The sequence below is a fragment of the Desmodus rotundus genome, chromosome Y (assembly GCF_022682495.2).
Source record: "Desmodus rotundus isolate HL8 chromosome Y, HLdesRot8A.1, whole genome shotgun sequence".
NCBI classification, from domain to species: Eukaryota; Metazoa; Chordata; class Mammalia; order Chiroptera; family Phyllostomidae; genus Desmodus; species Desmodus rotundus.
In genome coordinates, this window is record NC_092332.1 from 2286762 (window position 1) to 2357769 (window position 71008).

General features: G+C 51.6%; 1 protein-coding gene across 1 annotated transcript; it reads right to left on the reverse strand.

Moving 5' to 3' along the window:
• Positions 1-22778: 22778 nt before the first annotated feature.
• On the reverse strand, positions 22779-48706 carry LOC139440585 (matrix-remodeling-associated protein 5-like). The gene is made up of 7 exons (XM_071220385.1): positions 48600-48706; positions 46194-46409; positions 41595-41724; positions 40440-40830; positions 33001-38022; positions 29328-30228; positions 22779-25720 (listed from the first exon to the last, which is right to left on the reverse strand). The coding sequence occupies exons 2-7, from the start codon at positions 46379-46381 to the stop codon at positions 23812-23814; spliced, it is 8541 nt and encodes a 2846-aa protein (XP_071076486.1). The 5' UTR covers positions 46382-46409; positions 48600-48706; the 3' UTR covers positions 22779-23811.
• Positions 48707-71008: the final 22302 nt, after the last annotated feature.

The window sequence follows — 71008 nt, forward strand, 5'->3', positions numbered from 1 at the left end:
ACCCCCAGCCCCATCGTGAGCTGCTGCAAAGTACAAGGTCATAGGCTCAGAGAGGCAGAACTTTGTGCAGCCTGGGCCTGGCCAGAGGAGACAGCCGGGCCGTGCAACACAGCATGGTCTTTTGTCCCCCAGCACCTTAGGTGCTGTCTCACACATCCTGCCCCATGGCCACCGAAAAGCCAACTAATGTACACCCCTCCTTCCCGGGAGGGGAGCCCATTGCAAAGTCCACATGGGTGTCAGAGAGGAACAAAGGCTTCTGCCCACTGCTTCTCCAGCTGGATAATCCAAGCACTTCCCCCCTTGTCCCCCAAATGTCCTCCTTGTACTGGGTATAGATCAGATCAAGGCCACCTTCCTCGAACAGCTGACTCTGCCTCTTCCTCCTGGAGGTCAGAGGGCGGGGGGTAAAGAGAGAGAGAGAGAGATTGTAAGGGAGACAAAGGGGAGAGAGAAAAGAAGAAGGAGGAGGAGGAGTGGAAGGAGGGGAAGGAGGAGGAGAAAAAGAGGAAGAAGAAGGAAGACAAGGAGGAAAAGGGAGAGGAAGAAAAGCAAGGAGGAGGAAGAAAGACAAAAGAAAGTAAGAGAGAGTCAGGGACACATGGAAAGAATCAGGGAGGGAGGGACACAAGAGAAGAGGAGGGAGGAGTAAAGAGAGGGGGGCAAGGATAGAGGAGGAGACAAAGAAAGAGAAGGAGGGGAGGGAATGAGAAAGGAAAAGGAAGAGAGAGAGGAAGGCAGGGGCATAAGGAGAGGAAGAGAGCGAAAGCAAGAGGAAGAGGAGAGAGAGAGAGAGGGAAGTCAGGAGTGTGGCAGTGATCTCCAGAGGGTTGCAGAGAGCCCCTCACTTGCCCCACCTCTGCAGAATGCATTGCAAAGAGATGGTAGGAGACAAAATAAAATCGCTTTGTGATTCCACCCAGTGAGTCACGCTTGTCCAACGCAGCAGATACACCTGCGTCCCCCGTAGGAGCCCTCGAGAAGTAGCAGGCCCGTCATGGCCTGCGCTGCACCTCAAACAGAGCAGAGCGGCGTGGGGTAAGAGCTTGGGCGTTGGGATCTCTGTGGGAACTCTCTGGGGTCCCCTCTGTCCGCACAACGTCAGGAGAGGCTGGCGGCTGAGCCTCCTCTGGGAAACAGGAAGCCCTCAGAGCTGGTGGTCACGGGAGCCTCTTCCACATGTAATGTCTCCTCCCCTGGGAGATGACCACACTCCGGCTGCTCCTGCTTCACGAGCGGAGGCGCTCGTGGCGAGCCGGTGCCTGTGGATTCAAGAAACATAGACGGTGACACATGTCAAATGTGCAGGAAGGAAGGACAGGGACACATGTGGTTTTGGCCCTAAGTGACTAGCGTGGTTCACATCCCTGGAAATGTGTGACTTCTTATGTACGCCCAGAGCAGTGGGGTCAGAGCTGGCAGGACCCAAGCTCACTTGGGGCAGAGAAGCTAATGGCTCCGACTTGTCCAGCCAGGGAGTGAGGAGCAAAGCTGGCCAAGCCTTGATGGTGTCCACTAACACACCCGTCACCCTGACACACGCTGTCCACCTCCTGGGCCAGTGTCCCGTCCCTAACACTGCCCCTGAGGCTGTGGGTTTGCGGGCGGTCCCTGGGTGCAATGGTTTTGGTGGGAACCTTGTTTTTCTGGTCATACTGTGTGCTGTACCCCCCAGTTTGCACGAGGATGCTGCCACATTCAACAGCATTGGGATTTGAACCTGTGGTTGAGCTGACGTGGTGATAGTGACCGTCGTTTGCCTTCGTGACCCCTGCAGCAACTCGCTCCTCGCTCACGTCACCGCATCTGTCCCACACTCCTTGGGTCGTCACAGCACGTCCCCACCTCCTGGCCCGGTCCAGCCTCCGCAGAGAAGCGACAACACGGCTACACCCAGCAGACTTGCCTTAACAGCTGAAATAACCTTGCAGGAAATGTCTCTGACGCTTGGGTAAATAAACCCTGTTGACGGGGAGCCAATGAAAATACCCCCGATATTAAATTCTGCTGGGCCGTGGTGAGATAGTCAGAGAAATCCAGGTGCATTCCTGGAAACTTGACCGAAAAGGGAGTCTTTCAAGGACGAAACGGAGCCCATTTAGCTTACGTGTGAGCAAGAGAGAGGTTGAGCTTGTTGGCCTGGTTTCAAGGTCTGGAGGCAGCCGGTCATTGGGAGGCCAGGTGTCCTGCCTGAGGCCGCCTTTGTTGAAGAAGAAACTGAGGATCACTCGAAGAATATAACTTCCGTCACACGATTGTGGGGTTTGAATGACGGCCTGTGTAGCTGTGTCTTCATGTCGGCGGTGGGGGGTAATTAAGGGAACGGGATTGGTGTTTTGATGAGATTATTCCGGCGACAGCCGGGCAGGTTGGTTGCCCGCCTCTCCCCGATGCCGGGTGGGTATTAGCCACCTGAGGAACCTATTAAGGCAGAAAAGAAAGAGGCAGAATGATATTTTAATCATACGTCATAGGGTTAGTATAGCCCAGAGGAAGCTAACATTGCAACGTGTCAAGAACTTAAACCGTCTGCACACATGACAACTTTTCTGTTACCCCTTAGGCCCCGAGAGCTATTCCATTGAGTTTGACTGAATTAGCTACACTGGGGGCACATCATACCACAAGTAATTCACGCTCAAAGGAAGCATTCAGTGTGCCCGAGCCTCTGGCACAGATATGGCCACGTGAGTGTAACGGTGGGATTCAGGCCGACTCAGCGGGCTTTCTTCTTCCCGGCAGAAATTAGTTCGATTCCGGCGTGGAGGGTCACATCTGGACCCGGGCTGAGCAGCAGCTCTCCTGGAAGCCTGCTCTTTGGCGTGCAGAGAGGGGATATGTGTAATTAGTCTGAAAAATCTCGAGGAACTTTGATCACGCTGCCCAGCTGTGTGATGTTTGTGGGCTTTGTGAAAGGTGGTGGGTGACCAGCTTTCCATCCCCTCCTCGGCACACATGTAGAGGCTAGCCGAGTTCAGAACACTCGGAGTCCCGCTCGGGGACGTGGAGGACGCGGAGGAAAGGTGGGAGGCCACCCAGTGTCCTCCTCAAGGTCATTTGAAATCCTTGAGAATGTCTCCAACCCCAACTCGAGCAGGAGCCTTGAAATGATTCCGGTTGCACATTTGAGGAGCCGAGTAGAAATGGCCAAGCTGATACTGACTATGGGTAGAGCGTTCTGGGAGGGTCATCAGAGCAAGTCCCGACCAGCAGTGGTCCTGGCCCCCCAAGGACCCTTAGAAATGTCCGGGGACATTTGGGTTGTGACACTGGGAAGTGGGGGTGCTGGGGGAATCTGGTTGGAGGGGGAGACCAGAGGGACTACTGAACATCCCACAGTGTCCAGGACGCCCCGCATCAGAGAGTCCTCCAGGGCGAACAGGGAAGAGTGCTGAGGTTGAGAGAGTCTGCTTTAGCATGAGATCAAGCACCTATTATCAATCTATCAATCTATTATCTATCTGTCTATCTATCACGCACCTATATATTTATCTACCTGTTATCTATCTATCAGGTATCTATCATCTCTTTATTGTTTATCATCTACCCACTATCTATTACCTGTCTGTCTATTAACCTATCATCTACCTACATATCTATCCACCAATCATCTAGCTATCTACCTATTCTCTGTCTATTGATCTGTGTATCCATATCTGTCTGCTCATCGATGCTCTGTCTATGTATGGACAGCAATGGCTTGCCATTGAGGAAAATCCTGCCCCTGCCCCAGGGGACACTTGGTAATATCTGGAGACATCTTTGGTTGTCCTTACTGGCTGAGGGGGGACCAGGGAGGCTGCTCTGGCCCCTCCCGGGCCCAGGGTGTTCCCCATCAGAGAGTCCCCCAGCCCCGATGTTGCGGTGTGAGGCTGAAAGACCTTGACATAGCACGAGACACTCTTGTTAATTTGCTATCTATCTAGCTTCCGTATTTCTTTAGCTCATTACTCTTCTGCTGAATTTAGTGGGGTGACATTGGTTGCTAAAATTAAATTTCGTCTATCTTTCTGTGTGTCTGTCCGTGGCAGTGTTTTATACCCAAGGGCATGCTGGCCTCCTGGGAGACATGTGGCCAAGTCTGGGGACAGGTGTGGGTTAGGACAAGGGGCACAAAACCTGCAAACTGGCCCTACAAGGATGGAGCCAGGGGAGCTGCTCCACGTCGTCCGAAGCACAGGACGGGCCCCCTGCCACAGAGAGAGAAAACATGTAAACATGTGGGTGGGCAGCACAGGAAAGGGGACTTGGGGGACGGGGAGGAAAAGGGAAGTCACTGAGAATTACAAATGGCCGGTTGTAAAACCAGTCACGGGGTCCTGGCCGGGAGGCTCCGTGGGGTGGAGCAACGTCCCATGTGCCAAAAGCTTATGGGTTTGATTCCTGGTGAGGGCACATAGCCCGGATGTAGGTTGGATGCCCAGCCAGGCTGCGTACAGGAAGCAACCGACCGATGTTTCTCTCTTACGTCGATGTTTTTCTTTCCCTTCCTCTCTCGCTAAAGTCCGGGTGAGGGTTAGAAGAAAAAAAAAGTCACAGGATGTAAAACAGCATAGAAAATATAGTCAAGAACATTGTTAACTATGTATGGGGTGCAGGTAATACCTTGACTTTTTGGTGCACAGGACAAGGCCCAAGCCACTGAGCGTCTCGGCCAGGGCTCGCGTGACTTAGGTCACTTGTCCATCCGTTTCCTGGGTCGTCTGTTAGTTTCTGGAGGCAATCGAAGGGTCATGCTTCCCCAGCTGAGTCGGCCAGAGACCACGGAGTGATGGCGTGTGGATGGGGCGTGTACAATTCACGGAGTAAGTGGTTGTGTTTGGGCGGCGGCCCCCCGCCGCTTCCACTGACCAACACCCCAAGACCCGCATCTGCTTTCCGTCCTTCCCGGAACGGGGCGTGCAGGCACGGTTATCTGCAAGTTGGAGACACATGTAACCACAAATAGGACATTCATTAGGGTGCCTCTTGTGCAATTATGATGTCATGACAATGGACTTGGCGGGCAGGTGGGTAACATTGTCACCCACGTGCCCGGGACATGGGCCTCCTTCCCAGCTGGAGAGAAACCGCAGCTTCGTGCGGTGGAGCTGCCTCGGGTATCAGCTCCTCGTGACTGGTTCTGGGCTTGCCTTGCAAGGGAAGGAACCTCCCAGGATCTTGTTTTGACATTTCGATAAATAAATCTCTTGACGAAGAGCCAAGGGAAATACCCCTTGTATGAAGTCCTGCTGTACCACGGTAAGATAATCACAGAAGGTCACCTCCAGACACCGGAACATTCCGGGAAATACAAAAAGCCCTGAGCTGACATCATGAAGCTCATTTGGCTTGTTTGGCGGTAGAAAGAGACTGAAATCGTGCAGGTTGGCTCTCGTCCAGAGCCCGGGCTCGTGTCCAAATGCAAGCCACATTTTCTCCACCGCCACTCCCAGCCGCCAGGAAGAGCATGTGGCCAGGTGTGCAGGAGCGATTTCAGAGACAAATCTGGAAATCGGATTCCGGCAGAGAAAACCAAGCCACCATAAGGGGTTAAGATTCGGTTACAAATGACAAGGTTGTGTCCATTTTTCCTTCTTCGGGGCAGCGTGTGTGAAAAGCTTATTCCATCTCTTTGAACGCGGCGGACAGCCCGAAGGTATCTCACAGAGCTGTCCCCCTGCTGTGGCCGCGTTCTGATTATTTACAGCTGCTCGTCTTTCCTGAGGAGAGTATCTCAGAGTTTTCTCCAGAAAGACAAATTGCTATATGAACTGGAACTGACGGGAACTGTAACGTGTTTAGAGGTACACAGAAATACGTGCGTTTTACACATGTGGAAATATACATAAAATATGTGACTACATTACATGTGGATACATATTACACATACAGGTATAGCTGTAGATATCAATGTAAGTGTATAAGATAATAAACGTATTTAGTGTGTCAATATAATAATGCAGGGCATACCTACAACGTAGCAAAGCTGAGCGGCAGGGCGACACATTGGAGCTACTGTGTCTTTGCTTCCTGAGGGTAAAGTACAGATTCTTCAGCTACACGGTTACACTCTGGGCTGAGGTGTCCTTCCCTGACGGCCTCGGATTGCCTCATCCCTGACAGATGGTAAAGTATGCGTAAAGTGAAATAATCGTTGTCACCCAGAGAGTGGCATTGTGTTTAGCTGGCCACAAACGCACAGATGCTCGCGGCCGAGGGTTGTACCCAAGGCTGAGACTTGGACCCGCTCACCGCTGCGGAAGCTGCCTACACAGTGCGTGTGTCGCAGCCTCCGCTAAGACGAGGGGCGAGAAGGGAAGTCTGGCTGTGAGGACGGGCTGGCTCACAGCGCTGGGGAGCGATGGGGACAGAATGGCCACACTCTGACGGTGAGTGGGGGTGAGTGTCTCACGCAATGAGCATTGCAGGATTTTTTTTCTCTGGGTATTATCTTCAGTATGTCATATTGAAGTGCTGGAAAAAAGTGCTTTTACATATATGACTGTGTTTATATATTGCAACATTTTTAATTGTGTTTTTTTTTTTTTTCTGCAGGCAAACTTTGGCTGGTGGCCGCCGTTGGAAGCTTGCTCCCCATTTTCCCATGGTTTTGCTTTGATTTCTGTGCTCCTCCTCTTTTGTCTTTTATAAGGTCATCTGTCACTGGATTCAAAGCCAGCCTAATCCAGCACGGGCTCATGTGCAGATCTGTAAACCCTAGGCACCTGCACAGACTTTGTTTCTCAATTAATTCTCCTTCACGAGTACCAGGGGTAAAGATGTGGGTGTACCTGTCTGAGTCCACCATTGAAATGGCCAGTGAGGATGCGGGCCGGCATGGAGTTCCCACGGGAACCACACTGTCCTCAGCTCGAATGGGTTGGGGGAGAAAAGGGTGTCTTTCTGTTCAGAGATCTGTCCACGCCACAGAATTTAGCGCCTTCTGGGCTCTGTCCTTTTATGTTATTCCAAGACATGTTTGAAAGCCTTGGAATCATTCTATTTATATTTCCTTTCCTCTTTCTCAGGCTGGGAGGCCTCGAACACTGCTCATGGCCCCAGAAGAATTTCCAACGTTGTCATACTCAATTATGTCACCACCGAATGCCCCTTATATTCGAAACATACAACAGGAACGACAGCAGAAGTCACGGGGAAACACCAGCTGGACTTCGACCCCCTGTATCCAGAACGGATTCCTCACTTTCCGTACTCATTCTCCTACGGCCGCTAGGAGGTAACCAACGGGTCGATAAAACACTTCATTCAAGTTCCACACATTGGTGACACTGCACAGTGTCCCAGAATATCACAGTTCAACCGAATGACCGTGCATCTAAATGACATAATGGACATGGATCCAAATTTGAGAGCTTTGAAATTGTTCCCACCCCATCAGGAGTCCCAAGGGGGCGGGGGGAAGGGAGGGAGGAACTTTGGCAAATCCTGACACTTTTCCGTGGAGGATTATCACCCAGAAAATGCCGATGTGGGACTGGGCCCCCTGGCCTGAGCAGATGTGTTTTTGGGCGCATTGTCTCGGGGGATTTTGCATGGTCTGTTGTCAGTAACGACTGTACCCTCAGCGATTTTCTGGAAGACAGAACGTAAGGGGACCCACACAGCCTTGGTGGGGCACAGCATCAAGACTTGGGGGAGCCAAGCACGGAGTTGGTTCACCTTATTTATTCTGTGGCTGTGAGCATCGCCCGGCGTGACCCTGGCATGTCCCTGATGTGCACGGAGGTCCATTCAACGACTCAACCGCTGCCAGAGAGATCGCGTCTGGCGCCCCATCCACCGAATAGTTCTGGGCATCACGCTTCCTACGGCGCTCCAAAGCCGGTGTTCGCTGTCATTTCATGTCAGCCAGACATGTAAACGTGTTCTTTGCCAGAAAGAAACCGCGGGCACCTGCTAAGCACACAACCTTTCCACACGTACTTCCTCCTTTCTGCAGGGGAGGACCAGGCCAAATGTTCCTGTGTTTCTCCTTCTCGGGCCTCCTGCCTTGTCTTCAGTGGGTGTTAGCTGCGCTTCTGCGTGGATGGGCTTCGACAAAAATGATGTGTTCTCTATTTCCTGCCTGTCAGCCACAGTTGCGAAGCAGAGAGGGTAAGAGGAATCCCCACATCTGGTTTTCATAAAGTTTCGGCTGAATGCGAATCTTTATATTCCCCTCCCCTCTGCCTTTTCTCTGAAACAAAATGGCATTGAGTGAGCTTTCTGCCATTAGTGTCATTTCAGCTAAATGCGGGGAACTGGAATTTGGTACCTGACTGTATTCTACTTCTCCCCAGGTGCCTGCTGGACTAATTTGGGTTTGGTTCGTTTTGCTTCTCTGGACATTTCCGTGGCTCTCCTTCGTACTCTCGTGCAGAATCAGAAATGCCGTTGCATGGATGAACATGAACCCCTTATGCCGTACACCTGAAATTAATACAATGTTACGTGCCCATTATGTCTCCATAGAAAAAGACAGGTCGTGTGTTAATTTCCTGTCCACCTGTGGTTCTCTGTATGGGGCTCTAGTGGGTTGAATCATGGCCCTGGAGAGGTATGTTCAGATTGTAAATGTGGGAAGCTGTGAATGAGCCTGTCTATGACAGAGAAGTCTACATTACGGTATCATTAGCTTGAGAAGCTTGCGTTGAAGGCATCTCCACAGAGTGTGCTGGTGCCTTTGAGTCCAGGGCCAGGGGTTCTGGTCCAAAAGCACACACGGGACAAGAGAGACAGAAGGAAAGGATGCTCCCTGCCGTGAAAATAGATACTGCAGCGAGGCAGCCCCAACCCCAGGAGTGCCAGCAGGCATCAGACATGGCGACAGGCAGACGGTGGGGTCTCCCTTCTAGTCTCCAGGAGATGTGTGTTCCTGCCGCTAACCTTGATTTGGGACTTGTGGTTTCAAGAACTGTGGGAGCATAAATTCCTGCCGTCTTAACCCATCCGTGCTGTGATCATGGGTTATAACAGCCCCGGGAAACTAATCCAGGAGGTGTTTGCACACCTTTGCTTGTGCCAAATGCCACGGATTCTACGGAAGTTCATTCAGGAGCACTGTGTCAACCATTGTTCTGTCCGAAGCAGACAAGGGGGCAAAGTCAGCATTAATAACAGTAGATTATGAATTGGGCGTATTGATCCGATGTTCCTCAGACAGTTATTATGAAGCCAGTGTTGGGCTGGGCACCGACAGCCTAGACAGGAGCAAAGCCAGTGGGTTCTGGGTGGATGGAGGTCATTGCCCAGGAGAAATAAAAAGTAGGATTGCTGTCAATCTTGTCTTTGACTTTCTCCGTGTCTGAACATCATGCATAACCTCGTGTTCTGGGGCTCCGGGTAAAGACACCTTACTGAACAGGTGAGTTACTCGTGCTGAACTCACAGACCAGTTGACTGTAACTTGGGCCGGAACAGCCCTCGCGCAACATGCTTTTCTCTGTGAGGAAACGCTTAGGAACACCAGACACCTCTAGTCTTCTTCTCTTACATGGCGTTGGGGACCGTTTAAAACAGCCAAGAACAGAGAGTATTGACTTGGGCATGACGAGTCCACTTTAGCACATGCGTGTTTGGGGAACACGGAACCTGTGAATGATGAGGGTTAACTGGGCTTTCAGTGCAGCCACAGATGGCCCACAAAGCACAGGTTCATAAGCTTTTTTAACTACTTATCACGAACGCGCTGCTGTTAGTCAATGATATACCTACGGAGTTTTGTTATTTCGTGTTCCACGACAGCCAATGTGGGGAGCCAATTTCACCCGCTTTTAAAAAAATCTTAGTCCACACAAACCTCTCTGAAACGGTCCGTATGGAGGTTTGCAATTTTTTATAGATGGGACTTGAAGGAATTGAGAAATGTGCCCACGCTCAGACGCGACACTCACTCCCAGGGCAGACAAACACCGAAGCTGTTATTAGGTGTAGAAAGGTCGGTGTTCTCTGTCCGTGTGTCCGGGTTGCTGCTCCTTCCGTGTCACTCCTGCAATTTGTTTTGGTCCATTTCATCTGTCCCACTTCTCCGCTCTCCCTGAGCAACACTAACCCTCTCTTCTGCCCGTCCCTCCCACGCTCTCTCTGCCAGACACGTACAGTGGGAGTCTTAGCTCAACCTCTGCCGAGTTCCTACCCCTGAAATGAAACTCCTCTTCCCTTTCCCCTCCGGATGCTTCACTCCCATGCAATACTGCACTCGCTAAACTGCCGTGTGCGGGTTACCTGTCCACCGGTGTCTATGTCGTTACCTGTCCACAGGTGTCTCATCTTCCCCAACCGAGTGCCATCGGCACTGGGGCGACCGTGTCACCCACCCTTGTACCAATTTCGACATCATCACAATGCATCGTGAGTCCATATTTCCGGGTTGCCTCCACATGTGTGGGGTCGATTGACGCTTAGGCCCTCTGGACACAAGGTACATGGGTTTGAATTCCGACGACACATGTCCCGTGTACGTGACTGGGAGCTAGTGAGTCCAGCACCCTGAACTGGAAGTCAGATGGAGCCCCATTATAGCTTTTCACATTGAGAAGGCTGCGTTCCCATTGGCCAGTGCCGCCAGATTAAAAACATTTGTTTGCCTGGGGGGCAGGTATTAGGTATTTTAAAGCCTTGTTATGGGAAAGGACATAACAAGGCGGGGCTGAAGGAAACGAATACGGTTTCTGCAAATGGACTTTCCCCTGGAGTCTCTGGTGACCGCATCTCGGTGGGCAGGTAAATGAGACCCAGGTGCCCTTTTCCGCGTGGTCTGAACCAGGATGGGAATTTGCCGTTATCAGCTCCTCTTCAGCTCAGGGAGGTGCACGGGTTTCTTCTCTCTGCTTCTCGCTGAATCTTCTTTGAATCTTTCTTCTCATTGAAGAAAAGGACTTAAAGCATTTGGTGAGCTACCTGGCAAGTGACTTTTAGAACAAAATGCTGCTAACAACATGTGTGTGTCTGCTATTATCCTGAGAGGCATGTGTAAGTATAATCACCTATTATTAGAGAGAGAGAGGGCTTTTGCTTGTTTTGAAATGTGCCCTGACTCTTAGCAGTATATATTTTAAAAATTGTGGTAAAACACACACAGAAATACACATACCGTCTCAACCACTTTTCAATGCCCAGTATCTTCCTGCTAAGTGTGGTCGCACCCTTGAGTAACCCGCAGTTCTCATTTCATCCTGCAAAACGCGAGCCACTTATCTGTACCCGAAACTATAAATTCATATAGAAATATACACAAGGGAAGAGATATGAAATAGATGAGAAAAAATATGTGAAAAGCATCGAAGAAAAAATTTTATGAAAATACACGTGACTATATGTGTAAGAAACGTATATAAAGTATATAAGAAAATATATGACAACATGTACGTAAGAACTATATATCAATATGTGAGCATATATATGAGAAAATATACATGGGCATGTATATGGGAAAATACATACATAAATGTATATGAAAATACACATGGGAATACACATGAGAAAATACAAGAATTATATATGACATCACATATAAGAATATAAGAGAAAAATATATAAGAACATTTGTGAGAAAATGCGTAAGAATATACATGAGAATATGTGAGAATTATATTTGGGACAAATATATTAAATATATAGAAATACCTATGAGAACAGATATAGAATATATACAAGTATATATGAGAGTGTACATGAGAAAATATGTAGGAAATATACAATAAAATATAGATGAGGATGGGAATGTGAATGTGTATTAGCCACATGCTTTCTCGTTATTCGCAGTAGTTATGTGCTATGGAGTTTCCACAAACTCTGAATTCCTAAACACCAGACCATCACCACCCAGGGAAATACAGGCTTAGGTTCTTGTGAGACTCCGGTCACACACATTTCCATCAACATAACCTTGTTTTAAGGTGTTTCTGGTTAAAGACACGTTATTAGGTCTACACTGCAGCTCATTCCCACAGCTCTTGGGGCTCACAGCATTGCCATTTTCTCTCAAACGAAGATCACGTAACACGCGTGTGTTCCCCTGAAGGCCGCTTCCTTGTGCTTAGGGACCCTGGAGGGCACCGGAGTGCTCCCCATCGGGTCTTTGTCCTCAGCGACATCAGCAACACACAGCACAGACATGTGGAAGGCAAGGGACTCGGTAGAACCCAGTCCTGTTGTGGCCTTCCGTACTTGCCGTGATGCTTCAGTACTGAGCTGAGTCTCGTGCCCAAAACCAAATGCGCAGATTGAATAACTCACCAGGGTACCTCATCTGCGGCCGGCAAACTCGCAGACCAGGCAGAAGGCTTGAGATTGTGCAGTGACAAGTGATACCACCATGCCGTCGTGTTAGTGAAGAGAGCTCACAGGAGCTGTGTCCTTCCAAAGCCTTCCTCACTCTCCGCAACGCCAGCACCCAGCACCGTACAGTGGGAACTGCACTTTAGCGGGGTCTTTGGGTCGTGCCTATTGCTCTTTGCCCTTGACTTCATCCCGGACTTATGGCCAAATCCCACAGGGTTCCCATTTGCCGTGACAGTGAATTGTCCTTGTCGCTTGTGGCTCGCCTGAGTAACACAGTAAAGCCCCAAGACGAATTCCAGAGGCATAACAAACCCATTGGGGAAGTGAGCGTGGGAGGTGGGTACAGCCAGAATCTTGCCCGCAGACTTCCTTCTCGCCGAGAGATTTGCTTCTCCTCCTTGCTTTTTCCAGGGTCCGTGCCACATCTTAGATTTACGGCCTCCCTGGCTTTGCCAGGGGAGTGCTGAGTCCTTCCCGTTAGCATGATGTTTGAGCTATGGCAAGCAGATGCCCGAGCGAATGGTGACTCGTTCCATCTGCCAACGCTCTTCTCCACCACCCCGTGCCCCCTTTGATTCCTGAAGGGACTTTCATTTCTAGAGGGCCTTCTGTCTTCCATCTGCGTGTCTGTAGCTGCCCCGAATGCAAGGCCGACCCAAATCCCCTTCAAGAGGGCCGGTCTCGGGACTGACTTGGAAGGGCCCTGCGTGTGGAAGCCGTCCAGCCCCGTGATCTTTCTGAATTAGCCCGCTGTTCAGAGTTTGAGTCAAAGCAGAGGTTACATCGGATGGGAGAAAAAAGGCAGAGCAGCTGAGCATGTGGGGACTTGTGCAGTTGCAAGTGACAGGAACTCACCTCTCTCCTGAGAGAAAAGGCAACCTGGGGACAGGGAGCTGAGGCCTGGATGGGGTGGGGCGGGAGTGGTGGGGAGAAAATGCAGACACCTGTAACTGAACAACAATTAAGTAACGTTATTGTAATAAAGTAATGAAACCAGTAAGTAAGTAAATAAATAAAGCAATAAATGAAAGAAATGTGTGTGTGCCTGGGTCTCCAGGACGGCCAGTAAATATTTCAGTGCTGGTACATTTTTCATAATTAATGACAATATTCATGGGCAGAGAGTGAGGTTGCTCTGAGAAGTTGGCCTAATATTTAATGAGGGCAGGGGGAGAGAGAGAGAGAGAGAGAGAGAGAGTACTTTCCCAGGAAATCGAGAGTCCTTAATAGCTAGAGAAACCAAAATGAAATAATTTGTGGCTTATATATATATTTAAATGATTTTAGAGAGAAAGGGGAAGGGAAGAGAGAGAGAAAGACGAATCTGTGGTTGGACTTAATGATGCCTCATTGGTTAATTCTTGCATGTGCCCCGCCCAGGATTTGAACCCACAGCCTCGGCGTAAGGGGACGATGCTGTACCCCACTGAGGCAGGCCACACCCACGTCTCACAGGTGCAAACATCAGTCAGCTAGGTGGGCGTCACCGTCAAACGGAGCCTCCCGGGACCCACACGGGACCAGATTCAACACCAGGGGCCTGATAGCGACCCTGCCTGCCGAGGACCTTTTCAGAAACGGGTCTTTACTAAATATAGAAAGGCATGAATGGACGGAGTAAAAATAACACGTAGCCACACTGAATAATCAAATTGCTCTCTGTGCAGAATTCGTGGCCAAGTTGACCGTCTTTGGGATGCTGTGGCGGAGACTGAGAGCCGGATCTCACAAGGAGACGTGATTCGTGAGCATTTCCCGAGGTCTTGCGTCCGACATTTTAGCAGGAAACACAGTGAAAATGGCACTTGTGCCCAATAAATCTAACAAAAACAACACTTGCTTGACAAGACCTGTGGCCACCTTGGGCTGCTTATAAATACAAGACAGTGTCGGGCAGGAGAGTTTGGAAGAATCTAAACACACACACACACACACACACACACGCAGAATTTGGGTGAGAAGGGAGAGAAGGTGAACTCCGCCAAGTTACATGTTTCTCGTGCTTCTTTTCAAACCGTGCGCATGCGTTCTTTGTCTTCTGGGTGCAGCCCTGGGCCCCGCAGGGACAATGATTTCTCTGGAAACCAAAGGACCCACTTTGGTGAGGGGGTGACTTTCGGGAAAGGGAACCAGGAAGCCTCAAGAAGGAGTCTCTCGGACGGGATGGTGCGTTCATAAGCTCTCCCGTATATTCTAGTATAAATGCCCTCGCCTGTTTTTTCCAATCTCATCTGTCTCCTGTGAGCGAATTCTTGTATTGAATTCTGGGGCTTGCATGTGCTGATTGAAGAAAGTTCCTTATTGCCTTTTTTTTTTAAAGTGGACTCTCTGTATTTGGTGTAGCAAACAGTTGTAGAGAATATTTATGCAGAGTCCTGGGAACGGGCAAGGTCAGGCTGGTCCATCACCTCTTCAGGGAAGTCTTCAAACCCCAGAGACTGGTTAGTTTACAAACTGATTGTATTTTGTTTTTTGTTTTTTTTTGTAATGAGACACATCCTAATTGTGTTTATGAACTGATTACTGTGTGCTCACTCATTTAATTTGTACGGCCCTCGTCGAATTTTTATGATGCTGTTTTCTCACGGTTTGACACAATATGTAAGTATTTACTACATTAGTGTGTGAAGGATATTATGTATATAATGAGCAGTGTGCTAAGCAGACTGGCTCTCGAAACTTCTTCCCCCTCTTTCTCTCTCTCTCTCTCCTGGTGTGTTCACCAGCCCAAGTCAAGTCTCCTTCCATCACTAATCACCCCCCTTTACCCTCCTCTACCTCCCCCACCCCCTTTCCCTCTGGCAATTACCACACTGCTGTCTGTGTCTTTGAGTTTGTTATTTTTCTTTTCTTTCCTGAATCCTTCACTTTTTTCATCCAGCCCTCCAGCCCCCTCCCCTCTGACAGCTGCCGGTCTGTTCTCTGTGTCTGTGAGTCTGCCTCTATTTTATTTGTTAGTTTGCGTTGCTCATTAGATTCCACATGCGAGTGAGATCGTGGGGTACATGTTTTTCTCTGCCTGGCTTATTTCACTTAGCGTAACGTTCTCTGGGTCGGTCCCTCCATGCTGTCACAAAGGGTAAGATCTCCTTCTTTTTTAGGCATGGGTAATCTTCAACTCTGCAAACGTCCACAGCTTTTTTATCCACTCGTTCACTGACGGCATCCACTGGGCTGTCCCCGAATCTTGGCGATTGTAAATAACGCTGCAATGAACATAGGGGTGCTTATGTTCTTTCCAATGAGTGTCTGGGGTTTCTTCGTTCATATTTCCAGAAGTGGAATCGCTTGGCTCGTAAGGCAAGCCCATTTTTAATTTTTCGAGGAAACTTCATTCTATTTTCCCAGCGGCTGCCCCCAATCTGGGTTTCTCTCCTGGAAGAATCATACCCATTCCCAGCTGTTGATCGGAAGCCTGTAGTCGGTAGAATAAAATAAGAAAAATAAATAAATAAGAGATGCAACTGGAGAAGAGGAAAAAAAGCTATAGTTTTTCTCCTTTCGTAAAGCTATACTTATTCAGTCATTATGATGAATGAAAAATGGTATCAATATAAAAAAACTCCATGAAAAGAATTAGCAACAGGTGCAGTGAAGACAAGATCTGATCATTTCTGACCGGTACACAAACTTGTGAATACAGGACACTCAGGTCGTCACAGGGGAAGACACACGCTAGTATGAGACAGAAATGCTGCAAAACTAACTCATGTATTTTTATAAATTCCTGTCTTTTTATTTTTTATGTGTTTCTGTGTGTACCGACATTTATTTATTTGTTTGTTTGTTTGCTTTTTCATTGGCTTTACTGGGATGACACTGGTTAAGAAAATGATAGAGGTTTCCTGTGCAGAATTGACATCTCCACGACTTGTTGATGTAAGAATACGTGTGGTAACAGGGAAAATGTTAACGCACTCATGCTCTCGGAGTGAGACGTGTTGTAAAATCTCGTTCAATGGGCCAGAGTAGAAACCTCGTGCATTTTTGATGTAAGTGGAACATTGGATATTCATGACAAAAATACTTTAAGACAGGATATTAGAGTTCAATATTCAGGGCAAAGAAAGTTAAGTCTTCACCTTACACCCTACGCTGAAGCTCAAATATTGCACATTTTAATATTTAAAAATAAAAAATATTATAAAGCGTACAGAGGAATATCTAATCTCAGAATGAACATGTCTTTCTCAATGGGAGAAAAGGCGATAAAAAGGAAAGAGAGAGACATACAGCTAGCAAAAATGGAAAGACTTTTGTACTTCCAAAAAAGGCAGCCGTGCAAACAAACTTGGAGGAAAATGATGACTGCGAATAAAAAGGCGTTTGCTACATTTAGGGCAAGGATTCGTGCCCTGTCGTGCATTTCGTTGCTGTATTTGCAACATGTGAATGTGTTATTATGTAAACTCTTCTTGTTACTCAGAAAGCAAATTCTAAACAGCCCCACAGAAATGTGGGGACAAGTTCTAAACGAAATTCTTTCACGAAAGGGCCAAAAATATGTATGCAGTTTGGCTACTAACTGAACAACGGAGGCAGAAAGAACATGAAGTTCACAAATTAGGAGTTTTTGCAACGGTAGCAATTCTTGGGCATAAACTGTGGAGAAACAGGGCTCTCACAGGCCAGGCCCGTCTGTGGCGCCAGAAATTGGATGCTCTTTCTGAAGAACACTTTCCAAATGCTTGGCAAAACCCTTCAGCATGTCCACACCCTTCGCCGCGGCAATTCAGAATCTCAGAATATCCGAGATTTATGGGAGGTTCTTTGCAGAGAGAGTCAAAAAGTGTGAAAAAATATCGTGATGCCAACGTGCAGAGAATCAAACATTTTACAGCGAGGTGTCCACATAATAAGGGGAAAGCCCCACCCCCAAAGGGCATTATGCAAATCACATATTGTTATGCAACCGCATGCAAATTGGACGTTGGCATATGCAAATTACATCGTTCTATAGAACATAAATAAGCATTGAAGCACGTGGTTTGGTTAATAAACTGAACTGAACCGCAACATATTGTACAAGTTTGTAGAAACACCCAAATCTGACAATTCTAGAGCGCTTTTCTCGGAGTAATGGGCTTGAAAATACTTTCCATCTATTTGCATTGTTTCCCTAGACTTCCACATTTTGTTCTTTGTAACTGTCACGCTAAGAGATAAAGGTTGTTACAAAAACAGCCTGGCACAAGGTTTCCGGGTGACAACATTAACAACTTGGTCTTGCTCTCCTGAGTACTTGCTGATCCACTTTTCCTGGGGGAAACTCCTTCTGCCCCCCCACCAGCCCCCCCACCTCCCCGAGGCAGGGTGACCTCACAGTGCACTTCTCCGGTTTCTGCTGAAATCCTGTCAAAAAAGATTCTTTCCCCCTTTCTCCCCATTGTGAAATGCACTCGGTGCAGGCTTCTCTGTAGGGGAAAAAAAAAAATCTCAGCGGTTTTATTATTCATGTAAACCCTGGCTTGAGAAAAGTCTCTTTTTGCAGAATCAACAGTAAGGAAATGAAGCCCCAGTGAATCCCAGATCCTCCCCGAATTTGTTTTGAATCTGCTCTTTCAACTATTTATTTAACACAGCTCCGTCTCCTAGCATCGTCCGGAAAGAGAAGTGGGAAGAAACCTTTCCCACATAATCTATTTTAATAATCATTCGCAGCCAGCGCCTCAGGAAGGCTCCCAATTCCAACGTCTCATCCGAGCCCAGAAAACGTATCGTTCAATTGTTCTGGTGTATTTTACACAAGCTTACACGGTACAAAATAAGAGCTAGCACGGCATGAGCTGTCACGCATGGAATCTTTTAGGTCTTCTGTATTTTCTGTTTTTGTTCCATTTAATATGTTCGAATTTATGGATTTTTTATTTTGTTCATTGCAGTGGACATAGAGTGTTATTTTGTATCAGTTGCTGGTCTGCAACATCGTGGTTACAAAATCATATCCTCTACAAAGGGCTGTCTGGATATTCCAAGTATCCACCTGGGACGAATCCATAGTTACTACAATATTATTGACGAAATTCCCTGGGCTGGATTTCACACCCCTGCGGCTATTCTGTAACCGTCAGTCTGTCCTTCTCCATCCCTCCATTTTTTTCACCCAGCCCCCCACCCCCTCCCCTCTGTCAACCATCAGTCTGCTCTCTGTGTCTGTGAGTCTGTTTTTGTTTTGTTTGTTCATTCATATTGTTTATTAGATTCCACGCATACGTGGAATCAGAGGGTATTGGTCTCTCTCTGACTGGCTCGTTTCACTGAGCAGAACGCCCCCCAGGCCCACCCGTGCTGTTGCAAATGGTAAGACTTCATCCTTTTCCCTCAGTCATATTCCCGGTATAAACGCACCAGTTTTTCTCCACCCGCTTGTCTCCTGATGGGCACTCGGGCTGCTTCCGTATCTTGGCGATTGTTAATTCTGTGTTGACAGGCGTGAGTGAAAACCAGGCTCACTTTTTATTTTCAAAAGCAGTATGTTGACACTTCCTTTTGAACAACAGAAAGTAGAATTGCGTATTTCCTAATAACCCGTTGCTGCTCCCAAACCGGCTTCTGACTTTCTCAAACTTAAGACATACTTTGCTGTTTCTGTCTCTTAGGTAATAAACAGGGTGTGAGAGTCTGAACATCTTTGCCGGAGCATTTACAAATATTTTTAACCTGTGCCACGTTCTGGAATCCAGTGAAAGCATTGGCTCGGACTGCAGGTGATGCCTCTCTGCCAGTCGCAGTTCAGAGAGCTGGGGCGGCAATGGCATCCCATCAGCTCCCGTTAACTCGACCGATGATAAAGAAGGAATACTCTGATTACAGTCCGGGGGTGTGTTTTACACGGCGGTCAAAAATTACAGCTCATCCACGAATTGGAGCGGCACTACCTTTCCATGAAGACGACGATGCCGATAAACGAGAACTAATAACTGCTTTTTGACATTTCCATGGGACGCTCTTCACAGGGACCCTCTCCTTCAAATATCAACGTTTTTACGGTTTAGTGTCTTACATGGGACTTTGCTGTGGATAAAATAAATGACGTAATGTCACATGTGGGATTGAGCCGTGAGTGTTATAAATCTCAGATTGCAACAATAAGCATCGTGAAGTAGTTAGCGTTACTTTCAAGAGCAGAAGGGGTTTGGGGGGGCTACGGTGGCTGTTGGAGGAAAGATGAGAGGTGATGGAGACCCACGGGATAAGTGGCAGCTCATGACAGGTGTCTCCTCATCACTTTATTCAGCAGGGGAGCGGAGAAGAGCCATAAAAGGCATTTCTCCTTCTTCATCACCAGTCTGGAAAGAGCACTCCTCCCTGGTAAGAATTAGTCACATGGCCCTACCTGACAGCAAGGGAGCCTGGGAAATGTAGTTTCTGCCGGGGAAGCTCCGCACCACCAACAAACTTCGAGATAGCAGGGATGCCTGAGGCTTGGAGAGAGGGGACCACCTCCGCCGGGGGCAGCTATTTACCTCCTTCTTCTGGTCTTTCATCACCTGCACCTCACCTCTCGGCTTCTCACCAGGCGTCGGAGAAGTTCACACCGCCTTTCTCCAGGCCCTGGGTTCCCCCAACGCCTGTACATCAGCATCTTCCCTTCACGTGATGAACGAGGGCCGTAGAGAGTTTTCGAAAACGAAGATGGGTGTTTCTCTCTTGGACGATGCAGGCTACCTCACTAGGGGTGGAGCAAAATGGCAGCATTTTAAAAAAAAAAGGAGTTTTGGCCTTTGTTCCACCGTCTGTGTGCTCTCTCAGGAGTTTCTCAATAATTCTGTGGAGCATCATCGGACGCCTCCACCAGTGGAAGCTCACGTAGGTGATACACAGGTACCCACACGGGTTAAGGCTCAGGACCTGAGTTCAAGTCCAGGTCTCGTATGCAAATCCTCGTCTCCCCTGCCACGTTCTAAGCAGCCTTGTGGTGGAGAGGGATCCAGCAGCACCAGCCCGGGACAGGCTGTGTGGCTTTGAACAAGCAACGCACAGATAGGCGGATACTGCAGGGTCATCACTAGGGCCTTTGCAGGTGGGATGAGGGGAGGATCTCAGAGGAGGTCGTCCTGGGTCAGGGGGGCCCTGCGTCCAATGACAGTGTCCTGAGAAGGGACAGAAGAGGAGACGCAGACCCAGAGGAGAAGCCATGTGGAGACGGAGGCAGAGACAGGAAGGATGCGGTCACCAGCCTAGGGACGCCTGGGGCCCCCGGAGCTGGAAGAGGCAGTAATGACCCTCCCTGGAGCCTGTGGAGGGAGCGCAGCCTTGGGACCCCTGGGTCTCAGACGTCCCGTCTCCAGGACGGGGCAGGGTGGATTCCTGTGGTTCTAAAATGCTCACTGTGTGGCCACTTGTCATGGCAGTCCCGGGAAATAAGCACACCTAGACAAGAGGAATTTTTAATCTCCCCAAGTGATGACAACATGACGCCAAGAATGAGCCCCACTGCCTCCCCGTTGTGTGGGAAACACGGTCAAAATAAAAAAAGTCTTCACCAGGAAGAAGGCTAGTGAGCCAGGTGCTGCGGATGGTGTTCCAATGACTCGGAGCTCTCCCCGCTGCCCCTCCTACTCCAAGAACCTCAGGTCCCGCTGCCGGCCGCGAACTCACCCCACTGCTCGTGGCCAGGCTGGTCTTACAGCATAAAACGCTTGGGAAAAGCTCCCCTGGGGGCTGAGCATCTTGCAGGTTCAATGCAGGAGGAGGGTGGAGACATGGGCACCGCAGGCGGAATCCCGCCCCCTCTCATCTGCAGGTGCTGTGCTCGGGAGGACAGACTGGGCGGTGCAGGCACAGGCCTGGTTTCAGTTTTCTTTTGCGGGGCAGGGGCCTGGGAGCAGCCAAAGAGTGACAGCTGATGGCTAGCTTAAGATTCTGGAGGTTTAGGAGCGTGCCCACCAGATGTTGAGCGGGCCGTTGAGGAGGAGAGTCTCTCCAGCGAGCGTGGTGTTGCAGAGCATAACAGAGCCGTGTGTGATTCTAATTAATGATGTCACATCACACAGCTCTTTATTGTGGGTTTACAGGCTCAGACGTCCCTTCCTGGAACTCGGCCACAAAGTGCGTAAGGATCTCCCGTCACGACTCTCTCTGCTGGCAAATTTTAATAAGGACTATTTGTGTTAGCTTTTCAGGGCTGCTAGAACGAACTGCCCCCAACCGGGGACTTAAACTGCAGGCATTCACCCTCCCCCCATCCTGGAGAGCAGGCGCCTGAGGTCCAGGTGTCCCAGGGCCTCACTCCCTCCATGCTGCCCTAGCAGGAAAGTCTATTATTTATCTATCTATCTATCATGTATCCTTTCAATCCATCCATCCATCCATCCATCCATCCATCCATCCATCCATCTATAAATCCTTCCTCCTTCCCTTCCTTCCTTCTTTCCTTCCATCCATCCATCCATCTATAAATCCTTCCTCCTTCCCTTCCTTCCTTCTTTCCTTCCATCCATCCATCCATCTATAAATCCTTCCTCCTTCCCTTCCCTCCTTCTTTCCTTCCATCCATCCATCCATCTATAAATCCTTCCTCCTTCCCTTCCTTCCTTCTTTCCTTCCATCCATCCATCAGCTAACGCAGGGCTTCTTCGCTAGGAGTAATTCTACCCCCCGCCACCAAAGGGGACCTATGACAAAATCTGCGTCCACTTTTGGTTGTCACACCCGGAGCGCGGGGTGCTGTGGGCAGCGAGCAGGCAGACCCCAAGCATGCCGCCCCGCGCCCTGCCGTGCCCGGGGCAGCGCTCACCACAGAGCACCGTCCCCTGCTAACGTCCCTGGTGCAGATGCCGGGACACCGGCACTGGCTGCAACGCAAGCTCGAGGAGCGTGCATTGTTCTAGCAGGATGTCCCCTCCACACCTGCGTGTCCCCAGGCCTGTCCTGGTACCAGCTCACAGTGAGCCGACAAGTGCGTTCCGGAGTGACAGAGCCGCGGAGGCCCCCCCAGAGCTGCGAAGAGCTAAACGCCGTTTTGTTTCAATGAGTGGCCTTCTTTGGCGGCGTGGTTGTCTCAGGCACGACGGTCACACTCGTCTGAGGTATTTATGCAAGGTGCCTAGTTTGTCTTCCTTTGAAAGAAAGCCAAAGAAGGGCAGTGTTTCTTGCTCCAGAAACGCCGCTTCGCATACCCGAGCTGTTTTGTTCCCGTAGAAAGTGTCCTGAAGATGGTCTCAAACTGTCTCTTCGCACCAGAAGTGTCGCCGCGGAGCAGGGACGGGCCCCGCCCTGACTCCTGGTCTGTCAGGTTTTCCAGCCACCACCTGTGACTCAGTTTCCTTGCCCGGCAAACACTTGCGGAGGACATAGCACATTACCAATGGGATGGGTACAAGCAGCCTGCCGACCCCTGCGATTTAAACCCCGATTCTCAGGAGGGTGCTTCTGTGCTGGAAAACACCACCGTCACCAGTGCTCGCTTATTCGGAAAATAGCCTTTTATTACCCGATGTACATGGCATTGAGCTTAAACACACAGTAAAGCAGCCGCGGAAAGAGGCGGTTTCCTGATGCCTGGAGGCACACGTTCGTAGGGGAGCCCTTTCTGGGCTTTCCGGAGAGGCTCTCGGTGTGTTCTGTGGGGTCACGTGTTCGCTCCCTCCTTTCTCTCCACCACACCCCCCACCCCTGGCACCACCCGCCCCTCGAGGTCTTAAGATAAACTTCATAAACTAGGAAACCCGATACCCCCTCCTCCCCCTGGCAGGGTTGCCTGCAAAGGCCAAATAATAACGACAACTGCATTTGAAGAATGGCGCGTAGAAGACTTTTTAATAGCATTTCCATACCTGCCTTAATGGATCCAAGTCTTGTAAAGACCAATAATTTATTATTTTTAATGAGACAGAAAGCATTTCTTTCTCTTTCTATGCTCATCGTCTGATTAGAAAGAAAAAATATATATATATATATTTATATAAAAAAGGAGTTCCAGGGAGCAAGAGTTCTTTCATATAAAAGGGTAGCTGTGTTGTGGAAAACTTGTACATTAAAAAAAAAAAAAAAATTGGATCACTCTGGTTCTAAGCCCTAATTGGTCAAACTGGAGGTTGGCAGTGACAGAGGGGTGACTGAAAGATGGGCAGTGATTCTAGAATGTTCTGTCCTAGAACTAAGCGGGTTAACTAGGTGAGATAATAAGGCACGGTCAGTGTGGATGCTTCCTTTTCAGAGAATGCTTCTCAGAAACGCCGCAGAGAGGGAGCCTAGTGAACACGGTGGTGGGCCGTGTGCAACGCAGGAACCGCGGTTTTCGCCCAGATCCGGTGACACAGCCCGGGGCGTCCGTGAACAGGAAGGGCAGCCCCTGGAGAGCGGAGTTCCTCCTTTCCCCCTTTCCTGTCTGAGCGGCTTCCTTTTGCCAAACAGCCCAGGTCAAAGTCAACATGAACTCAAACTCCAACGGTGCGGGCAGGGAGGGGACGCGCAGGGGGAGCCCTGTGCCCCGGGACGAATCCTTTCCTTGCTCTTGCTGACCACCCCCGGGCTTTCCTTACAAACGGGGCTTTGTTCCCAGCGGCTGAGCAAAGCCTGGGGGCCACCCTCGGGGGTGGGGCTTTAGTACACGTGGACGTACGTTGTTTTGGTGTCCGTGCCCAGGATGTTCTTGGCAGTGCACTTGTAGAAGCCGGCGTCTCTCTGGGTGGCCTGCTGGATGGTCAGCGAGCCCTGCGGGTGCAGGAACCTGTGGCCGTGCGCACGGGCCTGCGTCCCGGCGGTCAGGCGGGACTTGTCGGGGAGCTCCCACGTGATCTCGGCCTTGGGGATCCCCATGGCCATGCAGTTCATCTTCACGGTGCTGCCGGGCCGGGTGTAGATGACCGGCGTGGGCTCGCTGGTGATCCTGGGAGGGTAGGCGATGACGATGACGGGGAAGCTCGTGACGGACGGGCCGCGCTCGCTCTCCGCCTTGCACGCGTAGGTGCCCCTGTCAAACACGGACGCCTCGCGCACGGTCAGCGTGCCGTTCTCCCACAGGGAGAAGCGCCCCCGGGTTTGGGGTCCCTGCAGAGCCACGCCGTTGGGGAGCGTCCAGGAGAATCGAGCCGGCCTGCCGCCGGGGGACAGGCATTGCAGGTGCAGGGTCTCTCCGTTGATGATGCTGACCAGGTTGTGGTACTGCTTGTTCGGCTCGGGCTTCAGCCCCACCTTCAGCGAGACCAGCCTCTCCGTGTGGCCGGCGGAGTTCCGGGCCACGCAGCGGTACGCCCCAGCGTCCCCCGAGGACAGGCCGCTCACGTGGAGCATGCCGTCACTCTTGTGGTAGAAGCGGGCCAGCTGCCGGCCGCTCTGCAGCTCGGTCCCGTTGGGAAGCACCCACGTGAGAGTGGGTGCCGGGGTCCCCGCGGCTGAGCAGTTGAGGCTGATGGTGTGGCCGGCCGTGGCGGTGATCTTCTCGTTGACCGGGTCGTGGAAGACGGGCTTCTCCATGGGCTCCAAGACGGTGAGCTGGACGATCAGCCGCGCTTCCCCGCCTTCGTTGCGCCCGATGCACGTGAGCTGCACCGAGTCGCTCTTCCGGAGACTCTTGATGTCCAGCGTGCCGTTCCGGTGGATAGTGACCCGGTTCCCGTAGTAGGGCGCTGGCAGAACCACGCCTTCCGGGAAAGCCCATAAGACTTTCGGGGTGGGGACGCCTTCTGCCTGGCAGTGGATGAGTTTCCGGCTCCCTCCGGCGGCTATCTCCCGCACGGTGGTGATGGCGTTGGGGTTCCCGTTGATCTTGGGCGACTGCACGTCCACGCGGATCCAGACGATTTTCCGGTCCTCGCCAGCGCTGTTCCTGACCACGCAGGTGTAGTTGCCGCTGTCCGCGCGCTGGGCTTTCTGGATGAGGAGGGTCCCATCCTGATAGATCTGGTACTTGTCGGAGGAGGTGGGGATCAGCCTGTTCGTGGGAGAAAGCCACATCACCCTGGGCGTGGGCTCCCCTTTCGCCTCGCAGGCCACGGTGACCACGTCCCCGTAGGGGACGTGGACCACCGAGTACGTCTTGTTCCGGATGGCGGCCGGCTCGGTCACCACCTTGACGCGCACCGTCATCTCATCTTTGCCAACCTGGTTTTCGGCGAAGCAGGTGTAGTCCCCTTCTTCGCGCATGCCCACCTCGTTGAAGTAGAGGGTGCCGTTGTTGAAGACCACGTAGCGCTTGGTGCGCCCGCCGCTGTCATCGGACTGCATGAAGGAGCTGACCAGGCTGCCGTCCGGGAGGCTCCAGGAGATCTCGGGGTTGGGAAGGCCCGAGGCCACGCAGTCCACTTTGAGGTCCCCGCCGTAGAAGACCCTGTGGTCGTTCTCCTCCTTGTGCTCGATCTTGGCCGGCTTCATGACCACGTTGACCTTGAGCACCCCGAAGTCATCCCCGACCTTATTCCGGGCAACGCACAGGTAGTCCCCCGCGTCCTTGTCGGTGACGGACTTCACCACCAGCGTCCCGTTGTCGAACACCGTGACTCTGGGGTCAAAGCTGCCGGAGAGAAAGACAAGAGAGAAGACGTCAGAATCCCAGATGCTACACCTGGGCTGGGGGTCCTTGGAATGCAGCAGAACCACATGGGTCTGAGAACTAACTATAAGCTCACACGACTGACCACTCCTGAAGGAAGTCAGCTCATCTTTGCAGCCTGGACGGCACTGCGTCCAAATACAGAAATTATGTATTTACAGCCAACAAGACGTCCCCCTTGAGTCTGACCTTTTGGTGGCCTGGCTGCTGATTAGAGAATGTGAAATGCAGTCAAAGACAGCAGCCCTGTTAGGGTGGCAATGTGTCCGTCGAGCATTTGCCTAGCGGCCAGCGCACACTTTATGTTAACGATCCAGTCAGGTAGAATGAATGTGAGTTAATCTCATAAAGAGATGAAGTTCTGCCCTGGCTGGTGTGGCTCAGTGGATTGAGCGCTGGCCTGCAAGCCACAGGGTCGCCGGTTCGATTCCCAGTCAGGGCACATGCCTGGGATGTGGGCCAGGTCCCCAGTGGAGGGTGTGGGAGAGGCAACCACACATTGCTGTTTTTCTCCTTCTCTTTCTCCCTCCCTCCCCCCTCTCTAAACATAAATAAATGAAATCTTTTTAAAAAGAGAGAGATGAAGTTCTTGGTGGAAAAAGTGCTGTAGAGCCTGTTTTTAGTCTCAAGGATTTTTAAAATTGATATTGGATCCCGCTAGGTCATCATGCAATGGTGAATGTTCAACTCAGTGCTGGCCGGGTAGCTGCGTTGGTTAGAGCCTCCTCCCAATACACCAAGGTTGTGGGGTCGATCCCCAGTCACAGCACATATAGGCCTCAACCAGTGAAGGCACCAGTAAGTGGAACAGCAAAACGACTTTTCTGTCTGTCTCCCTTCCTCTCTCTCCCTCAAGATCCGTTTAAAGAATGTTTACGTTGAACCCAAGCTCACACACCTGTGAGCAAATATGTAGAAAAGGCTTTTGTTTCAACGGGACAACACGGAACATGTTCAAAAGATCTTCCCTGGGCCCGAGACATGCTTATGAATATTGTTGGTTCCTCGAGCAAGTGAGAGCTAATGTCAAATAACAGCAGGAGCAGATCTGGGAGGCTCTTACTTTATAACCGTCCCGGTTGAAAATCTCAGTCACAGGCACATCGTAACAGCAGTGGGAGTACTAGGGGTGGGGGGAAGGCTTCCATTTAACCCCTAAATACTTTCTCAGGAAAGCACAAATCTACCCCTCAAACTGCCTTGCAGATACCTGGAAAGAGAGAAGCCTGCCTGGGACTGCAGTCAGCCCCACCTCCAGGTTATTGTCGTCTATGAAAGCGACCGCTAACAATCATTAAAGGACGCATTTGGTTGCCTTTCGATGAGAGCCACGTCAACCTCACTTGCTGGGATAAGGAGGAGATGAGGATCATTTAACAGGTCTTGGCGTTTGAACCCCCAAATCTGTAGAGTAGCACATGCCTGTGAACATTTGCGAGCTTCAGGAACAGTGGTTCCTCCCCCCGACTCTTATCGGCATGAGCTGAGACACTAAGCAGCAGGCCCGCACATCACTGAGTTTTCCAGCTTCCTTATCTTTCAATCGTTCCAGTGTGGATGCACAGCTGGGAGGGCAGGCATTTATAAGAGGCACAGGGGCTGTTTAATTACACCTAACGAGGACGATCCGTGGGCAGAATTTAGTACTGATGGAGCGACACACTGGATGGTTTGTGGTTTATGGCGAGATGCCACTAGAACTGTTTCAAGTTGTGCGGGACGATATTCTTTGACACTTAATACTGCCTCAGCGGGGCCAAAGGCAACCCGAAACACGGCTCTCCGTGGGAGTGCAGACCCTCGCTGGAAGACGTTCCAGGCAAAATTGGCTACGTCGCGTTCTGAATTGACTGAGCCAGGTGCACAAAGCACCACCCAGCCTTCCAACGTTCACGGAGGGAAGGAGAAAGCACCTTCGCCCCTTCTGGGCATCGGAAAGAGCTGGGGAGACCCTGCTGTGCTGAGCCCATGCTCGCTGGCCTCTTCCCGGCCCTGGGGAGGAAGGCCTGCTGACGTGCGCTGGGGATGCCGAAGACGCACCGGAAGCCACAGATGCGCCCTGCATTCACTGGGCACTGTAGTTTCTTCCCTCTGGACCTCAAAATGCTCTCACAGAGGCGTGCACGCTCGCATCAGGGCTAAAGGAACCTGTGCGGCGGGCTGTCCCATGCACTGCGGGGCGTCGTCAGCATCTCCGGTTTCCACCCCGGGAGGTAGGAGCAACTCCCACCCCCAGGGGTGCCAAGAATGACTGCATCGATGGGCGCCCCCTGGGGGTACAACCAGGTAGTTGCAAACCACGGCCATAGATAAATACATGATAGATAGATTGATAGGTAGCTAGACAGATGGATGATAGATAATGGGCAGATGGACACATGATAGATGATAAAGTCACATGACAGACTAGAGACACACAGATGACATAGACGGGGGACCAGGTAGATGGATGAGAGGCACAGGGAGTCTTATGCCAACAGAGACTGTGAACTTCAGCACCGAGACTCCCAGACAGGGGGCGCTCTGGGAGCTTGAAGGTGCTCGGCAGCCTCCCTGGTCTCCACCCCCCAGGTGCCAGGAGCCACCTCCCTTCCCTGAGGCGCATCAGCCAAAAACCCCCACAGGCCCTGCCAAATGTCCCCAGGGGGACAAAATCGTCCCCTCTGCTCTAGGTCCACACGTCTGGGAATTGAAGACAGCGGCATAGAAGCCGGTTTCCTTCCCGCACAAATCTTATTCCTGAATCCCCCACGTGCCACGGGGCTGCTGTGCTAATGCCTTCAGGTGAAGGGACAGAGACGCCCAGGCTGTCGGTCACAGAATCGTCGGAGGATGGAAAGTGCTCAGAGGGGTCACTTTGTAGCTCATATAAATGTCTAACCGCTGTGCTGTGCACCTCAGCCTGATACAATATTGTACGTCAGCTGTAAATTTAGAAATCAAAAATTAAAAAAATAAAGCAACAGGGGCTGCAAAAACGTCGTGCCTTCAATAGTTTGTTTTACATCCTTTCCTTAAAGCCGTTTAAATACATGTGAAGCTTCTATGTATTTTGCACAAATGACATATTAAAGCAGGTGGCTTTTATGTAATGTTATCATAGAAGATACAGTTAAAACTAAAATCTTTAAAACAAACTATTCAGCCCTAGAGGGTGTGGCTCAGTGGATTGAGCACAGGCCTGCAAACCACAGGGTTGTTGGTTCAATTCCCAGTCAGGGCACATGCCTGGGTTGCTGGCCAGGTCCCCAGTAGGGGGCGCACGAGAGGCAACCACACACTGATGTTTCTGTCCCTCTCTTTCTCCTTCCCTTCCCCTTTCTCTAAAAATATAAATAAGTAAAAAAAGAAGAAACTCTTTGGTTCATTTGGGGGTGTGGGTGGCAAAACAGGGGTGCTGGGCTCTGAGGACCAGATTTCCTGGTGTGAAAACACTCGCTCCCAGGCCAGCGCACACACACAGCAAGACCTGCACAATCTCCATCCTGGACACGGACACTCCCTGGAGCGGGAAGGGGAGGCGCGCGCAGGAGCCCAGTGGCCGAGCGCGAGTGAGGTGCGCGCGTACCTGAACAGCGCGTCGATCATCCGCTTGGACGGCAGCCTCCAGAGGATGCGGGGCCAGGGGTCCCCCGAGGCGCTGCAGTCCAGCCGCAGGGTCCCGCCGTAGTGCACGTTGGTCCTCTGCGGGGAGGTGCCCGTGATGCGCGCGTTGGCCGCCGCGCGCCGCACCGTCAGCTGCACGGTCCTGCGCGCCGTGCCCACCAGGTTGGCCGCCACACACTCGTAGCGCCCGCTGTCCTTGGGCGCCAGGTTGCGGATGTAGAGCGTCCCGTTGGGGAAGACGAACAGGTTCCCGTGGAGGAACTGCGAAGGACGGATCTGGGTGCCGTCCCAGAGCACCCAGCGCACGCTGGGCAGGGGCGCCGCCTTGGCGGTGCAGTGGACGTGGATGCTGAGCCCCGGGGGCAGGGAGATGTTCTCCAGCTTCTCCTGGTGGATGACCGGGGGCAGCGCCGCCACGTGCAGGCGGATGGCCAGGCTGTCGGCGCCCGCCGCGTTGCTGGCCACGCACTTGTACACGCCCCTGTCTGTGAAGGATGCCTCCTTGATGGACAGGGTGCGGTTCTCGTGCAGGGTGACCCTGCCTTCCACCGGCGACACGTTCTGCCACACCCTCCTGTCGGGGAATATCCAGGAGATTTGGGGAGCCGGGGTCCCCTTGGCCAGACACTCCATGGCGATGGTGTCCCCCAGGTAGACGGTGACGTCCTGGTAGTGGGAGGCCAGGATCTGGGGCTGCTGTGTGGTGACGGCCAGCAGCACCACCGTCCTGTCGGCCCCGTGCAGGTTTTTGGCCGTGCACAGGTACTGGCCCCGGTCCTGCGGCTGCGCCTTGCGGATGACGAAGGTGCCGTTCTTCAGCACCTCGAAGCGCTGGACTCTGGTGTTGGGGGTCATGACGGCTCCTGGGGGGTCAAACACAGGGACAATCAGCTTCCCCAGATACACGCCTTTGCAATCAAGAGCAAACAAGCGCCATGAACCAGAGACGAGGAACGCAAAGACCTGCCCCACCTGAGGTCCCCAGGTGGGCTGTGGGAACGCCCAGACTTGCCACCACCTCTGCTCAGCCAGCGTCAGCCGGCCCTTCTGGCTCCGTCTGGGGGCGCTGAGCATGAGGGGATGGTTTCAGGTGGCCTGTCCCGACAGTGGACGGGGCCTGTGCTCCTCGTTGTCCCCCCTCTCTCCAGTCCCCGTGGTTTATAAACTAGGGACACTCCCGGGTGCCTCACTCCCACCAGCATCATTGAGCCAGCTGAGCCGAGCCCGCTCAGTCTGCTTTGTGCGTTCCTTCCTGGGGAAACCGCAGTATGGTCTGTTGTGTGTGTTCTCCCGTCTGTCTCTCTGCTCCCTGACCCGGCCTGCTGCCGCCGCACGTCACCCTGCGTGTGCGGGGCTGTCCCCTTCTCGGGAACAACGAGGAACCGGCTATGTTCTCAGTAGCAGCTGTGGCTCGTCTGTTGGCCTCACCACACCTGAGCAATTATCCATCCCATGTTCAAAACCTGGAAAACCATCATTTTTAAGCCATCTTTGCTGTGTTCCTGGATCTTGGCTTATACTACGGGCTATTTGTTTTGTTTTGTTTTGTTTTTCATGGTGACTTTCTTCTCAGCCTGTTGCTTTATTAATTCTAAGACGACAGTCCTACTTTTCGAGAGGGACTTGGAATCCTGGAAGTGCTCCCCAGTCCCGTCCCTGAGTTTGGGTCGTGTCCTTTGCCAAGGTAACACTTCCCCTGAGGTGCCTGCAGTGTCCCCCAGGATGGCTCCCCCAGGGGACTCACACAAATGCTGTGACACTCCTACCGCAGCTGCCAACCCCACTGCGGCTCGCTGCAGAGCCGGGCTGCTGGGCAGACGCGTTGGCCCAGACCTCCGCAGGCCAGGTGTGGCTTGGCCGTCCAGGTGATGCAGCGGAGACGTCAACCTGCTTCGTGCCTGAGTCGTTGTCAATGACAGGTGGCCATGGGCATAGAAAGCTACCTGCTGCCCACCTGCCCCCACCACGGGATCCAACCCCCCACTGCTGAATTTCATGATTCGAAACTACAAGAACACTTGGCTATTGCATGTAGTCTGGGGCAGGAGGGAAGATGCTGGCCAGGCTGGGCTAGTATAAGCTGGTGTCCACAAAGGAGCTCATTTGGTTGCTCCGGCAGTAAAAGCTCAATGAAATAGAGGAGCTGTGACTATACATGTGAACACCCAGTGAGTTCGAACGGATTCGCTCAGGCACACAATGACGAAGGTCTCCTTACAAATTGGGGCTCGCTCACCAAGACGCAGCCGGCCAGCAGAAGGGGGTTCCTGGAAATGGGGAGAATGCGTGTGAATGTCTGCGAACCCAGGGATGCTCAGAAACGCAACGGGGTGCATCCCGATGGACCAACGCAAGCTGCCTGGGAAGAAGGTGTCTCCCCTCGTAGGCTCAGTCCTTGCAGAATGACAACCCCGTGGTGTTGCCGTGAGCCACCTCCAGCAAACTGGCTTAGGGATCACGCGGAAACACGCAAAGCAAATGCGGGGAAGATTGAACAGGTTGGTCTCCCTCACACTCTGAGCTCCTGACGTGTGGCGTGCCTGCCACACACGGCAGACAAGGAGGCACACGCAGGGCGCTCCTGGGGGCTCTTAGCATAAATCGCCGGGGTACAATCCAAAAGGCGAGGGAAATACCACAGCTCTGATGAGAATGCAGACCTGAGGGTCACAGCCACGTCCAGACAGAAGGAAAGAAAACGGGGAAAAGGCGCAGCTTCCACGGAAGCTGTAGCTTCTCCGACATCACTTTCTTGCATCAGCTAGCAATCATCTCTGCGTTTAGAGAAAGCAGGTGTCATTTCTGTGGAGCAAAGCGCTTTGTGCAAAGCGGGATTCTGCCGACTTGCATGCCTCCGGAAGTCTTACGCTGAAGCCCTAACCCCCGGAACCTCAGAATGGGGCTGTGTTTGGGGATGCATTTCGAGAGAGCTGGCGAAGGAAAAGTGCGGTGAGTTGGGGGCCCTGATCCTGTAGGACTGAGGTCCTCATAAGAAGAGGAGATGGGGACACAGACACACCCAGAGGGATGCCCGTGTGAGGACACAGCGGGGAGACGGCCGTCCCCATACCCAGGAGACAGGCCTCAGGGGGAGGCAGCCCTGCCCAGCCCTGGGTCTCAGCCTCCAGCCTGCAGGACGGGGAGGAAGAAACATCCGCAGTGAAAGCTGCCTCGTGTATAGTGTCTGTTACGGCAGCTGTAGCCAACAAATGCAACTGTGTATCTAGAGTCAAGTCAAAGCAACATCTCGTGACCTCAGAACAATGCGCATTTACCTTTACAAGCCACCGAAAGGCCCAGGGGACTCTACCTGCCCCCCTGCCAAACCTACACTGCACCTTACAGGGCAGGTAGAAGACTTCGGTTGGGGGGAAAGCTAAGAGGTTCCTTTGTGAATGATCCCTAAACGTACATTATTTCCCCTCCAAAGAACCTGTCACATGTGTCCTAGTTCCTTACTTCCTGTCTCCACAAAGCAACAGGCTTGAAGCTGGGGTCTGTGATGCCCCCTCTTTCCCTATCAGCCGGTCTCCCCCCACACCCCCCACCGCCTCTGCTTGTGCCTGAGGCCACAGAGAGAAGTACCCCGTCTGACAGCAAGTCCCAGTTCACATGCAGGCGCTTAAACATCCTACCTGTAGACACCTTGGTCCAGGTGACAAAAGGCTTGGGTTTCCCTGTTGCCTCACACGGTAGCACGACATCGGTCTCTGCCATGACAGACACAGTCTCAGGGGCTTTGGTGACAATCTGGGGCTTTTCCCCAAGTGTCCAGAATTTGGAGGCAGGCGGTCCTGCGGCAGAGAAGAACTTTGAGCTGCTCTGATGGAAGCTTCTGGAAGGAGGGCCCGCGGATGTCACGAAGGGCATGGAGCTCCGGGTGGGGTGGACCACGGGCAGGTTCTGCATATTTGTGGAAGGTGGGGACACCGTGCGGGGGCGGGGGAACAGCGGAGGGGCCGGGGGACCCAAGTCCATGTGGCTGACGCTGTGGGAAAGGACCCCGTTGGAGGGACTCGGGTTGACTTTTCTCTCTGCCATCCCTGCGGGAGGTGAGGTTGCCGTTGGGGGCCTGACAGTAACTCCCAGCTGTGGGAAAGAGAAAGTCCTATTGAAGAAGAAAGGGAACCTCCCACCGGGGTAATGAGGCACCCTTGCATTCGGAAGCTTGCCCACAGGGTCTCTTAGATCGGGCAGCTTGTTACTTCCAAATACTCTGGAGTTGCCGCTGAGTCGCTCAGCTCCTCGGTCAGGCAGGTTGTGAGGCTTGGAACTGTGCCACGGGCCGCCAGGAGTGGCGGGACCCGATAATTTGGGGGGCATAGAGTGCTTATTCGCTGGCAAAACCCTCAAAGGATATGCCGTTATTCCCGGTTTATTGGTGAGATAACGAGGGGGCTGCAAAGTGACCACGTGTCGGAAGGGACTCTGTGTGGTCATATGAGGTGGCCTCATGGTCTCTCTTGGGGGGACTGGGGTCGGTTGGCGGAAAACGTGGGCTCTCCCATCCTGGTGGTGAGGATCCGGGCCACGTGGAAGGATGTTTTTGGACCTCTCGTCCGATGCTCCCTTTCCTAACCCCTGCTTTGGAGTTAACTTAACGCCTTCCTCCCTGGGAGTGGGGGTGGGTAATTCATTTGTTGTCCATGTAGGCTCTGTCCCCTCCGTTTTCCCTGGGGTTGCTTTGGACTGTGGGATCCCCACATAATTGAAGGAGACATTTTCCTTGGAATCCGTTGACATTGGAGATGCTGTTGGCGTGAGAGGTGCAGGTTCCGTGCTGGTTTGTACTACAGCCGCGAGAGTTGTGGGTGGCGGTGGGGACGCTGGTTCTTCCACTGGGGCAGGAGGGCGGAGGGGATTTTCGGGTCCAGTCCCAGCAGGAGGAAGAGCTGCGGTGGTTTCATAAAATTCCTGACCACTCAGGGTGGCTTGTGCCTGACGTGAAGATGAGTCTGCCTCGGTGCTTGCGAGAGAGGTTGAAGGAACGGCTTCCTCCTGTTGAAATACTGTCGAGACTGCCGCAGAAGAGGACACTGCAGAGGGAAGCTCCGTGCCCTCTGACTCTTCCAAAAAGGGGGACGAGTCCATCAGGTTTTCCGAAGATGTGGTGGAAGGTGTGTCTGTGTGTGGCGTCCCAGGCTGCGCTGGGCTGGGCAGATCCCAGCCTCCAGGTCCCGCAAAGCCAGACAGACGGGGTTCTTCCTTAAGTGCCCCCGTGGCGAAGACCTCGGAGCCTGAAGGGGATACGACATTCATGCCTGACTCCTCAGGGACTAAGCCGTCCCTTTTACCGTCATCGACGTTTGTGACGCTATAATTCTCCTTCTCTTTGTCATCGGATGCAGGCTGACGTGTGGCTGGAACGGTGTCTTGGAATGCGTGACGAGGGGCAGGCGTTTTGAGGGTGGTTTTCCCATAATCTGCCACTCTAGTTGTCTCCCGGGGCCCCCCGGCTCTCAGAGAGACGGTTGCAGACACAGGCGATGTTTCTGCACCGGGGGTCGTGACGCTGGCACGCTCATTTTCTGAAGAAGGACTGGGCTTGGACGCAAACACGGTGGAGCTCACCGTGGATGTACTATACCGATGCTTGTTGGGCCTCTTCCCGTGCTTCCTTCGCGGGCTTCCCTTGGTTACCTGCTCTGCCCGTGTCCCCACTTCCACATGTTTGGGGGTCCCAACCGTGGTCTGCACCCAAGATGTAGGAACCAGCAGAGCGTCCACGTGTTTGGGGGTCTTCACATCAGGCGCTTGGGTTGGTGGAGTAGAGAAAGTCTCCGTTGCGGCAGAAGTCGTGGGTGGGGTCTGTTTGTGCCGATGTCGGAGTTTGTGGGGCCGTAACCTCCTCCTCCCATTGGGTCTTTTCCGAGGAGAGTGGGTGGTGGGTGCTGGTGGCATAGTGGCCTTCTGGGTTGACATGGTCGTAGCGACGGTGGTGGTGTCCTTGTCAAACAGAGAACCGAGCGTGGCTTCCCTGGGGCCCTCAAAGGCAGCCACGCCGTGCTGGCCGCCCGGTGTGGAGTCAAGCAGAGAGCTGGACTGCTTGCGCTGACTCCTCCCGTCGGGCCCCCTGGAGCGTGGGGGGTGTCTCTCCACCATATCCCCCTCCTGGAGCATCAGAGAGTTCTTCGCGGCGCCCTTTTTCCTCAGGGGCTTGCCTTGGGTGCTTACCCCAGCTTTCGCAAGCAGGGGGCTGTCCGTTTCTTCTTGCCGATGACCTCGCACTGGGACATCCGGCTCCCCTGCAGGCTCAGGCATCTGGGACTCAGCCAGTGGGGACGTAGAGGTTGGAGTGAAGTATCTGGAGTCCTGCACGTTCACCTTATCTGCATCTGGTTGTGAATTAATCTCCAGTGCTGGGGAAACGGATGTCTCGAGCTCTGATTCAGCCATGGATGTCTCGAGCTCTGACTCAGCCACGGATGTCTCGAGCTCTGACTCAGCCAGCGAGGTGGCATCCAAAGAAGACTGGTCTTCATGGGACGGAGGCGCTGGCATGGGTGCAATGCCGCCTGCAGACCGGTCCTCTGCAGGGGTATTTTCAGCAGCAGGCTCTTCGGAGGTCGCATCCCAGGTCTGTGGAACAGGAGAAGGCTTGGAAGGCACAGAGGAAACCAGTGTAGTGGCTGCAGCCCACATTGAGGCAACTTCACTCAGAATCAGATCCCCAGGCTTCTCTGAAAACTCCTCGACGGTGAATTCTTCCAGGTCTGGGCTTGTCGCTTTGGCGTCAGCTAGGGACACGCCCATCTGGCCTCGTTCTAGTCTCGAGCTGCTCGAGGAAACGGTACCGGAAACCTGCTCTTCCTCCCCGAATAAAGATGCATCCGCCGAGGATTCTTCGGCACTGGCCGCGGTCTGCCCCGGGGCGATGGAGGGAGGAGAAGCCACAGGCAAGGCGGCGGTGACTTCTAGAAGCAGTGATGGAGGAGTTGCGCTTTTCACGGCCTCGGGCCCTGTGGTTCCCTTAGGGAGGTTCTTCCCACGCACCCTGGCGAGAATATCTGCCCAGTGCTCGGGGTTAATCTGCTTGCCGGCCATGTTGATCCGTCGTCTGGACTCAAACACCCTGCGACCTTCTGCGATGTTGCTCTCCGGTTCTTTTTCCGAGTTCTTCCAGGGTTTCGGCTTTCTCCGCCCCTTCTTGGATTTTCCCGCGTCCTCCTTGGTTTTGAGGAAGGTCTCTTGGTCCTTTGGATGCAGAAGTCTCCTCGGAGGGCTCTCATTGTCGTCGCCCGCGCCGGAGCCTCCTTCATCCTCCACAACGTCTCCTCTGAGCCTCGGAAGAGTCTTCCCACCTGGGCGTCTGCCTCTTTTGGAGGACTTGCCAGATCCTTTCTTGGCCACGGTGACCCCCACTGTGAAACGGTCAGCCCCTTGTCGGTTGACAGCCACACATCGGTAGAGCCCGCCGTCACTGACTTGCACCTTGGGGATGGACAGCGTTCCGTTGGGCAACAGGTAGACTTGCGATGTGTTGGCCAGGTGATGCACCATCCTTTTGTTTGGGAGAATCCAGCTTACCTGGGCTTCAGGCACCGCCTGCGTGTTACACGGCAGCAGCAGGGACTCCCCTGGGTTCTTTTCGATTGTCACCGTGGGTCCACCCGAGGGCTGAGCGGCAGGAGGCTCCACGAGAAGCCGATAGACTATGCGGTCCATCTCGTCCCTCACCTGAGCAATGCATTGGTACAAACCGGAGTCTGACCGCTCCGTCGACTTGATCCTCAGCCACCCGCTGGTGAGGATGGAGAACTTGCCGTCCGGGTCCTCCATCGGACCTTTGAGAACAGAGCCATCTGGGAGCACCCAGAAAATGGACGGACTCTCTGAAGCCTTCACGTTGCAGCTCAGCTGACAGGACATCCCTTCCAAGACAGTCTGAGCTCCTTGCCCGGCTGCGGCGGGCTCGATCATGACCCAGCTCCTGGCCCGAGCCTGCCCCGCGTCTTTGCCGGACAGGGTTAAAGAGAAGTGCGCGTAGTAGGACAGCAGCACCTTCTTGGCTGTACTCTGACGTCGGTTGAGTTGCAGCTGTATGGAAGGCTGTGTGACCCACTCAGGTTCTGCAAGAATGTGGGCCCTGACCCCCGTATAGTATAGGGCATCCTCGTTGGCGTCCTGCCGGTAGTGCACGGTGTCCCCGGGGCCCTCGGTGACCGTGACTTCTTGGTGCAATGTCACGGGCACCTCACTGTAGTAGGCGATCAGTTTCCACAGCTTCTCGTACTTGTCCCGAGTCATCGGGCACTCAAAGTCCAGGGCGACGGTTGCGTTGATATCTATCTCCTGAGAGTCCGTTTGGTTCAGCTGCAGCTTGTACGCGTCCGTCGGCTTCCTGATGTCGCAGGCCAAGCTCACGGTGTTCCCGTGCTCGTCGGTCATGTTCAAGGAGATGTTCCACGGCGGGAAGTGCAGGCTCTCCGGGGACAGCTGGCTGTCATCCTCGGTGTCCTGCTCTTGCTCGTCCTCGCTGCTGCCGCTGCTGCTGCTGCTGCTGGCGTTGTGTCTCAGTGGGGACTCGATGGAAGGCTTCACACAGGCCATGTCCCTCAGCTTCTGAAGCTCTTGTTTGTGCAGCTTCTTGGGGCTGAAACACGTGGCACAGAGCTGGCCGCCTTCGTAGGCTTTGTCTTTCTTGCACTTCAGAATCCCTGTGACAGAGAAGCAAACAGACATGTGACACGTTAGTGAAGCCGACGACAGCCGTGGGATAAAGGAGCTTCATTGGCACAAGGCTGTCACCTGCATGCCTTTCCGTACTGATTTAGCACCTCAGTCCCCTTGCCTCGGGGTCTTCTCTTCTCATCCTAACTTGGGTGAGTAGGGTGTGCTAACTGCACAGGGTTTGAGGACTATGGGCGATGAATAATGAGTACTGTTTTTAGTGTATTTTTAAATTTTAATGTTTCTTCTTATCCTTACCCAGAGACATTTTTTTTGTGTCTTTTAGAGAGAAAAGGAGAAAGAGAGACAGACGGAGACAGAGAGGGAGAGAGAGAGAGAAGGAGAGAGAGAGAGAAGGAGAGAGAGAGAGAAGGAGAGAGAGAGAGAGAGACATCAATGAGAGAGAAATATCGATGGGTTGCCTCCTATACGTACGTTAATGGGGATCGAACCCGCAACCTTCTGGTACATGAAATGATGCTGCAAATAACCAAGCCACCTGGCCAGGTATGAGATGACGTAAACCTTCTCGGTGGTCCTGCGGTATTTACTTCTCCCTCCCTGACCCCAGTTTTCTATGTGACTTTTGGAGTGAGCACCTCAAAATGCAAATACGATTATTTCCGAAACCTTTCCCAGCACACACCACCGTCCATCCACACAGGGGCACACATGAACACACGCAGACACAGACACGCATGCCTGCACAGGCACATGTGAAGGCATGCCGAGGTGGCCCTGTGCCTCCTTCCACGGGCCAGTATTGATGAACCAAGTGGAGTTCCAGTCCCCTGCTTTGCACCCCACACTGGGGGACTAGCTCCCACCAAGGACGTAGGCATGGAGGTACCATGTGTATTTCGTCATTAAAAGGGCTAAGAAGCAGAGGTGCCTCTGTCTTTCCCCTCTGATTGTCTGATGAAGGAGCGTTAGCTCCAAGTGCAAGGTGGGCCCACACATAGGAGCACCTGGCTCCTCCCGCAAGGCACGGAAGAAGGCCACCTGCCACCGGAAGCAGCCACAAGAAGTGGCAACATCAGCTGGCTGTGCTGGAAGTCCCTGGATGGGCCCGGGCTGAGAGGCGAGGTGGGAACTGCAGACGGTGAGGCCTCTCCCAGACGCGAGCTTTTGTCAAACATGTGACTGCGGGGGAAGAAGCTGGCCCCTTGCAGGTCTCCCAGACACGTAGCTTGGCAGAAGGTTGAGCAAGCGAAATGGTGTTGCGTTGGATGCCAGTTTGGAGTGACTGGCGCAGGGTAACTAGGGTGCACAGTGAGACCAGCATGCCACAGTAGGGTGAGTGGTAGGTAGGTGGACTGACCTCTGTGTAGGAACTACCTGCCAGGAGCATGGGTTTTATCCTAAAAACCATGGGAAAGCAGTAGAGCATTTAAGTGTGAGCTGGTTCTTGGTGCAACAACTTGTTCTAATAATGGTAGAACGGTGGACTGGAGAAGAAGGGAGAACCCAGCCGGGACACTCCACTGTCCTCCCAGACACGGAAACAGAGGCTCTGGCTGGTAGCTGTGACGAGGGACACAAGCAAAGAGACTCAGGGTGCGGGAAGCTAATGGCCCCTGAGAATGGAATCCAAGGGCCAGGGGTTGGGGGCAGGGGGTTATGGGGAAGGATGTAAAGAAAGGAAAAGGAAAAAAACCTTCCTTATGTGGAATCAAAATCTACATTCTTAGCACTTGACTTGGGTCCTGAAGCTGTTTGGTCTCTGGATCAATACAGAACACCTCTCTCCTCCCCGCCATCCATAAGTGAATGAGCCCACAGGCACCCCACCCTGCCCTTCTCCAAGCCCCCGTTGCGTTCTTCCTCACAGGACATGATACACAAACAGCCCACACCCAGCTGCAGTGCAGGTGAGACACCCTCTCCCCTTGCTCACGCTATGAGCTGCATCGTCAACTGTATGCAACTGACTAAATGGTCACGACTGTCGCCGTGGCCTGGTGGCTTGGTGGGTTGGAGCATCATCTCATGATGCATAATAAGGTTGTGGGTTCAAGTCCCAGTCGGGGCACACGCCCAGGTTGTGGGTTCAGTCCCCCATCGGGGTGCGTATGGGAGGCAATCAATCAATGTTTCTCTCTCACATCGACGTTTCTCTCTGTCTCTGTGCCTCTCCCTTCCTCTCTCTCTAAGATCCATAAACATATCCCTGAGTGACGATTACAAAATAAATAGATAAATAAGTGAGCTATTTTTTAAACCATAATAATGCACTGGAATGATGGAAGAGATGTCTCCTGACACTCATTCTCAGGTACGTTTCCTGCCTCCCTCAGCTGCTGCTGTGATTTCACCCCATGCGAGCTACAGCGGCACCCGCAGGCGGGAGGAAGCCGCTTCTGCGGACAGGTGAGCAGAGGCACGGACCGCCTTTCCCCCTCACCTTTGGACTTGGCCTCCCACTGCACAAACCACCGCATGGTGCAGTCGCAGGCCCAGGGGTTCCCCTGCAGGTAGAGGTTCTCCAGCAGCGGCATGCTCTGCAGCATCCCGTCGGGGAGGCTGCGGATCCTGTTCTCCGCCAGGTACAGGTGCCGGATGCTGGAGAGGAGGAAGTAGCCCAGGAAGGAGAAGGTAGAGAAGGTCCCGGGGTGCAGCCTCTGCAGCAGGTTGCCCTCCAGGTGCAGCAGCCGCAGGGACGTCAAGCCCTGGAAGGCTTGTGGGTGGAGGAACTCGAGCTCGTTGTGGTCCACGTGCAGCCGCACCAAGCTGCGGAGCCCCTGCAGGGTCCGCGCGGTGATCACACGCAGCTTGTTGTAGCTGAACTTGAATACCTGCCGAGACAGGGGCGAGACAGTGGTGCCAGGTCCCGTGCACCATTGCGAAAGCCACAGCGAGGAAACAGAACACAGAGCACAGGGCAGGGAGGGGACAGCGTGAAGCTTGTGGGTTGTTCAAGTCTGGTACCCACCTGGCTCCATCCGTAGTTATTACGATATAACTGACTGTTCCCTGTGCTGCTGGACTTTACATCCTGGGGCTCTTCCGTACCTGCTACCCTGTACTTTTTAATCGCCTCACCTTTTTCACCAGCCCCGCAACCCCCATCCCCTCTGGCAAACGTCCGTCTGTTGCATGCTTCTACTTCTATCTTGTTTGTTTATTTTGTTCCGCATGCACATGAAATCCTACGACATTTGTCTTTGTCTGACTTGTTTTACTGAGCGTAATACCCTGCGGGTCCGCCCGCGTTGTCCCCAGTGGTAAGACTTCCTACTTTCTCGTGGCTGACTGACATTCCATCGTGTGCGTACACCGCATCTTCTTCCTTCCCTCCTCTCCCAACTCGACTCCTGAGTTGCTTCCAAATCTTGGCTGTTGTAAATAATGCTGCAATGGCCATACCCCCTTCTAAAGCTGAGTCAAAGGAGAAACAGAAAATCTGAACACTAATTACACTAAAGAAATCAAGTCAGCATGCTTCTTTTTAGGTCAAAGGCACTGTGTTATAAATTACTAGGGAGCACTGTAGTGTGTTCCTAGTCGTGGCCGGTCCCACAAGCTTCATTTAGAGAGGTTACAGAACACCCGGCTGTACCTGGAGGGAGCCGAGGTCTCTCAACACGCCATCGGGAATAGTGGGGATGTTGTTTCCATGAAGCATCAGTAGCTCCAGCTTGGTGAGTCCCGCGAAGGAGGCTTCTGACAAAGCCTGTATACTATTGAACCTAAACGAAACACAAGGGCAATGAGACTCGAGACTCACCCATCCCACACGGACACGATCGCCCCACCTTGCAAGAAACAGCTCAGCAAAAACCATGGGTTCTGAGGTCTTACGGACGCTGTTCCCAAAGCCCAAGCATGTTGTGTGTCCTTGTCCCTTTGTTGGGTGCCCAGCACTTCTGTGCCCTCGCCCTCGGTCGGTTCAGGCCGGTCTGCTGGGAATGGTGTCAGAATGTGTGAATGTGGTCAGAGGCTGTCTGGGGAGATACTCAGGATTTAGACTTTTAGAAGAAGGCAGTTCAAACGGCCCCTCGTTGGAAACACCACAACGATGAAAGACACATGGGCCCCAGGAATGGAGAGAAGGAGCAGTACCGGAAGTAGCTGTGCATGTAGTAAGAAAGCACTCTGAGCTAAAGGACCAAAAAGAAAAGAAAAGAAAAAGAAAGAAAGAAAGAAAAGGGAAGTCTTACCCTTTGCGACAGCAAGGATGGACCTGGAGTGCATTACAAGTGAAGTAACCCAGTCAGAGAGAGACACGTACCACATGAGCTCACTCAGATGTGGAAGCTACTAAACACAATAAGCTGACAACCAAAATGGAAACAGAGGCACAGACAGACGGACAGATGGACAGCTGTCACAGGGGAGGGGAGGAGGATGGACGAACGAAGGGGACAGGAGGAGCTGACCCGTGGACATAGATAGCAGTGTGGTGCAGACACACGGACGGGGGATGGGGGCGGGGGCCAGGGGGAGGGAGCAAAGGGGGAACGATGGGGAACATCCACAGTGGGGTCAACAACAAAACATATTTTTAAAAAACCAGCAAAGTAAAGGACCAAATTATAACACTCAGAGCCAAACACGGACACCCTAATTTCACAAGAACAAGCTGCCACTTCTGGTAGGTTATCTATGTTATTGGTACATACTCTAGTGTGTTTTGGGTTTTGGTTTTGGCTGAAAAAGAGTAAAGATGGTTCCTGGACTGGGAAATCCTCATCGTTACGTTGCAATGACACAAGGAATCCCCAAGGTTAATCCCTGAAGAGCCCATTATGAAATGAACAGGGCCCTGGCCGGGTGGCTCGGCTGGTTGCAACATCACCCTGTGTGCACCGCAGGGTCACGGGTTCGATTCCCGGCCAGGGAAGATGGCTAGCGTGCAGGTTCCATTCTGAGAGCACATAACGCAGGCTACCGATTCACGATTCCCTCACATCAACGTGTCCCTCTCTGTCTCACATCAATAAACGTGCCCTCGGGTGAGGACTAAACACATTAAAACGAATGGAGGACTATGTACCTCACGCTGTGGGAGGTCAGTTACGCTGTGTGAGTGTTTCTCCTGAAACAGAGCATATCTAGCCCAACTTTATTACGTCCTCTTGTCCCCTCAATACAAGGGAAGGAGTGTGTAGAGAAGTCACACGAAGAGCTCGTAGGTGAACGCAGGAAATGCTGCCCGTGCCAAATCTTCTCGTAAGCACCTGCGTGCCCAAACTCACCGCTATCTTAGAGTCGACAGCTGGATCGTTCCTAACTGTAAGAGCCTTAGTAAGCACGTTTCAGCTATAAACTCTCTTTTAAATCTGTTTTAGATTATTTTTAAAATTTATACTTTCATTATGTTGGAGGTACAATATAAGGTCGTCTTGTGGGTTAACACAGTGCCTGATTTTTGTTCTCCTTCTTTCGGATTGTGCAAGGCCATCTGTGTTGGATGGGGAGCGCAGAAAGGAAATGCAGAACAACATCTAAAATTTTCTCCCGTTTTTGGAGTTTGATGCTTGCGTTCAAACAGTAAGGAAGGCCGCGGTATCAGGTGAGGAGGTGGGGTTGGCAGGGAGCTGGTGCGCAGGGAGCTGGAAGGTCACGAGAAAGAGAGAGTTTCCTTTGTGCTGATTCCCCCGAGAAGCGTTGGAGAGTTTTAAGGAAGGGAGGGATGTGAGCAGAGTCATGTGTGAAGGCAACTTAGCTGGCCCTTGTGTGGGGAAGGGGCCAGAGACAGCCAGGAAAGCAGGCAGGAGATGGCCATGACGAGGGACACAGCAGAGAAAGGCGGGTAGAGACCTTCCAGAAGTGCTGGAGGGAAGAAGCAACGAGGAGGGCTAAGCGAGGGACTTGCGAATCAGGAGCACACTGCAGGGACCGCTTCCACCCGGCTGTGAGCACGCACACAGACAGACCAGGCTGAGCCAGACAGGTGTGTGTGGGCGGTGGGCGGCTGAAAATGACATTCGCCGTGGTGTTCTGTTGAAGAGGTTCGTGGCACTCCAGGGTGAGGGTGGTACCCAACAGCGGGACAGACACCCAAATGAGCACATTCAGCTGACAACGGCCAACGGACTCACAGAGGAAAGCCCTGGGCGTACAGGTCATCTGCAAGACACCAGGAGTAAAGATGGGGACAGAGGCCAGAAGGGGGAAGGTGTGCAGACGGAGGAGGTGCAAGCCAAGGGCTCAGTCTCCCCAAAGTAGATGCCCTGTGAGCTCAGGAGCCTGTTCTACTGTACCTCCTTTTTGTACTTGTTTTTAGCAGTCACCAGAGAGCTTCAGATGGGGAGAAGTGTCTCAGACACACAGCAGGTGGGCGTGAATGGTGACCACGTCCATCTACAAACCAGCAGCCATACCAAGTGTCCTTCTCGGCTGCTGACCGGCAGCTCCTGGCTACGGAACGGACTAAGTGAAACGTTTTCTCTCGCCTCGGAAATATGTGCGAACCTGCTGCAGGGATACCAGGTAGTATCACAGAGCAAAATTAAAAATTAAAAATTAAAACTAGGAGAGCGCTCTGCGTATTTCGGAAATTTCAAAAAGACGTTGTCAGAATCAGTTTTAATCAAGGGGGAAACATGTAAAGCTATATGAATTAGACTCTCAGTGGGTGTTTTTATTTTGTTTGCTCGAAAAAGGCTTGGAAAGTAAAAATTTTGGCTGGGGGGCGGGGGGAAGCTTTAGGGCTATCCAAACAGGAAAGAGCAAATCTCTTTCTAAATCCTGACTGGGGATTCTAAGAACATCTGTGTGTGGGGAAGGGCTGTGAGATTATAGATGTAACTCGAAAATGGGGTACGTGGGTTCATGTTACAAAGCAAGCCCAATGGAAATAACATATTCCACGTATGTGCAGTGAAGCTATTCCTTAGTTATTTTTTTTTCTTTTCTTTTTAATGTCCCGGAAAAGCATCTCGAGGATTAAAATGCTAAACTGGGTCCTAAAAAAAACTGTATGGTTGTATAAGGGAAACTGGTTTAGATATTAATATTCCTGCTTCTGGCAAACTTCTTATTGTTTCCCCCAAAGAGCTATTATCTTTGTGGCTGGGTTTTCAGACAGTCAAATAATCAGATTTCCCAAGATTTTATTGAATAACGACTTAGTGGCCTGTTGCCTTGGGTTAAGGAAGTTTCTGTCTTATTGTATTAACTTCCCATTATTTTATTCTACTTCTGGACTTTGAAGTAAAAAAAAAAGAAAGAAAGAAAGAAAGGCCCTGGCTGGTGTGGCTCAGTGGATTGAGCGGCAGCCTATGAAATAAAGGGTCACTGGTTTGATTCCCAGTCAGGGCACATGCCTGAGTTGCGGGCCAGGTCCCCAGTGAGGGGCATGCAAAAGGCAACTACACACTGATATTTCTCTCCCTCTCTCTCTCTCCCTTCCTGTCTAAAAATATTTTTTTTAATCTTTAAAGTAAAAAGAAAGCAAGAAGATTTTTTAAAAAATTCTGTACATCAAGGTGTAAACCCTGTATTCATGGATTCAAGTTTGACTTCTTCATTTCATTAAAATGTCTCCACAGGGGATATTCAGCAAACCGTGACTTAGTTTTCTTGATTTCTAGATGATCAAAAGTAGTAAATCCAAATGGTTCTTTACAGTGAAAATTGTACGCAAAGCACCCGTAACTCATAGCAGCTACCACTTATGGATATAATACACCTTGAAATTGGGGGAATAAAATAAAATTTTAAACTATAAAGATTCTACCTGGAATGCATCATGAAAATATCTCTTCAATCGATTAATATTTGAAATAGGCAAAATCTTAAAGAATTCTTTTATTTCCTGGCACACACACTTGCCTCATCTACGTCTGTTATTGTTTTTTTTTTTATCATTCCTTAATCGTTTCTGAAGGCTACTTACATAATATTCTTATATTTTACGCATGGGTGGTGAGCTTGGTATGGAGAACATGCCAGGAAATGGTTGTCAGGGAAATGGTCTTTGCAGGTGAAGTTGTCACGGTGCTTTGCTCGTGAGCTTTATCACCGTGGCGGCAGCTGATGGAGACATTGAGATAATTGCCCAAATGCAATAGTTTTAGTAGTTAAAAAATGCGTCTAGAAAGAGCTCCACGTGAAGGAACATACACGTGCAGAGGCGCACACACATACATGCACCACCAGAGAAACCCGCGGGCCGGAAGGCGAGCGGGCTCAGGCAGAACGTGCTACAAACCCGAGATTGATTCTTTCCACGTGCGGAGAGATGCCGGCGGGCACGGACGCCAAGGAGCGGAACGTGCAGTGCACTTCGCTGGGGACGTAGCAGGCGCAAGGGCGCGGGCAGGCGCGCGCGGCTGGAGGGCGCGCCCAGGCCACAATCAGCACCACGGACAGTGCTCGCCAGGGCGCCCACGGTGGCATCTTGTCGGGGTGCGTGGTCCCGGGAAACCTGCGGGGGGAGGGGCAACCACAAACCCAAATGCGCGGATGGTCAGGGAGCCCTGTCCTCGGCTTCAGCAAATGTTAGAATCCGGCCTCATGGTTCGCGACGCTTCAAATATTTGACTCAAAAAGCTGAAACGTATTTTTTTTTTTTTTGGTCGTTAAGGTTCGTCCTTGATGTAGAACATAAGCTTCATTTCTAACTCTGGTAGTGCAATTTGGAAATGTCACTACAGTGTGGGTGAGGGTATAGGAGAGAGAGAGAGAGAAGGAGAGAGAGAGAGAGGAAGAGAGAGGGTGTTATGTGTCCGCCTTTTGCGTTCACACCGAGTCATTCTACACTGTTACGCATTTAAATAAAACTCACCTACAAGGTCATCATTACGAGGAGGATTTCTTTCCTCCAGCGACATGCGTTACAGTTTTAGTTTTATCTTAAAAGCGCTCGAAGAGGCATCCATCACAGCGAAATCCCTTCTGTCCTTTCTGGGTTGGCTAGCATCCTTAGTTTTTATTTTTCTGGGAAAAGCTACAGGGCTGTCATGAGGCTGCATCCTTTTTTTTTTTTTTTTCCTTGAAAGAGGAACTTTGGGGAAACCTGTGTAAAATGTGCCGTGACGTAAAGAGGGAAAGAATAGCTGATGACGTGTATTTAGGGCAACATCCACGGCAGGAAAGGATGAGTGAGGTCAAAATAAAAAAGTAACGAAGGAAGAAAGTAGTAAAGTGAGAGAGAGAGAGAGAGAGAGAAGGGAGGGAGGGAGGGAGGGAGGAAGGAAGGAAGGAAGGAAGGAAGGAAGGAAAGGGGAGCAGAGGAGAGGAGAGAAGGGAATTCCAACTGCACATTATAAGGCACCGGTTACCTTCTTCACAACGTCAGCGATTCTATTTTCCCGCCCTGGGCATGTTACCTCCCGTTTCTGTCACCTCTCCAATGGAGTTTATATAAAAACAGTAATCCCCATGGAACGTAAAAGGCAGCAGACGGAATCCTCTCCTCTCCGTTCGCCCCTGCTCTGGGCCAGCGCCCGCGGCTGACAACAAACTCAACACCCGCTCGTGCACGTTAGAGAACAGCCCACATGCCTAGCGTTTGCGCCCCTTGCCTGGCCTCCGCACACAGCCTCCTAAGCCCCTGCTCGGCCGGCCTCGCAGCCGCTGCTAAGGAGCCGACGCTGCAGGCAGCTTTGCAGAGAGCAAGCCCAGGCTCCACCTCTGTGCTCTGGAACCAAACGCTCGGCTCTGCAAAGAGGAGTTTCCTGGCTGGCCTGAGCCCAGGGCTCCCCGGCCCCGCCTGCGCACTGGACTTGGGCCCCGGGCTTGTGCCAAGGGCATGCCGGCTCACGCCCTGTGTCTGCAGGCGGACCTGGCTTGGGCGTCCCTCTGCCTTCCTCCCGGGTCCTCCCGTGGGACCGAAGGCACGCGCCGCAGGGGACCCTAGTCCCCTGTCCGCGAGGGAAACCGCCCGGAGCCTGCAAGGCCGCCGGGTGCCGGCTACAAAGCCTCGGAAAACTGCTGTGCACACGCCCGGGGCGCAGAGCCTGGAGCGGCCAGGCGCGCAGCCCTGACACCTTGGCCCGCTTCCAGAGCCCAATTCGACGCGCCCCGCCGGCGGCGCGGAGAAATAGGAGCTTCCGGGAACGTGGCTCGGGTTTCCCCTTGGGTCCCCTGGGAGCTGGACACCAAAAGCCGCCTCCCCCAGCTGATGAGTTCTGCAGCCCCTGCGTGGCTCAGTCCCCGGCGGGCCGCGGGTCTCCGCGTATCCAGGGAAAGAGAGGAGGAGGAGACTTTGAGCGCCTGGAGACGGAGTTGTTGGGGAGGAGGCCCCGCTTGCTGAGCTTCCCCCACCGACGCAGGGGTGCAATCGGTTTCCCTGGGGGATCCCATGGGTCGTTTCCTGGAAACCAGGGGTGGAGAGGTTAGGGGTCTCCAAGAGGAAGCGGGGAGGAGGAACTGAGAAGGGTCGGATTTCATCAGACCTAGTCAGCCCGCCCTCCTGCCAGACACCATCGGCTTCACCCCTGACTGGCAACTGGCTCCCAGTCCCTTAAAATAGCGCAGGAACAGTGGAATATGCCTCTTGGCCTTCAGGCCCCTCCTCCCCGTCTTTCCCTTGGCTACCCCCGAATTCTCTGCACCCCTTGCAGAAAGTGACAGTGTCCCGCCACCGGGAGCCCAGGTTGCTCTCGGACCTCACCTGTCCTTCGGAGGCCGCGACCCACGAGAGCGGTGCGCCCTGAGTGTGCACGGGGCCGGAGCGCGGGAGTCAACGCCCGGAGTCCGCCGAAGCCGTGCCCTTCCCGGGGCTGGGGGCGAGGTGACACCGATTCCCAACGCGGCAAGGCGAGCCGACGCCCTTTTATTCCCTTCGCCGACAGTCTTCTGAGTCCACGCCTCGGCCCACCCCCACCCTGCCCCACCCCAGGGAGCCGGGCGCGGGCGCGAGCCAAGGGACCCTGGCCGCGCCGCCCTGCGCTCAGCCCTCCTCTCGCCTCTTCATCGCTCCTGGTCCCGGGTGGGCACGCCTCTCCCACTCCCGCTGGAAGAAGGGCAGGCGCCCAAGGCGCGGCTTTGGGGAGGGCTATTCCTGCTCGGAGAGAAATTCCTGGGACCCGGGTGGAGGGGGGGGGGGACGCAGGGAGCGCTGAGAGCCGCCGCAGTGCCTGTGCCCCGAGCGCTCTTCCCGGCAGCCCTGGAGAGGGTCTCCTTCCTTTCGTGGAAGAGAAAAGCAGCAGGGTTTGCACTCCTGCGGGAGGAACGAAGCTGCCTCTGGCCGCTTCTCGGAACCCCAGTGCGGGCGGGAGCCGGCTGCGCCCCACCAGCCAGCGTCCCCCCGGGCTGCAGGCCCGGCTGCAACGTGAGACCCACGCCACGCCCTCCCGCCTTTCCCGTGGCTCCTGGCTGCCTGCTTCCCGCCGCCCCCCCCCCAACCCCCACCCCCGGCTGCCAGAGTCCTCCTTCCAAAAAGGTGGAACTTCTTTCTTCCTTCAGCTTGGAGAGCTTGCGGGGGCAGGGCCAGCCTTGGGAGCTTGGGGGAGCCTGGTGGGACGAGCTGGGGGCAGCGGGAAGGACGTGGGGATAGGGGGAGAAAAGAGGCTGCAGAGGATGGGGCGCGCTGCTAACCCCAAAGGGGAGGGAGGAGGAGGAGGTCCCCCGGCTTCCAGGGAGAGGGAGACCTGAGGACGGTGGGGAGGGGCTCAGTGGGGACAGTCATCAGCAGCGCCCACGTGGGACTGAAGGACAAAGCCAGTGTGAAGAGGTACCCAAGCAGCACCACCCAGGACAGGACCTGCTGTGAGCCCAAGACTGGGCCAGGGGCCAGAGACGTGGCAGAAATGAACCCTGGGATTCCCTTCTTTCTCAGGGTGAAGCATCACCTACCTCCGCAGCCTCTGGAAGGGTCCAGGAAGTCCTCCCTGCCCCATCCGCAGGGCCGTCTTTCCACCAGCAATAGGTCTGGGTTCTTAAGTCAGCCAATTCACTTCTATAGGCTTCTTTTCCAGTAGCCTGGGTTCACGTGACTTCCAGAACCTCGTTTTAGGCATCCTCTTTCTGGGGATGCCCAGCAGCCATTGACTAATTTTTTAAAAAGCTGCCCCCAGGATATGTTCTTACCCTTGTACACGACCTTGACAGGCCGGTACTGACCTAGACTGGTGAGTCCAGTCATCCCCTGCTGCGTGCCTGTCCTTTCGGGCCTTCACGCCAACGGGGGACCCGTTGAGTGGGCTATGACTCCTAGGAAAAGAATCGCAGGACCCACAGCCTCCTCCTTCCTCACTGCCTTAGTGGGGGTGCCTGCGTCTCGGCTTCTGCCAGGCCCTTCCTCTACCACCTCGTTACTCAGCCTCCCGTGGCTCCCCAGAGCTCGGAGCATTGCTGGCATCCCCGAAAGAGGCTCTGAAGTTGTCCTTGGGTGGCGTACAATGTGCCACAGTCTTCCCAGGCCACCCCCGCGATATCTAATCTGTAGACATGCTGGGCTTTGAAGAAATAACAGGAGGTTCATCCTTCTTCACTTTCTGTACCTCTGTCCACCTCCTCCTTTCTTCTTCTTCTCCTCCTCCTTCTCCCCCTTCCTGTTCTTCCTCTCTTTCTCCTTTGCCTGTTCCTGCCACCTCCTCCCCACCCTCTTCCTCCTCCTCTCCTCCCCCTCTGCAGAGCTGCCGTGCCATCAAGATGCAGGTGGATGCAGAGAATGAGCAGAGGACCTACATTACCTGCAGCTAACAGACAGGACCTGAGGAACCAACAGGGAGGGATTTTTCCTGAATACTTGTGTCCTTCAATTTTCTTAATCAAATTTTACACCGAGGCAGGATCTCTCAGAATGTATTGCCTGTTTCTCCCACCAGCTGCAGGTCTCAGGCATTCTGGCGGTTCTGCGAGAGCGCTGAATATTCTCAGCGACGTGGTGGGTGACCACGGAATTGCGTGGCTCCTCGCTTCATGGGGGTTGTCGATAATCACTGCTGAGACCTGTGACCCCGGTATGCCCGACTGTTGCCCAGCTTGTGTGATGGGGAAAGGGCTGCCCCTCAAAATTCCAGAATCAATGGAGACACACAAGCAAAAAAAGAGGTCAACACAGGAAATGTCTACTTTTCTAAAAGCTGGAAACTCCCCCCCACTATGGCTGGAAACTCCCAGGAGCGGAGCGCTGCCTGCCGAGCGGGGGTGCATCTCTGTCTGAGCAGAAGCAGACTTTAGGAACACAGCAACTGAGACTTGCCCCCGGGGCTGCGGTTAAATGACCATGCAGGCTACTGGCCCTGTCTAGGAAAACGAGGGGGAACTTTTGTTTTGGTTTGTTTGTGCATACCGTGGTCAGGAGGTGCCTCTTGCTCCGTTGCCTGTGCTAAAATGCTTCCAGATTGTCTCCACAGCATAGCTTGAAATGCAACAGCGTGAAAATAATAATAATAATAATAATAATAATAATAATAATAATAATAATAATAGATACATGTTGGGGAACTCTCCCAATCTGCCAAGCACAGTTGAATTATTTCTGCAAAATAGGGTGCAGAATGCCTCGCTCAGCAGCCTAAGGAAAGGCTGTCCTAGAGAGACGTGAACTCCGTGTGACCCATCGTGGGGACAAGCTCAAAGGCATTCCTGGGCAAGATGGAAGCGATTTATCCCTCACCGCCTTTTCTCTGAGCCGGAAGGATCTGTCACAAGGAAAGTCAGAGAGACGTGGTCATGCTCTGTCTCCGCTTTATTCCGGGTACAAAACCGAAGGCAGGTCCCGGTGTACCACGCAGGCCAGTGACGGGCAGACAGCGGGGGCCGGGTGACGTCCACCCTCAGACACGTCCCGTCAAAGTCGTCAACTCTGGAGGGTGACTTGGCACACTGCGAGACCTGTCTTGCTTTTCAAAATAAAAATTGCGCGCCGTCTCTAGATGGACGTGAAAAGATCGGCTTCAGAAAGCCGTCCCTTCAGGGATGTCTGTTCAACAGCCTGCACAGGGTGAAGGCTGTTGTGCCTGCCAGTGCAGTTTGCTCTGTATTCCTGCTGGCTGCACTTCCTACAAGCAAGCTGTCTGCAGGAATAAAGTCTGAGCGGCTTCTAGGGGCTGTCCCAAGGAAAGCAACCCGGGGGCTGGAATGCAAGCTTGTCACGGAAGACTACGTTTCAGCCCTAAAGGCTGCTGAGACGTAGCTGGTCAGCGGGTCTCATAAGGACGTTCCCCGGGGCATCTCTCTGACCTGTGGACCCCTGGTAACGTGACTCATACTCTAAGGACAAGCCTCGCTCATGAATTGCAAGGAGCTGCCTCATGGACAGAGAAAAGAGGACTTATGAAGAGAGTTTAAGTCGTTCTGAAAAGAGACCGGAGGCGATAAATTCTTGTGTGTTGTGACCTTGAACTTTCCCTGCTTCTGGGGAAAAAGAAACAGGATTTCTCCCTCTGTAAATACAGGTGCGTGTTTGTAAGCAGAGACTCGATTCAGAAGGGCGCACCCGTCCGCCGAAACTCCACTCAAAGCTGTACCCGAGCACTGTGGCCTGTGCTGTTTAAACAGGCGGATATGACTTCTGTGTGGATGAAGAAGGAGGGACACATGCCTGAAGACGGATGGCAAAAGTGGAGGAGACCATAAAGCTCCTAGAGCTTGCATTGTGTGTCTTACGAGGAAGAAATAACAAAGAAAAGGTGAAATAGAAACTGCCTTCACATCTCGATATTATCTGAATCAGTGCCCTGGGGTTCCAGTAACAAATGGCAACATCACAAATTCACCCTCCCCCATCCTGGGGAGCAGGTGTCTGAGGTCCAGGCATCCCGGGGCCCCGCTCCGTCCACAGGCTCCAGGGAGGGGCCTTCCCGTCTCTTCCAGCTCCAAGGGCTCCAGGCGTCCCTGAGCCAGAAGTCACATCCCTCCCGTCTCTGCCTCTGTCTCCACATGGCTTCTCCTCTGGGTCTTCGTCTCCTCTTCTGTCTCTTCTCAGGACACTGTCATTGGAGGCAGGGCCCCCCTGACCCAGGACAACCTCCTCTCAGGTCCTTCACTGAGTCTCATCTGCAAAGACCCTGTTTTCCAAAAAGTTCCGATGCACAGGCCCTGTGAGTTAGGCTTCTATATAGCTTTTGGGGGACTAAATTCAATGCCAAACACCTTGGTCCTTCCTTCTGTCCCACACACTCACCTTTCGCCAGCAGTCAAGGGGGGCCTCCTGTCAGGAACACCTCACCCCAGGAGCGGCGTGCTGTCTGGCTGCTTCTGAACTAGCATGTGTGTGATGAAGCCTACACCGCCCCCCCACCCCGGCCATGCCATCTGAACCCCACGACACCCCTTTCCCAGATCGGACCTGCAGGACGATCAGAGCCAAGTCTGTGTTGTTGAATCCATAATGTTTGTTAGAGCAGCATGAACTAAGCTCACAGCAGGCTCTTCTTGAACCACGTTGGGTCTCAACGCTGCTATGAGTATATGGCACGTCCGGAATGTGCATGATCCTCTCATCTGCACCCCCAGGGAACACGTCCACACCCCTTCCTCATGTTCTAATTCCAGAACATTTCCATCATTCCCCAAAGGAGACCCGTTTAGAAGTCACTTGCCATTATTCTCATTCTTTCCTCCCCTGACAGGCCGCCCACTAATGCGTGTTCTGTGTCCGTGGACTCACCTGTTTGCCACATTTTATATACATGGAATCATACAACATGCGCTGTTGTGTCTGGCTTTTTTTCGCTGAGCATCCTGTGTTCAAGGCCCATCCACAGTGCAGCCTGAGTCAGAGCCCCATTCTTGTTCACGGCTGCGTACTATTCCACAGCATGGATGGACCCCCTTCTGTTTGTTTGTCCACCCACGGGCGGCTGGGCAAATTTGAGTATACTGATTTTTATAAAATAGGCAAAGGTCTCAGGCTTTGCTTTGACCCTATGCAAGAGTCACGGTTGGTGCAAGTCAGGAAGTGACCACCTGTGGGTGTGACCGACATGACATCTGAGAATGACCAGGCCACCACAGTTCTTGTGACGAGTTTGCCCTGTGTTACCTTCTCCCCGTCTAATTTCATCACCCCCGATTTTCAACGCTAGTGATGACGCCCAAGTGCTACTTCTAAGCTGAGGGTCACCTGGTCCATGGGGCAGCCTAAATCTAACTGACCTAGTCCCCAGTTAGGGACTGTGCCATCAAACTTCCTTCTTTCTAAAAAAAAAAAAAAAAGTGCTTACGAAAGCCTTGACTGCAAATTAGATTGCGTAACCGGACTAAAAAAAAGATAATTTGACAACATAATCTGAGCCCATGTTTCTGCAAGTCCCAGGGGAAAAAAAAAGTGGAAAGTGCCCTTGAATGAGCATCGTAAACTATGAGACCGACCTTGTAGAGGGAGCACCCACAGTGTGCTCGCGTGCTGTGCACCGGATCTACGAGGAGCTGCCTTACTTTATTGGCCAAATATTCTGTATTCTTGTGTGACACGCCATGTGGTTATGTTATGCAACAGATTCCAAGAGCGACGAAACCTTTCAGGACTTTTGAGTCAGTTAAACCCAAGTAACATGTTCCTACATCAACAGTAAGCCTGGGGCCAGATTACCGATTCAACACCTGGAAAGCTACAGTGTCTTCTTCTTTTCTCCTTTTTTGAAGGGATACGGATACAAGTTACATATGTTCCACACATGTGGGAACGATACTGTGGGTGTGTACTAGAAGGGGCTACATTAATTGCAAGTAACAATACTGTTGCAATAAGGAGTATGACGTTGGCGCGGGGAAAGGGTGGGCAGATGCGGAAGCCATGACCTGCTTCATGGGGGCAGGTCTGTCTCATGACCAATTCCCATTGAGTCCATTATTTGACAAAGGTTTCCGAGGCACTCACTAATCTCTGCCCACCAGGCACAGACAGCATCCTTATAAAAGGGAGGTGAGGGGCTTGACGGTAGAAATAGGAAATGTGTCCAGAGACACAGAAGGTGGAGTGAGGTGAGGAGGAGGGACCATGAGCCAAGGATCACAAGTCACTCACACCTTCAGTTTAGGGTTGTGATGGTCAGAACGGTAAGAAAATCAGTGTGTGGCTCTAAGCCGGTAAGTGCACGGCGATCCAGTGGCCCTAGGAGAAGAACCCACTTAAACAGGGTCGTGCAGGACAAGGAGAATGCACCCCAGGCCCTTTGCACAGGCTGCCCTCTCAGCCTAGACACCTCTTTCTCGGACGCTGAATTGTTTATTCGCTAAATCTGCTGCTCATGCCACTGGCCATTTGCATCTGGACACTGGACAGGATAAGTGGGTTGATATTTGAGCCAATGACTCTGTAGCATCAATAGGGTGATGACGATGGTGATGATGCTGCTGATGGTGATGATGGTGATAGTGATGCTGATGCTGATGGTGATAGTGATGCTGATGCTGATGGTGGTGCTGATGCTGATGGTGGTGCTGATGCTGATGATGCTGATGGTGATGATGGTGATAGTGATACTGATGCTGATGGTGGTGCTGATGCTGATGGTGGTGCTGATGGTGGTGCTGATGATGCTGATGCTGATGGTGGCGATAGTGATGCTGATGCTGATGGTGGTGCTGATCTGATGGTGGTGCTGATGCTGATGATGCTGATGATGCTGATGGTGATGATGGTGATAGTGATGCTGATGCTGATGGTGGTGCTGATGCTGATGATGCTGATGGTGATGATATATGATGATGGTGGTGATGATTTCTTTTGGTGGCACAACGTCCCATCTGCCTCTCATACCCACCCAAGGTCAAGCCTGGTTGCCCCACGGCGTATTCATCAGCACTTCCATCCCCCTTCTCGAGACCTTGGTGCTGACAGAGCAAGCCACACCATTGAACCGACAGGAAGCCAAGGCTTCTCTTTGAAAGCAGAAATGCGGACCAAATGCATTTTGAAGCTCCATCTCCATCTGCGATACTGAAATAGGCATCCTATCTTTCTTTGATCATTTCCAGCCTCGTGCCTTCTGGGTGCTTTGCAAATGTGCTCTGGGCATTTGCAAACTATTATGTGGCAAGCCCTCGGAAAATAAAAATGACATCAGTTCAAAGGACTCCTTCTTCTCTGCGTTGGCACTGGAGTCTGGGGTAACCTTTGATGATATAGAAACCCTTTGGAATGTGAACCCAGCTACATCCCAAAGGGGAAAAAAAGGACAGTTTTAGAAATTTTTATTTGAGTGGTTCTTACAAAGAGCGCAGCACAGGAAAGAAATCTTCACTGATTTTTACTGTAATAAAATATATCATAAATGCAAAACATAATAGATTTCCACTAAAATGACACAAATGATGAATATTGATTACAAGCAGAAGACAGATTTTGGAAAGGATGGTAAAGTGGGCTGTAACAAAAATAATTATTCCAGAATTTAATAGAAGGAAGCAACTGTATCTACTTATATCATTGTGGCCACGACTATGAAAATAGCAGCCGTTTAGGGCTAAGGCACATTTTTACTGTCACTAAGCAGGTAGTTTTAAAGGAGGGAAAAAGTGCCGGCTTTAAAAATAATATAATCAGAGGAGTTTTAAATGGAATGAAGCAGGTGGCCAGTAGCCATTCGTTAACTTGCTCCACATCCTGGAAGACAAATGCCGAAAGGAAGCCAATTTCCAAATTAAAAAATAAGGCCTTAGCCGGAAGAATGTGTCCTTTTTGAAAAAAAAAAAAATTTTTTTTTTGGTAAGTTGTGCCTACTCGGCCAGAGACTGATGATTGGGGAACTTGTGGCTGCAAATTGTTAACATATAATTTGTTTCTGCAATTCCACATGGTGCCCTGGGATTGGAATAGACACTCTTCTGGGGTTTAGCTTCAGTTTCGGATAAAAAAAAAAAAAGTGATGACCCATCAAAGGCGTCTTTCTCAATACTGTTTACTTTGAAAGAAGTTTAAGGTTCCTTTTTGGCTCGTGACTTCTCCCGCATTAAATTACAGGGTTGGGAAAGTAAGTATCTATTAAAGAAATCTAAAAAAAAAAACCCCATGAAAAGTGTAGATACACTGTCTGCGAATGCGAAGAGTGTTCTGGGGTGAATGCGTTGCAAGGATGGACTACCAGCTAAGGGCTTCTTAATATAAAATTGGTACCTTCTAATTTTAGCACGCATGGCAATATGCGTGATATGTTGCAGTAAGAAAGACCGTAATATGAGGGTGGGAGGAGGGGAGGGCTGGGGTGGGGGGGACATGGGGACAACTGTACTTGAACAACAATAAAAAATATTTTTTAAAAAATAAAGAAATGCCATAATACAAGGATCTGAGAAGCCCTCATAGACCAGCGCTTCTAGAGGTTGATGTGCATTAATCACTCAGGGTCTTTTTTTTTAAAAAAGATTTTATTTATTTTTAGAGAGAGGGGAAGGAGAAAGAGAGGGAGAGAAACATCAGTGTGTGGTTGCCTCTCACGTGCCCCCCACTGGGGACCTGGCCCGCAGCCCAGGCGTGTGTCCTACACTGGGAATCGAACTGGTGACCCTTTGGTTCTCAGTCCAGTGCTCAATCTACTGAGCCACACCAGCCAGGGCTCACCCAGGGTCTTGTTACAATGCAGTTGTGGTTCAGGAGCTCCGTGGTGGGGTCCAAAACACTGGGGATGTTCATGGTGTATACTCACGGACCACCCTTTGAGGAGGAAGACCACTGGGCTGGACACTGCAAGGGAGGAACCTGGTACTGGACATGTCCTTAAGCTCTCTAGGTAATGCTAGTGAGCCGTCAGAATCAAACACGCCCAGCTCTCCACGGGCGTCCGGGTTTCTCCAAGAGCAGACGTCCATGGCGGGGGTCTTGGGACTTAGAACCTGCAGCTCGCGTTGCTGCTGAGTGAAATCATGGGAACCTCAACCTGCCCCACCCCGCCAGTCTCCAGGTCTTGGGTTCTGGCTCTTCGCCACCTCGATCCTACGGGGTGTGATGGATTTAAGCAATTAGGGGCCAATGCGAGAGTGTGGAAAATGCCATCACCACTTCGTGCTTGGGGTTGATGTATTGTGCCAAACAAGAAGAGGCCACTTTTCATCCTTGATGGACGTTGGAGGCAATGGGGAGCGTGGAGGAGAGAAAGCAGACAGACACACAGACGGCGACAACGTGACCTTTTGGGCGGAGATACACTGAGTACCCGCCCCCACAAGAGACACTCTTAAACTGTTGTGTTCTCTGGAAGAAGGATGCAACATGCCCGCTTCCGATACACCCACTCCACTTCATCAAAATATGTTCTTTTTTTCTAAAGGAATTTCCTGAAGCGCCATGAGAACCTGGCTGAAATTGTCCTGGCAGCCACCACACAGTAAGACCAGGCTGAAGGTTTCTTCCTTCTCGGAGGAGCTCCAGGAGACCCACCATTTCTCCGCAGTCTGAGTTGCAGGAGCCTAAAAGAGCCAGGAGTGGTGAGAAGGCAGCCCGCGCTCCAGCCCCTGTTGCCTCTTTATAACTCAGTGGCGCCGGGCCGTCCAAAACTCTGTACTTCTGGAAACAAAGGATTTTTTCTCACAGTTTTGAGGGCTTGGAGGAAGATGAGAAAGAGATTTGTAGAGTTTGTGCTGGAGAGAAATGCCACATGGAGAAATAATATTTGGCCCCTGCTAGGAAGCACCAGTAAAACATACCTCACGTTGTGTCCTGGATCCAGAATGGAGTGGGGAGCTCAGCTCTGGAACCCCTTAATGCTACACAGCCTGACTGGTGTTAGAACAAAGTCACAAGCGTTCTTGGTATCTCCTCGCCCCTAAGAAGCTATTCCTTCTTCCATGGGCTTGCCACTTTCCTTGCGTTATATTCGTCTCTTCAGAAGGAGGCAAAAAAAAATTTTTTTTAATTGGAATTAAAAAAAAATCAAGAAAAAAAAATTTTTTAGCCAAGTTTCTGTTTCACAGAAGTCTCCATGTATTTAGATGTTGAAAGAGCTCCAAGACCCTGATATGAACAGAAGAAGGAAAACCCACAAATGAGGGAGATGCCGAGCCCCGAAATGCGCTGTCTTGTAGGCTGCTGGTTAAGGGCTCGGAGACACAAGCCAAGTCATCCGTCCTGCGGCCAGCTCCCCCTCGGGGCACCACAAGAACCCTGACTCACTGCTTTCGGAAAGATAATGCCTGCGAAATACCGAGCAGACAGGAAGCCTTTCATACATTTTATCAGGATGATTGTACATACTTTTGTTTCCACTGGAGAGGTCGACTCATTGTTGTTATTATATATTTATTTCTCTCCCATTGGGCAATTTGTTCTTTCTTTGAGTTCCTACTATTCCAGGCTCGTTGCCTACAGATGAGAGGTAAAGGCACGAGATAATTTCACCTTTACGTGCAAGAGGAAGTGGGGCCATTAGGATGGGAAAATATTTCTTGGGAACATGCAAAAAAAAAAAAATACCAGCAATGTGAAGAGTAGGAAGTAATGAGCATCGATAATCTCCAGCTCTTGCCAAAAGTGACGTCAGCAAGTAGGCGTCTGCCTTGTAGGCGAACAATGTGTAGGAGGCTCTGAGTCGAATGCATTCAGCGTCTCCTGTGCGATTGGAAAAGGCAGTTCGTGCCACGGGAGTCATTCTCCTCGTTGTCCGACCACAGAGGTGTCAAAGGTTCGCAGGAGATTACTCCAGGCCACTCCATCTGCAAGAGCACGGCTGACCCCTTGCCAGGTCCCGCTCCCTGTCTAGACAGGCAGATAATTTCCTGATTAGACCCAAGTGTGGGATCTTTGCCGAGAGGCCAGCCACACACGGAAGGCACCCAACTGTGCCTGCCCTATCTCACCTCCAGCAAACGCACTGTGGGTGGCTTCCTTCGGAGCAAAGAGCACTATTCCATTGCGGTGATATTTCCCGTAGGATCTCACAAGGCTCGCCTCCACAGGCTTTGTGCCGAGTGCCTGTAGGGCTTGCTCTGCTGTTCTGGTGTTGCAAAGCCCTTCGCTGGGTCTCGCTCTCAGGGAGTATTTGCAAAGACAAAGTGAGCGCAGGCAGCGGTTGAACTCTAAGGAGACACTGCACTTTCTTTGAGGGAGGCTCTCAAAATACGACCTTTTCCTGTGTGTCAAAAGGACGCAAGACTTACGAGTTTCTGCAACCCGAATCAAAGGGGCCATCTTTCCTGTTCCGTGTGCATGAAGCATTCTAGAACCCTTTAGGCAACTGCGTGTTTGCTATAACTATAGTTGGTTCAATCAGTATTTCTTACAAGTGATTAAGGAATGGCAGTCTTTATTGCAAAAGGGGACAGAGATACACAAAATAGATCAGTCTCGAAAAGTCAAACCTCATTTCCAGAGACTCTCTGTGCTAAGCTTTCAAATCTGTATAAGCCAGTGGGGAGAGGGGAGGGAATTTCAGGGGAAAAGGGTGAAGGGTTTGTAGGAGCAATTACAAAGGACATGTGGACAATAACGGGGGTGGGGTGGAAATGGGAGGGAGGTGGGGAGAGCTGGGGGTTGCACTGGGGTGGGGGAAAAAGGCAGAAAACTGTACTTGAACAACAATGAAATTAAAAACAAAAACTGTATAAGCCATCTGTGTTTAGAAATCAGCTTTGACACACGTCAGAGATGACATATCTCAGCCTCAAGTGGGAAAAAAGTGAACCCATGCTTTGGTGGAAGCTGCCGTGATTATCCCAATTGCTGCAACGGTCTGAGGAAATTAGGGAACAGACACACACACACACAGAGGGACGGCCATGTGAGGACACAGGGGGACGACGGCCGCCCACACGCCCCACAGAGAGGCCTCGGGAGGAGCCAGCCCGCCCAGCTGTGGGTCTCAGCCTCCAGCCTCCGCGTCGGGTAAACTGATACCCATAGAAGCTGGATTTCAGACCTGCGTTCTAGGCACTTCGATCTTTGCTGGAGAAGTTGAGCTGCTGGAGCTGTGACAATCGCTTGGTGTGGCTTCCTCTTCCTCCTTTAATCCTGTTAACCTTCCACCTACCAGCAGAAGCCTGTACAGACAGCACCGCAGGAAAACAAGCCCAAGTTAGTCGGCATCTCACGGAGCTGGCTGGGATCTGCGGGACCTGGGGGACGGGCTCTCTGGCCCGATGATATATTTCTCTGTGTCAACAGTCTCTGTCCTCAATCGTCATGTCGTGTAACTTCACGGGGGAAATCCTGACATTTTTGAGTTTCTCTCTTTGTTCAAAGGGAATGTGCCCCGGAAGAGACAAAGGACTGAAATAGAACGAGATGCGTGTTAGGTGGACGCAGCGTTCTTGTCCGAGCGTGGAGCATGGGTGGAAAGGAAAGAAACATCCACGGGGGCTGTGGGCAGTGGGAGGAGGGGAGAAAAAGGGACAGTAGGGGTCACCGAGCAGAGCAGGCAGGCGTGAGAAGGGACGCGGAGCCACAGAGGAGCTATGCAGTGAGTCCCACTCCCACATTTCTGTCCCTTCAGCCAGAATTGTCCTGTTTCCACAGCCCATCCCTGGAGCTCCTGATTTTCTCTGTTCCACGCTTGAGCCCCCAGCATAGGAGGCCCCTCCCGCCTTCCAGGAACTTGCTCCTTCCTGCAGCAGCCAGTTTCACCCGCACCATTTCCTGTGGCCTCCAGCAGGCTGGGAGACCATGACGTCATAATTTCATCCTCACTGGGTTCTTCTTCTGGGAACAATAGTAGGTCACCCCCTTCCTGGGGAGCTCCTGGCTGTTGATGGAGGCTGACGCTCGCTCTCTGCTCTCTGGTCTACACTGTCTGCCTCCTTTCTCCACAGCGGGACTGGCCACTGACCACACAGTGACCACCCAGGAGGGCGGCCCGCAGCCTCTGGCCAGGAGGTGCTTTGCAGCAGCTGAGCCTCGTCAGCAGGCTCGGAGAGGAAATCCCATTTGCAGCTGAGCCCACGCGCCGAGATTTGCTGAGGGAGGCAGTTCCGTCCAGAAAAACAGAAGTGCCTCCCTCTGAACAATTTCATCAGTAAAATAGTGTTCACAAGCGCTTGCTGAATTGAAACCCTTTGGACAAAGCGCTGAGGGAAATAACAGGAAACACATAATTTCTTCCTAACGATAGATGTTGTAACACCGCCTGTAGATAATATAACACAACATGTGTCAACCTACATCATCGTCGTGAACATTGTTCTTTGAGCCGTTGGTACTTACAGTCCTATTTCTTTACGCCCTTCATCCTCAGAGATAACGTCGAATTTCCACATGCCGGCACGCCTCGTGCCCGGCAGGAAGCTCCCAACTCCGTGAGCATCGTGTAGCTCAAAGGACGTGTTTTGACCTTCGCCAGACACTTGAAGGTCGCAGGACCTCAGGGTCGCCCCCTAGACTATGTTCCCTTATTACCCCCGTTGTGGTGACGTGTTCTGCTCTGATGTCCTTGGTCCAGCTCCAGACCGGTCATTCCACACTGACGTTGCCAGACAGCTGTTGTCTACACTCTCCAGGTGTCTTTGCTGAATTCTGTCTCCCACATTTTCTCTCTGATACCTTCAAGGTCATGAAACTCCTCAAGACCAAAAAGCAAACTTCTGACCCGGCTTTGCAGGGTTGTTTTGGAAGCCAGGAATGCTGCTGCCTATATCCCCTTGGGTCTTAATCCATCACCCGCCCAGGTGGGTGGCGGTCACTTCTATGCATGCAACCATCTCCGGCACCGTCAATGTGGTGGACAATAGCCACCATCTTTCCCCGGGACCCCTCATCTGCTCCCTAAGCCCACACTGAGGAATTCTCTAGTCCATATTCTCCCACCTGCAGCCACGGGGACCTTTGCAAAATTCCTCTACACTCAAGGAAGCCCTGAGGCCTTAAACACTTTGAGTGCTTACCTTTGCTCTTACAAACTATGATATCCCTAGCATGGTCCATAAGACTCTATTTCTGAGTATTTCCAGCCCTGCCTGACATGTTTTCATTGCCTTTTAAAGAGAGAGAGAGAGAGGTAGATAGAGAGAGAGAGTTTGATTCCTGTACACACCGCAACTGGGGGATCGAAACTGCAACCTAGGCATGTGCCCTGATCAGGAATCGAAGCCCCCGATTGCTGGCGCAGAGGGCAACACCCCAACCAAGAAACCACACCAGCCAGGGACTGACTTTCTTTGTTACCCCTCTCTCTTTTCCATGTGCCGTCCCGCACTCACGGCTTTGCCCCACTTCCACCTCCATCTGCCGGACTCCGTGTAGACATACGGCGTCTTCCAGGCAGACCCTGAACCGCAGGGCCCCCATCTCTGACCTCCAGGACCGACCCATTTCCCCTGCTCCACATTCTCTCTGTGTGGGTTTCCTCTCCACCCTCGCGCCTAACACAGTCTGTAACTGTACAGCTATTTGTCTGATGTTTTATTACCGTCTGCCTCTACCAGACTGTGAATTCCACGGGCACGCTTGTCTGCGTGTCTTCACTCCTAAATCTCCGGCACCTAACACGTGTCTGGCATTGAGCTGGCAGCCTGCACCCCCTGCCCCCCACTCCGTGAACCAGCAGAGATGGTTCTGCCCGGCTGGGGTGTTTAAAGAAATCACTACGGGCCAGCTTGTCTTTAACGAGAAAGCTAACCAGGAAACTGTATACCTCAGGAGAAGTGCTTCTGGCTCCTGGAAAGGCAAGTGTGGCCTGGGGTCGCTCCTCCAGCACAGCCTGTCCCCACGGCTAACATGGTCTCGTGGGTAGCCCATGGGAACAAAAGTTACTGAATAATGGTTCTCCAAACAGGTTCGTTTCACGTCTAAAATACCGGAGGACTCTTCCCCATGGGCTGAAATCCCAGCAATCCTAGTGATGTGTTTATGCAGTTACCGGGGTGCCATAAAGCACGTCAGGATCTGTTTTCTCAAGCTGCCAGGGCTTACTTCATGGATACAAAGTAGCATTCTTTCTGGACCCTTGGAAAAAATAATTAGTAGGCAGACACTGGCATCAACCAACCGTATTTGGCCGTGGGTAACTCGCTCCCGTCCCTGATACCCACCCATGTGGTTGGCCCCAAGTTTCAGGAAAACAATCTTTTGTTTTAATTTTTACTTTGATCTGTATTTATTTATATTGACATACTTGGGGGGGTTGGTATGGCAAAGGAATTTTAGCGTTTATTTTTGAACGTATTATGGTACAAGAAATTTCATGTGCCAAATAATTACAAGACACAAGAACAGATACAAGGTATTTCAGGGATTACCCGTGTATAATGTGCTTCCTTATTTCTCCCTCAGAAATGTGGGCAAAAAAGTGTGCATTACACATGCACTTATAATGCACAAAGTTTTCATTATACGGGCAAACTATGGTGTACCCCTAAGTCACGTGTTCCTCCTTTTTTTTTTCCATTGTGGCAATGGTAGTGTTTTGGGGACAGAGGACATAAAAAAAAGAGGTGGTGTGTCGATGAATACTGGCTCATGGAATTCCAGCGACTCTAGGAGAGATTTGTGTGTCTCTGCTTGGTGTGGATACTCCACACCATGGAGTCGAACTCCATGTCCACAGAATCGACTCAGGGTACGGAGCCTGGGCTGCATCTCACACCTTAGGAAACACACCTATGAGGAAAATTTATATGCAGACCTGCAGGTGAGTCCTTGGTGTCCAGCATCTTATTGTCCAAAGCCCCAGAAAGATGGTTTTTTTAAAAAAAAAATTGATCAAGAATTGAACACAAGCAGGTTGCACGTCCTTGCTAGACGTGTGGGCGTTAAGGAGGCCGTCCCTGGTCCCTACTTGGTCTCTGGTGGGCAGAATGGGAATGGGGAGACATTTGGACTATTGACCCACACAAGGGCAGGGGACATCGGGGACCCAGTACCCGGGAACTTACTCAGCTGAGTGGAAAGATTGAAGCTTCAAAATAAAGTCATTGAGAAGCTCAATGCTTTCTCCCACTGCTAAGGCCATTACCAATGGAGAAAACATTTTCATCTGCATAAGGTAAATTAGCCTTTCTGGTTTTTTACGTTATTTTTTGCAGCAGGTGTAGGTTCACAGCGAAAATGAGAGGAAGACACAGAGATTCCCCACGCACCTCCTGGCTCCCACACACACAGACAGGTTTTCCCGAATTACCAACCTCCCCAGCGGCGCGGAACACGTATCACAGATGTTATGACAGTTGACCTTGGGCTCAGTCTTGGTGTTGAACATCCTGCGGGTTCGGACAAATGTAAATGACAGGGGTCCACCCCCAATTACCTTTTTAATTTAAAAAAATAAGTTTTTAAACCAATTTTAACAAGCTCACATGGGAACTGACATAAAGCACCAGATCCAGTTTGGGTCCCCAGGCACACCGGTCTGCCTTTAGCCTGGGATGCTGTCCTGGGGGAGCCCGAGGATGATTTCAGGGGTGTGGGGCAACACGCTTTATAAAAACCTTTCAGGATGATGGTCTCAAGTGTGTCTGTGAAAATTCAGACACACCAGAGTAGGCAACGGCAGGCGAGTAAAAAATCTTTTCCTTACGTAATCAATGGTTCAATCCCCGGATCAGAGGCTTCTAAACCTTACTGAACATTGGAATCATGGGAAAATCTTTACAGATACTGGTTGCGAAGACACACGCCAGACAAGACACTTCATTGATCTGGGGCGCAGACTGGGCATGGGCAGCTTGGAGAGGCCCTCCTGTGCTGCTTCTGTTTAGGCAAGTTTGGGAGCCCTTAGGTTGCAGAAAGACGGATGAGCAAGACCAACCCAAGTCCTGTTTCTCACGGAGCGCTGGTGTGTGGGAGGCAGCACATGAACTCACAGACGGCTCGGCTCAGCTGTGCAAAGACAATCGATACCACAGACAGGGGCAAACGCTGCCTGCATTGAGTGTGACTGGTGTGAGGTCTCCAGGGAATTTGGAACACAGAATGACTTGGATCCTTCCAGCAGATAGAAAAAAGCAGGCAAAGGAGCCACCAGAGGGACAATTGAAAGGCCCTAGTCTGGCTGGGTGGCCTCAGGGTGAGGTCAGATGACAAGGGCTGTTTTTTTTTTTTTTTTTAATCTTCACCTGAAGGTATTTTTAATTGATTTTAGAAAGAGTGGAAGGCAGACAGAAAATGAGAGACAGAGAGAGAGAGAGAAAGAGAGAGAGAAACCTCAGTCGGCTGCCTCCCATACATGCCCCGACCAGGGACCTAACCTGCAACCCAGGCAAGCGCCGTGACTGGGAATCGAACTCTCAACTTTTCTGGTTCACGGGACGATGCTCGAGCCCACTGAGCAACCAGACCAAGGCCCAGGGCCAGTTTTAATTCACATCCTACAGACGGGGAGATTGGCACCAACACCCCCATCACCCAACATTCCTCTCCAATCCCCTGTAACTGGTTCTTCCCGTGGGGTAACAGTCCGTTCCTTAGAAGGTACGGGGCAGAGGTCACCACCATGCTGTGCCTTTTGTCCTTGTTCAACCTAAAAAGCCACATGACCCAAGCTTCCCGGGCAGGATGGACTTACTGGGCTTCTATTGCATGGAGATAAAAACAGTGTCAAGGAGAGATTTACACTCATGCGTGTGTATTCTTATATGCATGCGTGTCTGTTCTTGGCATCGTACATGCTTGATATGTTTTCCACATTACAAGGAAACGTCAACCTTGTGTATATAAAGAACGGGAGCTTGTTTCAAGTGCGATTTTTCAACCACAATTTCTACTGACAGCTCCCAGGAGCCTGCGTGCCTGCTCTTGCAGAAATATCTTTTCCCTCCTTCTGGGTGAGGCGGGCAGGGGCCAAACCGCTTTATCTTTGTCAGACGGGGATTCCTGTTTCCACCCGTACACGAAACCATGAAAATCAGCCGTTTTTGGAGCACGCAGCTTGCTTTGAAGGCGAGGCACGGTTTGTTTATTTTTGATTTTCAGGGTTGTCGTAGAGAATTTTTCTTGATGGCCCAAAGGGCTGAATAAAAGATGGGCCCATGGGACCAGTGAATGTGGTGACTAGAGTCATCAGGAGTTGAAATGGCCAGTGAATACATTAAGAATGAATTAACCCAGCAAATCAGTGTTTATCAACATGCTCATTGTTAAGGCTGCAACAAGCCTGTGCACATTGGTGTCCACCTACAATTCTTTGTGGGGATTATTTTGTAAACTCAGGAATCCCTCAGTCCTTTTCTCTGTGAGTTTGAGGTGACGTGTTAGACGCACAGCTTTGCTGAAGGTCTCCGTTGCGGCATCTGGGTGACTTGTCAGTTTTTCGTGGTGTCTCAGAACGCAGCTAAGTAAACACTTAGGATCAGTTACTCCACCAGGGCCCTGCTGCCCAGCTGGCTGGGATTCTCTGTTGGAAATCCCAGGCGCCCCGGGGCACAACTGTCAGCTGTGAGTGCTTGAGCCGTGGATCCCCATCATTTGGCATTCATGCTATATCCTGTCAGCCCCCCCGAAGAGAGTTCATCTGAAAACTATTTACCTTCTTTTTTTAAAAAAGGTTTTTTATTTGTTTTTATTTTTAGAGAGAGACGGAAGGGAGGGAGAAGGAGAGAAGCGTCCATGTGTGGTTGCCTCTTGCACGCCCCCTGCTGGGGACCTGGCCCACAACCCAGGCATGTGCCCTGACTGGGAATCGAACTGGCGACCCTTTGGTTTGCAGGGCGGCACTCGATCCACTGAGCCACCCCAGCCAGAGCCTATTTAACTTCTTGTTGCTCAAACTCACACTGTCCGCAGAAAGATGAGATGAACTCAACAGCGGCAAGGAAACGATTTGATTAAGAAATGGACAGAGGGATGAATCAGGCGTTTTTCCCAAGGAGGACAGACAGAGATGGCCAACAGATACACGAAAAGGTGGTCAGCGTTCCTAATCATAACGGAATGCAGATCGAAAGCACAGTGAGGCATCGCCGCACACCTCTCAGAGTGAGCATCATCAGCAAGAGGAGAGATAACTAGTGTCAGTGAGGGCGTGGAGAAAAGGGGACCTCATGCTCTGTTGGTGGGAATGCAGCGTGAGGCAGGCACCGCGGACGACTGTATGGCCGTTCCTCGAAAAATTAAACACGGAACTGCCATATGATCCAGTGATTCTGCTTGTGGATACTTACCCACCCAAAGGGAGTGATAACAGGACTTCTAAGAGATACCTGCACCCCCAAGGTCATAGCATCATTATCGAACAACGGCCACAACGTGGAAACAAGCTGTATGGAAATGGGTGAGTGGATAAGGGGAAGGTGATGTACACACCATGAAATACTACTCAGCCCTGAAAAAGAAGGAACCGCTGCCAGTTGCAAGGACGACGTGGATGAACGTGGATCACATGGTGTCCACCAAGTCGTTTTACAAGTCAACAAAAAGTTTTCTTGCCTTTCTGCTTCGAGATGAGCCTTTTCTTCCTCTCAGACGAGTGGTGCGGGTTTTTGTTCAACGTGGCGGGGAATGAGGCGTTTCCTGGGGAGTGGAGCTCTTGAGTTTCGTGAAAAACACAGCTTTTGCCAGGGACCCGGGTAACATCGTTTACTTGGGAGGTTGTCCCAAGGCGCTGGAGGAAGAGAGATGGGAAGAAAGATAAGGTGGCCAAGGAGAAGCTGGGGACCCTCTTAGCGCCCTTGTAGAATGAATACCCATCTGTCCTCTCAGAGATGGGACATCGTTGCTCCATGCTCGTCCCCGTTGTTGTGAATAATCCAAGACGCCATTTGCTGTCACCAACACTGAAAAAATCTGATTTTCACCCAAGTGCTGAGACATCGGGCATTGACATGGGACATGGCCTCCACGTGATACTTGCCACTGGAGTTGGAAGTCACTTTTGACTTGTCCCCCACAGGGTGCACCTGCTCCGCATGGGCGGTGACCTTGGTGGAGGGCAGGCCCCATCTGATGAGAACATTTGTCCCCTCTGAAGTTTAAGGAAGGATCATTCGTTCAGATGGGGAAGACATATTGGAGTTTTAAGGACAAGGAAAAAAGATGGACAGTAATTTTGGAAAGTAGGAGAGAAAATGGACTGGTGGCTGAGGGGAAATACGACAGAAATGTGGGATTTTTCTCCCCACCCAGCCAGCTCCGGGGGCAGGGGACCAGGGTGGACATCACACAGAGCAGCCTGGAGCTAAGGGTGTTTGTGACCAGGAAATTGCATCTAAGAGCTGGATAAAAGGGGATCTGTCCATGGAGTGGAGGCCAAGATGGTGTTTGTGATGGTGGACATGTGGAAGCCACTAGCTCCCTTGGCGTGACCTCCAGAGGCACCTTGGGCAGAGGTGAAGGGCAAGAGCAGGTGGGCTTCACCAGGTCAAAGGCAACCGAGTGTCGTGACGCCTGAGTTCTGCAGAGTTCAAAGATATTAGATTTCTCATTGCCCAGCGGGAATATCACTTGCAAGGCGTCTTGTGAAGTTGGCTCAAGAAAGCCGTAAAAACCACTGGACGCATTTCGAAGTTACCGGAGAGAAAAGAATCTGTTTTCTTCATTCCTCTGGCATGTGAGTTGGTTCACTTTATCATTTGATTCTAAGTATATCTTCATGTGCCTCTTAGAAGGTACATTTTTTTCCCCCTCTGAAAAACTGTATAAATTCTGGAATACGGCACTGGCACCTTGGATTACAAAAACACTCTGAGAAGAGAAAACTCACTAAATTATTTGGTGTGTGTGCTTTTTGGACGCACCTTCAGAACTAAATGGGGGGAAAAAAAGGTGAAGTCAAGCCAAAAGCTAAAAACAGCATAGCAGGGAATGATGAAAATTTAGTCTCTGGACTCTTTTCCCCATAAACGAAGGCATATGCATTTTGACCCAACCAGTGTAGTTTAATTTTTCTTTCCTCCTAAACAAACTCGGTGGTTATGACAGCAACCGGCTCTTTGGGAGCCAAGTTGCTGCAGGTGGTATAACCTATATAAAGTGTTATTAAAAGATTGATTTCAGTAAATATATTCTGCAGGACCATCAATACATAAGTGGCTAAAGAAGATGTGATTTTATATATATACACATATATATGGAATGTTGTGGAATCTATATACATGATATATACATGGAATGTGGAATATTACGTGACCATGAAAAATGAAACCTTGGCATGTTCGACAGCGTGGCTGGACCGGGAGAGCATTATGCTAAGGGAAATAAGCCAGTCAGAGAAACACAAATACCATATGATCTCACTTATAGGTGGAATCTAATGAATAAAAGAAACTCACAAACAGAACTGACTCCCAGGCACAGAGAGCAGACTGACGATTGTCAGATGAGAGGAGGCGGGGGACTGGGTGGAAGCCCGGAAGGGATTGAGAAGCACAGGTTCTGTCTGGGTCTCTAAGGTTTTGGTTTTTGTTTGTGTTTTGCTTAATCCTTTCACCAGCAGAAAAAGGGGGTGGGGGAGGAAGAGGAGGATAAAGGGGAATAAATGGTAATGGAAGGGGACTTGACTTGGGCTGGAGAGCACAACATACAATATACAGATGACGGTTTATAGAATCGCACACCTGAAACCTATATAATTTTATTAACCAGTGCCACGCCAGTAAATTCAATAAAAGCTAAATGAAAAAGAAGCACACACTGGCAGTTACAGAACAGTCGTGGGGACGTAAAGTACGTTGGCTTATAGTCACTACTATTGTAATACCTATTAGCATGGTGCCAGGTGGGTACTAGACTTACTGGGGAATCACTTTGTAAATCATACAAATGCGTAGCCTGAAACTAGCATAAAATAATATTAAGTGCAACTGTAATTGGAAAGTTAAAATAAATAAATACTTCTCAGCAGGACCAGAAAGTCTGCTGGCATGGGAAACGCTTGCCTCCCTTCCAAAGTCACGGGGTGCTCAGCAAGGCTTAACGGGGAGCCCCCCTCTCTGCAGAGCTGCAGGTAGGCCCCACCAGCCACTTCTTGTTCTGGTCAACCCTCCCCCTGCCATCCCACCTTTGATGGAACCAGCCTAGGAAACAGCATCCCAACCAAGCGTCACTTCCCCAACACGGGGGTGACCCTACATGGTGCTACCTGGGATTTGCCATGGATGACAGAGCCCTCCTAGAATTTTCGGAACCTCGTAAATATTCAGTGCAGGTGTGAGGACCCTGTGAGAAGCCGTCACCTTTTTTTTCTGCACGGAAGCTCACAAATGCCCCGGGGCAGATGGTTCCGTTAAAACCGAGACAAGGGATTTCTTTGAAACAAAGGGATTTCTGAAATGCTT

What these genes read in the sequence shown, in the direction of transcription:
- LOC139440585 (XM_071220385.1), bottom strand. Translation starts at nt 46,381, where the DNA reads ATGCCACCGTGGGCGCCCTGGCGAGCACTGTCCGTGGTGCTGATTGTG. An exon ending in GTGGAAAGAATCAATCTCGG is followed by an intron (nt 41,725 to 46,193) that starts GTTTGTAGCACG and finishes TGTTTCGTTTAG; the next exon opens with GTTCAATAGTATACAGGCTT. An exon ending in CTGGACCAAGGTGTCTACAG is followed by an intron (nt 30,229 to 33,000) that starts GTAGGATGTTTA and finishes TTGACCCCCCAG; the next exon opens with GAGCCGTCATGACCCCCAAC.